This window comes from Cheilinus undulatus, linkage group 7 (assembly GCF_018320785.1).
Source record: "Cheilinus undulatus linkage group 7, ASM1832078v1, whole genome shotgun sequence".
In the NCBI taxonomy this organism is placed as follows: Eukaryota; Metazoa; Chordata; class Actinopteri; order Labriformes; family Labridae; genus Cheilinus; species Cheilinus undulatus.
The window spans coordinates 7,523,965-7,596,053 of record NC_054871.1 but is presented as its reverse complement, the minus strand read 5'-3'; the positions used below and the strand labels follow the sequence as shown (position 1 = coordinate 7,596,053).

Here is a 72,089-nt window from a genome sequence, read left to right as displayed (position 1 = left end):
CTACACCCCACCGGGGGAGGGAGTAATCAGCGAATTAGATTCTGGGAGTCATCCAGATCACTGTCTGGATCCAGGAATGTTTTTAAAGGATTCTTCACTATTGTGAGATAGGGCTGATGGCGGAGGTCTGCGCGCTCTGAGTGCTTTTCTAGCTAAAGATCTGTAAAGGGTTTTGCATCTGTTAGTGGTGTTATCAGGCAGGGCTATAAACTGGGCTGTTCACTAACAGTGGAGTCGGCACATTTAAAGGCAGATGTGCAGGGGGCGGGGGTCCGGTTAAAAAAAAAACTAAATGTATGATGATGTATTAGGGCCAACTGAAAAATGAAAAAAGAGAGAATCCGTTAATTTATAGGCTAGAAATTCACAATAAAAAATTGGAATGCTTCAAGATTATAGCATTGTATATTTATAAGAAAGCAAACTCTTACGTTCGAAAATTCAAAGTCTTTAATTTTGACATTATTAACTTAAATATTTTATTTTTTGATCATAAATTTAGAATAGTGTATTGTTAAAACATTAACATGAAACAAAGTGAAAATCGTGTTTGGATTTTTGACTTTATAAATCAAAAAATCTAAAAAAATTCTAAGTTTTGGTTCATGTGCATTTACTACTTGTAAATTTTCCCTCAAAATTAAGAATATTTTTAAACCTGACAATTAGTTTTACTTTTTTTTTTCCTGAAAATGAACAGCTCCTCTTTAATAGCATTTTTTCTCTAGAGACTGTCGTAATAACGGATGGTTTATAGGCAGAACTTTTGTCAAGAACAAGTGTATGTAGGCATTTTATGTTGGAATTTTGTCAAGGAAAACAATTAAAATTGATGTTTAATTTTCCAGGTGGGGGGTTTGGCTTTTCTTAGATATGAGTAGGGGGGCCTTAAAGAAAGAGGTTCTGAAAGACTGAAAGTTAAGATCATTTTTTTCATATCGACACATCAACATGCAAGTCATCTCTTTTGTCCATGCCTTTTCACATCTGGTATCATGCTCAGGGATCGCTTGTGGTTTTCAGGCTCTTAGGACATTCACTGGCCAACCAAGGGCGTGTGGCAACCCCAAATCCCACCTGGATTATACCCTAGGCCATGCTTACTCACTACATCCACTAGTGGTGTAAAGATAATCCGATATGGATCTGTTAACCGTTCGTGACATCGGCAGTTCGAGTGTATCGGTCCACGTAGCCTTGGATTGGTAAAAATGCAACATGAACCGGTCTTTGGACTGGTTTTAACATTAGAGATGGTTTCATTGAGGCTCTGCTGCGTGTTTTTGCCTGTACTCTGGCTCAGTGTCTGTAATGTTGTGCAACCCACAGAGACCTTCCCCCTTTAAACGAGAGTTCTGTTTGCTGTAGGTTCTCCCTAGGTAGCTGGATGTGTTTTGCTGGTCGTCGCCTAAACGTCTTTCAGTTACAATTCTGCACCTCAGGAAAAAGTCATTTGGACTTTATATGAAGGAAGGATAACCATCAAATCAAATGTCTGCCCGTCTGTGGGCAGAAAAGCCATTGGAGAAAAGCCATTTTAATGTTTATCCCCCAATTTAATGTCAAAGTAAGACACCTGGGTGTGATGAAAACTTTCTTAAACATAATTTCAGAATGTTAGCACAGGAAGCCTGGCATTTAGTCTGTTTGATAGATAAGATCAAATAAACTTAGATTATTATAACATTTTCTTGTTTTACCCTTTTTTTTGCTCATTTTTGTTGAAGCAAAAAGTTAATTTGATTCTATAATCAGATTGTACCGAATTGGATCGGATCGGACTGAATCGTTCTGTTTTTTGATGAATCTTCAGTGAATCTAATTGTTGTCTGTGAATCGAGATTGGAATCGAATTGTCTTGAGAAGGAGAGATTCACACCCCTAACATCCACTGTCTCCTCCACCCTAAAGGTGTGGACATTGTTTTACTTTCAACAGATTATTTCCCCATGCCCCCGGTAACATGCAAAGACATCTAGAGCACGACCAGGGTTGTGTCGTACCCTGTGGTGCCCTCAGGCCGCTTATTTGCCACATCTACCCCTCAATTATTGGCCCATGCATGTCGGAAAGTTCTGTACAGTACTGTACATGTTTGCAGTGAAGTGCATTATTACCTCAAATACTTCCGACTGTTTTTTGTGATTTTTTTTATAGTTCAAACAGGATGCTTTATGTTTTTGCTGAGACAGTTTTTTGCAGACTGCTGCTTCTACAGACCATCACTGTCAGACTCAACAACTGTCAGAATGGAAATACACCTAAGAACCTCTAAAATAACATCAGATTACACATCAGATTAGGGTTAGGGTAAGAGGGTGAGAACAGCCTGAATGACAGCGAAACTGATCCTTTTTATGAACCCTTTTACACCAAAAGTAACTTACCAGTTCACGGCCTGTAAAACCTAAATACAAAACATTGCCATATTTCATTTGTCATGCTGTTTACTTGCCGTGGACCACTGTTATTCTCTGACACCAGATATAAGCACAATCGCCGGAGCTCACCACCATAACTCAGAGCTCTGATTGCTAATTTAACAAACTAATTAAAAACAGAAAAGCAGGTGAAGCCCTGCAGATATTGTTTGTCTTCAATCGTCCTTTATAGGAATTCAGTGAGAACTGGGTTTTATATCTGCTCCAATTTCAAGGCTGCCACTTTTATTTAGGCCCCCTGTGCTGTTATCTTGATTCCTGCATTTTGTTTTAATGAAACTCGGGATGTTACAAGTTTGTGCGCTACATCCATCACCTCAATTAGGCAAGAGGGAGCTTCGGATGTAGTGTGTGCATCCTTTATTCCTCTGAGTTTGTGTGCTAGAGCGCAGGCTGCAGAGAGATTCTTTTCAAGTTAAGTGAACTAAAAAAAAAGCGCTCAATCTTGGTGTCCTATATTCGGTGTTTTTGCTTGATATTCTCTGCTTCATCGTTGAAACACCTTTGCCAATGTTGGAGATGGTTCATTTGTCAGCCTGGATGTTTTCATTATAATTTATGTGGCAAGTTTTCAGTCCATGCTCCACAAAGCTGATCTATTTTCCTCTCCCTTCTCCTTTGCTTCTGTTAACCAAAGCTGCTGAGCAGACAGGAGAAACAAGCACAATGTGAGATTGTCACAGACTTGTCACAATCTCTTCTCTCAGCCACACATCTGCCCCTCCTGCAAATGGCTGCCTGCTCGCCTGCGTTACATCCAGACACCGATGCGACCAACAAGGTCTCCTGAAGGTCTCCTGAAGGCAAAGAGAGCAGAGCTAAAGCTTTGGTTTGTGGATGAGAAGTGTAAGACAGAGAGGGGAGGATTGAGGTGGGTGTCTGTGGGTGTTCTTCTGTGTGCTGACAGAGATGAGGAAATCTCTGCTAAGCTGAAGTCAGCGTAAGGGCTTAATCTAGCAGCCTGTGGCAGTTAGCTGCCAACACTTCCTCTTACTGGATCGTCTGACAAAAAAACTTGATGTAAAGATGACACATTTTTATTCATTATTTCATTTCCAGAAACATATTTGCATGTTAAATTGCACACCTCAATTTCTATAAAATTGGGACGTGCAGTAAAAAGTGGATAAAATAGAATTCAGTTAATTGCAAATCATTTCCCCTCCTACATTATACAGATCACAGCAAAAATGCACAATATGCAAAGTTCAAACAGATGATTTTTTAGTATTTTATTAAAAGAAATGTGCACACATTTGTATTTCATTTTATTGTTTTTATTTCATCTAAATTTATCCTATTTGTCCTGAGTAACAAAGATCAGTGTCAATGGTACAGGTAACAGCTGTTTATATATAGTGTGTAAATAACAAAGGTCCCAAGACTGAGCCTTGAGGCACTCCATTTTTACCTCCTAGATCAGGTGTGCCAAACTTCTGGCCCACAGGTCACTTTCAGCCCACCAGCAGGTGTATGTGTATGTGGTGTATTTAACTCCAGGGCAAATGGTAAAAATTCCTCTCACAGTGGTAAAAGAAATCTTTATGATATATTTATTCCTAATCTGGACACAAGCTGTCCAATTTATGAGAAGTTGAGACACAGCACTAAAAAGCATCCAAATTACGCACAGAGATGCCCCTGTCCATGGCGCTCACAGGGATGTCAGGGGTATTCAGATAGAACGGACATGCAGAAGAGTATTATACATGTTCAGACATGCGCTTAAACGCCCCACCCCCCATGTCTGTTTCCAGGTTGGGTTCCCTGATTTCCAACGCCCTGGTGAGGTATCAAAACTGCCGATTTGCCATTTCATGATGGCAATTTGAAAGGGAGCGCGAGATTGATAGCTGGATTAGTGCAGCGGCAGCAGTTTTGCAGGCTTGCCGGATCGTTGTGGTGAAGAGGGAGCTGAGCCGGAAGGCAAACCTTTCGATTTACCGGTCAATCTTCCTCCCAACTCTCACCTATGGCCATGAACTCTGGGTAATGACCAAAAGGATGAGATTTCAGATACAAGGGGCTGACATGAGTTTTCTCCGGAGGTTGGCTGGGCTCAGCCTCCCCACTCCTCAGAAACAGGGTGAGGAGTGTAGACATCTGGAGGGATTGAAGAGTAGAGCCACTGCCCCTTAAAAAGGTGCCAATTGATTTAGTTCAGGCATATTATCAGGATGCCTTCTGGATGCTTCCCTTTGAAAGAGACCTCGGGGAAGACCCAGAATGTGGTAGAGGGATTATATATCCTGTCTAGTCTGGGAACGCCTCTGGATCCCCAAGCAGGAGCTGGAAAGTGTCGCTGGGGAGAAGGATTGACTTGCTCAGCCTGCTGCCACAGTGACCCGGCCCCAGATAAGTGAAAGAAGCTGGATGGATGGATCCTGTTGACTTGTTGAATGACAGGAAGTCAAAATGACAGAATATAAGCAAGAGTAAAGTACCATGAAAAGCAACCCACTCATAAGTACTTGGACATCATCAGGGCCTTTTTATGAAGACATTTTCTCTAACACCTACTTGTGTTAGAACTGTGAAACAATTTTCAACTCTCTTATAGAAACAGACTTCCTTTTTGGTTGTTAAGGCCTTTTCTGGGTAGATTTTGATCCTTTGGGTCAGACTTAGTTGTGTAAGTAGATGAAAGTATTATAGGCTAGACAAAAGGCATTACAACTGTGGACTGTTAATCTGCAAATGATGAACTGACCCACTGCTGCCCTAATACTTTTTTCCACATTAGATCCAATTCTGACACTACAGCTGTGTCCCAGTTTCATCCCATAAAGTTTGCACTACATTTTATTCTGCATATGTCTCAGATGTAGAAAGTTAATGAAAATATAACTTTGAAAATCTGCTGGCAGGGTAGAGCTAACATTATTTCTCAAATGTCTTTTGATATCCCCCATTTTTTTCCTGCAGCAGCCAACGGACTTTTTATTTCAGTGTAATTTAAAATGTGAGGCAGTTAAGAGGAATAATAATTTGGGGGTAATTTGGTGTTGATTTTGGCAGCCCTGAGCAAAAGTAGTTTGCATAAGGCCATAAAGATCTTAATCTGGGCAGCGCTGGTATTTTCTGTCATGGAGGGAGTAATAAAGAGATCACTTTAATACATTTTTATGCCTCCATGCCAGCCATAGCCAGGGCCAGAGGCATTAATGTTTTCTGGTTTTACATCCACATGTCTCCCTGCCTTTCTTGTTTGTGTTTTGAGGAATTTTAATCAAATGTTGCACCAACTGTCCACTCTGACTTGATGAATGAGTACATTTGGAGGTAATATGGGAAGGTCTTCAGGCTTCATGTGCATCCCTTGCTTATGAATGGAATATGTCAAGAAGCTCTCAGGGATTTTCTTCAAATGTTGCACTAATGTCCATGCTCACTCAAGAAAGAGGTGGTTCAAATTGGAAATTTATATGACAAAAGTCAACATCATCAAGCTGCATGCTCATTCCTTGCTTGTAAACACAATACATCAAGAATGCTTACAAGGATTTTCTTTAAATTTTGCCCTGACTCAAGGATGTACTGCTAAGACTTTTGAAGTCCATGGTAAAGGTCACTAGGTTTTGTGTTTAGCCCATGTGTAATGATTAGTGTTTGATTTTAAGTTGAACCCAGAAGCAGAGCGGAAGCAGATGAAGCAGTTTAACAGATTTATTGTGGGGAATTAGGAGGAGGTTGGGGGAGGAATCCAGGAGATCGCGAGGGCGTGGGGTTCCATGCAGGAGGTAGGCGAGAGAGTCCGTAGTGAGAGTGTGGCAGCATGGCAGAGATTGGGCTGAAGCACTGGTGGTGTTTCCAAAAGGATTTTCAAATTTTGATTCAGGACAGTATTTCATTTTGCCTTAGTTCATTTTAAATGAGGTTTGGCCCAGACAGGACAGTTTTGACTTAAATTTATGGATGGTACAGCAGACTGTTGAGAGACAATGATTTCTGGAAATGTTCCTGAGCCCGTGCAGTGATTTCCAGGACAGAATCGAGGCAGTTTTTAATGCAGTGCAGCCTGAGGGCCCAAGGGCATACATCTGCATTTTGGTAACTTGTGTATGTTGTGGATACTGTGTTTGTATTTTTGTATGTTTTTATTTATTCTCTGCTGGTTGTTAAAGGAATTGCCCCTCAGAGGTAATAGAGTTTACCTTAAGATCTCGAGCAACCAAAAGTGACCTTTGGCCTATCCCTTGCACACAGAGATTTCTCCAGGTTCTCTTTTGTGATATTTTATGCTGTATATGGTGGGATATTTACAGTTTTTGCATTTTTATATGTGGAACACCATCCATCCATCCATCCATCCATCCATCCATCCATCCATCCTTCTTTTGCTTATCCAAAGTTGGGTCGTGGTGGCAGCAGGCAAAGTAAGTCAACCCAGACGTTCCTCTCCCCCACAATATTTTGCAGTTCCTCCTGAGAGATTCCAAGGCTCTCCCAAATCAGATGGGATATATAATCCCTCCAGTGAGTTCTGGGTGTGCCTCGGGGTTTCCTCCTAGCAGGACATGCCCCATAAAGCTCCACAGGAAGATGCCCAGGAGGCATCTCGAACCACCTCAACTGTCTCCTTTAAACGTGAGGGAGCAGCAGCTGTACTTCGAGATCCTTCAAGATGTCCAAACTCCTCACCCTCTCTCTAAGGCTGAGCCCAGACACCCTCCCAAGGAATCTCCTTTGGATTGATTGTACCGGCTATCTTATTCTTTCAGTTATGACCAAGAATTAATGACCATAGGTGAGGGCTGAGACAAAGACTGACTTGTGAATCGAAAGATATGTCTTTTGGCTCAGCTCCTTCCCCACCACAATGGTATGGTACAATGCCTGCAAAACTGCTGACGCTGCACCGATACGCCTGTCAATCTCACGATCAATTCTACCCTGACTCGTGAACAAGACCCTGAGATACTTGAACTCCTTCACTTGGGGCAAAGACTCACTCCACACCCGGAGGGAGCCACCCACTGTTTTCTGGCAGAGGACGGAGACACCTGGAGGGGGTGATAAGAGGAATATTTTTCCTGTTCCACGATATTTAGATGCAGTTTATCGCATATTCCTGAACCTCTGCCCATCTTTACTTCTGAGAGACTCTGATACAAGTCAACATAATTAGTTGCAAAATTCTGCCCTAGCTGTTTTTCTTTCCCATTTACTTTTCAATTAAGTAATAAAATGTCTTTTTCAACTTGTGATATGTTGTTTATGTTCAATTGAGAAAAAAGTGCCCAACTTTTATGGAACTGGAGTTTTATTTTCAGTACCACTATCTCGTAGTGAAGCCTAGGGCTAGCTATGATAGTACTGATACTATGATTTATATTTTATTAGTATCATAGGGATGTGTGGTGTTAAGCAATATTTAAATCCACCAATCAAGAATGGAAACAGGAAGGAGAAATTCTGAAGGAACATTGTGTTCATTTTTTCAGAGGTACATATGACCAGGACATTCAGTATGTTATATTTGGGTCACGGCTCTGATTTTCTCAACCTCAGGTCTCACACTGAACACGTTTAGAGAGCCAATCTGCTGGATTCCCCTCATTTAAATGGGTGCAATGCCACGGTTCCCTCTCAAGCATCAGTAGACATTAGCCCGAAGCTCTGAAAAGGATTGTTACGTGGCAGGAGCTCTGTTTTCCACTTTACCGGATGACACCTCTGAGGTTCTCCAGGAAAAAAGCATTTTGTCAGCCTTATATTTTACCGGCACATAACCCAATAACCCCACTAATGCACTCTTGGCCTGCGATTTGTTCTCGTTTGTCACAGCAGAAAGTGCGAGGGTAAACACCGCACTGAAACATGAGCCAGAGGAGGTGGAGGAGCTGCGTCGGCTCCTGCCCTCCACAAGCTCCCATCGAGGAGAGGGTGGACAGGCCTGAGGAGAGATAATTAGTACCGCCTCCATTGATTTGTTCAGATTAATGTACTTTTAAAACCGGCCTTGGTTCTATTTTTGCTTTCTTGAAATTGCACACAGTTTCAAGTTGTTCTAGCATACACGGCAAGACTTTTACCAAAGCTGGATTAATTTTATGAGCAACATTGTCAAAGTGTTTCTGGTGCCTTTGTGAGCTGAGGAAAATTGATAATTTGTGCTTTATTATGGTAATACTGTACTTGAGCTAATTTATTTTCAGTTGTCACCATCTGTGGTGCGAATCACTCATTGCTGTGGTGTTTCTGCAGCGCTCCTGGCAGTCAGAGATCACCTGTCAATCACTGTGGGTGATACTGTGATGTCTCCTTCCTCCGATTCTCTCTGTTCATGAAGTTTCTCTCTCTGCAGCTGCTGCTCTCTTCTCTGCCAACACTGCTTCTGTTTATTGTGAACAAATGAGGAACTAGTTTCTTCATAGGCACCATTAGAGGATTATTTATGGACACTAAGCAGACTGCTATGAAAATACATCAGAAGTGTATTACACTAAGTGGTTTTTAAATAAAAGGGGAGTAATACAGTTATTATTGTGGCTCTGCACTCTTGGATAATGCATTCAAGATGAACAATGATTGTGGCCAAGGTGCTGTCTTTTAGTTTTAATTTAATAGTGGCCGCTTCCTGATTAAATACACATTACAATAGCTGTGGCTAGTTTAAACATATATAAAACCTCATTTAGAGAGCTCAAAGTATAGTAGGTTTCAAAAATATCTGGTTACACTGAGAGGAACTCTCTAAAAGCAAGACTGCAGATTACATAGGTCATCTTTGACCCTGTTTAGACCATGCATTGACAGGGATTAATACCAGTGTCGGACATTCAGGAACCCACTGGTAATCCTAAAGTCTTAGGCCGTTCTCACACCTGATAGCCTGGGGGACTTGGTTTATGTGACTTGGTTTGCACTTGGCCAGAGAAACCTCACCAACTTGAAAACCTCAAGCTGTTTAAATCTGCTTGTTTGTGGTGCTACTGTAAGAAAAGAAGACATAGAAGAAGATAAAATATGTTCATCTACGGACCAGAACAAGAAAAACAGAAATCAATCTCTTTCCGCTAATGGAACAACACCAAATTCATGCTGTCTTGGAATTTCTGCTTTTGCTTTGGTGTTCCTATAATTTCTGTGTTACACAAGAAGGAGCCGAGTATGAACCGCAAGCAAGATAGTGAGCCAACTAGCTAGATTTTCTTTGCATGACCTGAATAAATCTGTACAGAAGACAAAAGCAAGCCAAATGACCAGAGAGACTATTGCCATGATTATGAAGATGCAAAGCGGGGTATTGTCATGTATTTGAATGTTAAATCACATTATGCTTAATTCCACTTTCTGCCATGCCAGTGTTGACTCGGAAGCAAGCCAAGACCCCTGTTTTCAAGAGGAGCAGAGTTCACCTTTTTGGTCCACACCAGAGTTCGAATAAGCCTTTGCACCACTCCAAACGAACCGGACTATCCAGGATAACTGACCAGGGTATGTTTTAAGTGGACCAAACAGTTCTGGTGGGGAAGTGACCTCACCCTAATTGTGCACTGAGAACAGTAAGGTACCCAACTGCATACAGAGGGGGTCTTGGATGCCTTCATTCAGACTGGTTGTGTAGAGTTAACCAGGACTGGCACATATTAACCCTCTAAGACCAGCGTTGTTGTATATGACAAGAAGAGACACACATTGCTCAAAGTTACATAGCTTTGAACAATTAATCAAAGCCACTCACCTTTATCCCCCCGAAAGCCCTCCGCTCTGCCTTTCTAATGTTGCTATCCACGCCGTCATAGCTCTTACAGAAGCTTTTCTAGCAAAACGGGAATTGGGGGGCTTCTCAGGGTCTCTGAAGATTAAATCCACACCAGTAATTCTTATATTGAACGCCTTTTCACAATTTTGAAACCATTTTTGATTGTATCTGCTGCTAGTTTAGCATTGGCTACCATCTTGAGTTCCAAAACAGATGTCACATTGGCTTTTACAATCAATGGCAGACTGTTTGATCATCACACATTATGCTTTGCTGAACTGTGCATGTGCACACACTTAGAAACTGGAGAAGAGAGCCTGAATGACTAATAATGTAGAGAAAGAGACACAGACAGACTGTATTTGTTATACATTCAAATCTTTGATTTTTAATATCTGTTCAGGTGTTTTCTTTCTTTCTATTTTTTTATCCTTACGCCTTTTACTACACGAAATGGTGCCGTTACATTATAATACACTAGCATTGTGTTTTCATTGGAAAGAAGATCTCAGGTAATGCAAAAGTAATTCAACTGATATTTTACCTCAGTAGTTTTCAACCTTTTTTTGTCCAAGGCACACCTAAGACCAAGCTAGAATTTCAAGGCACACCAAATCCATATCTATACAAAACTGCCTATTTAAAACATGTTACAGTAAATCGAGCAAATAGCATTAGTTCAAGCAGGCCACGGAGTCAAGCACTGCTTTATAATTGAGATCAGCTGATCTCATACAAGCCCTCATCAGCTGATGGCCAGCTGATTTGCTTTTAAGCAGGCTATTGGCTAATCGCACTCATCCTGCCATATTTAAACTGCTCCTACCTGGCCATGCTTTTCCGCTCCTTCTCCAAGCCACTTTTTACAACCCTCCTCCACCCCAGCTCCTCCTTCAACAGCCACATATGAATAACAGCAATAAGTGCATGTGTTTCTTGAAAAAGTGGTCCTGACTGAACTTAAGTTATTGCAAAGTTGCAGTAATAATGTATGACTTTGCTAATTGCTATGGCACACCAAGACTTGGCCACACCATTTGAGAACCACTGGTGTAACTATTTTAGATTTGAGTAACCATGTCATGTAACTCATTAGTTTTCTAGAAATTATACGTAATGGATTTCTGCTTTTGAGTAACTACCCCCACACTAAACATAGCTTACGTCATGATTCAGAGCCAGACATATTTTTAAGTATTAATTCCTGATCATTATCAGCTGATCATACACCAATCAAAGGCTTCACATGTATTGAGGCCATGGCGATGGTTAGTGAATGCAGCCAAAGACAGCAACTCAAGAACAGAAAAGAGGAGAGAAATGAGAAAGAATGAAAACAGCATTTACTATAGTCAGTTTCAGCATTACAGTCTACTAGTTATGAAGTGTACACCCAGTGCTCACAGAATCATGGCTGGCGGCGCCAAAATCCAGGCTGACATTTCACTGCAGCCATGACTTATCAATCATAGATAGCCCCACCCTCAAGCATTCTGCAAACATACAGTCAAACAAGGGGTAATAGATGTGTTTCTACAAAATAAACATCATGTTGTGTTTGGGAAGACTACAAATGAGGTAGTGAGGCCATAAGCTTATTAAGGAGATCTTATTACAGTGATAAATCAAGTGAAAAGTAGAGTTAATTTCCCATTCGGTTCCAGTGGAGTTCCTCCCTGCTGGACATCACAATGAACACAGGTTGGGAGGCTGATGCTTACTTGGTGGAGATATATGGCCTGCCTCAGTATGTCCAGGCTTTATTCAGACCAAAAGAAACGCTGAAAGTTTTTCCTCATGTTCTTCAGCGTATGCTGCATTGTCCTAAAAAGGTGCTTTGAGCCTCTGAAGCTGCACGTCAGCATTTTTACCATGTAAGTTAAGGAGTGGAAACTGTTAGGCTACCCACTACACAAACATATGTCACATGAATTGTAAATTAGCAGGGAAAAAAAATGTAATCAGGGACGGCTTTAATAATACACCCTTAAAAGTGAGGCATGTTTTTCTTTTGTCTCCACATCTCTGGAGAAATTATTCCTGACCATATTGCACAGAATTAATCAGTCTGCTTGTAGTGGCCCTTACTGTCCATGTGCAGACTATCTATTTATACAACAATAGCCAGCTTCTTTTGTATGCATCCCTGTGAGGCAAACAGCCAGAGTGACATACAAACAGCTCCACATGTTTTTTAGAGAGCTCTTCAGAGCGCTAACACGGTTGGAGTTGTTTATTTCAGCCCTGGCAGGCTGCATGTCCAACAGTTCTCCAACAACGTACAGTGTCATTGTCAAATTACATTTATAAATAGATTTTTTTTTGGCTTAACGCCGACACCTCCCCATAACTGAGTCCGAGAGTCCTGGCTGGATTTTACCATCTGTCTGAAAGCGTTAGGGACTTCTGTCTTGGCTGATGAGACACTGTGGATGTAGCCTGGAGTAGAAATTACTGTAAGAGAGTTGTGTACAAATCACACACTATGAAATGCCAGAAAACTATACTTTAGTACCCCCTATTTCATACACTGTATTATAGAGGTGAAATGGATGAGGGTAGTTTGACTGGGGCCTCAGTTTGTGTTTCACAGTTCAGCATGGGCTCAGTTCAACAAAATAAAAACAACAAAAAATGAATATTTGCAGGTTACCGTTGCCAGAGAGCAGGAACAAGAATGCACAAAAACATCTAGTCAGTTTCAAAATATGACACAATGACTCAGACACAATGCACAGACTCCTGACTGTATATCTCATCTCTATATCAACATTATGTTCCCTCGTCCACTATGAAAACACTCTAATGAAGCTAATATAGCAAAGGCTAAAGCTGACAAAGCTAAGTTAGCAGGGTAGATAATGCACCTACAAGAAAATGTAGCTAAATCTAAAGCAAACAAAGCTACGTCAGCTACATAGGTAATAATGCTACATAGCTCGATCTAAAGTTAATAAAGCTACATTAGCTGTGTAAGCTACATAGGTATTTTTATTTATTTAACCTTTATTTAACTAGGTTGGTCCCATTGAGATTAAAAACTTCTTTTTCAAGGGAGACCTGGCCAAGACAGACAGCAGCAAAAAACACAAAGTTACAGACAAAGAGAGACAAAGTACAATTTACAAAGCACAACGTTTTGGATTAAAACCATCTTTGAGTCAAATCTGGGAATCAATTGTTCAAACAGCCGAGTTAACACATCGACATCCTACGGAATCTGCTTCCATGTCTTTCATTTTAGATCTTAAAACATTTAAGGACACCAGTTCATTGAGCTTTAAGTCATTCTGCACTGTATCAATCATATGGATACGCTGTGCAGAGGCGTGCGTGTACAACAGATCACCATAATCTAAAACAGGTAAAAAAAAAAAGTTGCAGTGACAAGCCGCTTTCTAACATTAAAAGAAAAGCACAACCCGTTTCTGAAATAAAAAACCCAGATAACACCTAGGCAACACAGATAGGTAGCAAAATATAAAGCTGCATTTGCTATGTAAGCTCTGTAGGTAGAGTATCTACGAAGCTCCTATCTAAAGCTGACAAAGGTACGTTATCTACAGAGATATGTAGTTAATGGAGCCACATAACTAATGAAGCGGAGGCGTAAGCAAAAAAGCAATGTCAGCTACTTTAGATTATGCCAAGTTTGCTTAAGCTAGTGTAGTTTTAGAAGCATGCAAGCAGTGGCATGCTTTAGCTTTGCTAGCTGTAGCTAAAGTCATGACAGCTACATTTGTCCATGTCTTACATTGGCTTATATCATACATTAGCGTACGGCCTACACAGTAACATTGACTATGTATCTACGTTAGCTTTAGCTAAAGCTAATGAAGGGTTGTAGCTGAAGTCCACCCCACTGATAAGCATGCTGATTGTTGTCTAAGAAGGCTAAATGAGCAGAGCTTGGTGATGGGTCACCTAATAGAGATTTGACCGTAGCTTTTCTTTGCTATGTAAACAGACTTGATGTTAGGCCGACAAAGGCTAACTCCTCACTTATCAAGTAGCACCTCTCACTTAAAACACCAGAGAGTAGATCGAGGTTTGACTCAGTGTTTGCTGAAACTACAAACTGCCATGCTTTAAAATGTGTCATTCCCTGCAGTGGGAATAAGCTAATGATTTTCCTCTTGCAGCAGGTGACATTTATCATTTTTTTCGGTCAAATTCAGTTATTCCTCACCTGAAACTTGCAGTAGGAATCATCCGTCATGCCCACAGAGAGGTATTAGTCAGGTTTCAGGTCTGGCTGTTACTGAAAGGTCAGGAGATTTGTCTCTTCCTTAAGTGTATTTTCTCTTCTCTGCCTTCTGAGGAACAGTGAGCTGTGATGTTAAAGCCAGGCCACAGCCTCCACTCCATCACAGCAGACATCTCAATCCGTTTCCACTGTTAGCCTTTTATACCACATTTACAGCAGCACGGGGTTTCAATACTGATCAGTCACTGCTCCTTTCCTCTTCATTCATCACTGCCTCCTTCATGCTATTTTTCTTTTCCCCTCCTCATCCTTTCTCTTTAGCTCGTACAGTAGGCTGCTTTTGCTCCCGTCCTCCTTTCCCCCAGTAGTGGGCCAGTTCACACATCTCTGCCTCCATTTTTTTCTTACCTCTCTCAGCTCTTTGCCTCCCCCTCCCTTTCTCCTCTCCATCATTTGTTGAAGGGCTGAGTGAGGCCGGATGCTGGTAATCTGGCGCTCTGATTGCATAGGACATGCATGAATGATACCAACCCTTGTTCCCAATATCCCCGTGCTTTCAGTCATGACTTTAATCATTACTAATGGAGGCTGATAAATACCTGGGACCAGTTGAGTGTTAAAAAGCGCGGCGCTGGGATGACAGGGGCTTTGAGAAAGAAATTGGATTTCCTTGTTTTCTTCTGTGGTGACTGAATGGTCCGACTTAATGCATTGCTTTCAGGCTGGTCAGTCCATTGTGAGTGACATGTGAATTTCTTAATGATTAACTACTTACAACTGATTTAACCCAACAGAGAAACTGTTCATTTAATACCCGGCACTGCCCTGCAGAATCAGAACAGCATTGAAAAGCACAGCTGCCAGAGCTCAAATTTGGTGAAGCTTTCCAACAATGCTGGCCAACTCTGGATTTAGTCAGAGGCTGTGGTAGGAAGTTGTGCTGTCTGGTAAATGTGGTTAATTTTAACATCCATAACTGTGAGGAAAAACCCAACACACAAAAAAATCACTACCACATTACAGTAAAATTAACAGCTAAAAATGTCTAAAAATGCTGTGAGGTGGCAAAGATAAATCACAAATCACATTGTCCAGAGCCTTTCAGTTTTAACTGGTCAAGCCTTGAGCAACAAAAACTAAATGGATTTTACCATCAGAGCTGGGGGGGGGGGGGGGGAATGGGGGTCAGAAAAATTGTGGTCAACTGTGCACTTACATTACACATACAATAATGCAGTATATGGAAACAGGAATACCAAAACAATTACATAGTAGAAACAACAGAGAAGAAAAAAAAACAAATAGTTGTCAAGAAAACTATCTTCCATTTTTATTATATTTTTCACATTTATTACTGCTTGGGGGCAAGGTATGATAGAGGATTCCAAATAATATTGAATTGTAGGAGTTTATCCTTCAAAATGCATCTTATCCTCTCCAAGCGGAGCGTGTTAGTTGAGTCATCTAGCCACGTCTTAGAAGTAGGAGCCATCACACTCTTCCACATCATTAATATTTGTTTCTTTGCTATTATGAGGCATAAAGACAGGAAGCACTGCTGTGCACTGCTTAGTTTCTTAGAGAACTCAGACCGACCCAGAATGATAAGCAAAGGCTCTGCGTTAATGTTCATAATCTTAGATATTATACAGAAAACGTCCATCCAGAAGCACTGAATCTTGGAACAGAGTACAAGGCTGTGGAGATGATTTGCTACCAAGATACGACACTTATCATACTCAGGAGATGTTTCTGGATATATGGAGTGTAGCTTTTCCTTGGAATAGTGCAGCCTATGGATAATTTTGAACTGGATATGGTGATTTGTGAACAGGTGTGTATAGCCTCTAAGATTTCCTTCCACAGATTTGCAGGGATTGTAGTCCCAAATTCTCCCACTTGGCCTTAAAGCCATCAGCGGTGGGAGAACTGATTGTTAGTATGTTATTCTAAATTCAAGATAGTAACTTTGTTTCATTTGGTACATTTTTTAGTTTTAACCTGAATAATAACCACTCTTAAGCAACAAAAATTAATACAATTTATTTATGTTGTGATCAAATATAGCCTTTTTAAGATTTAAACCCATTTTCTGAAAACACAATCACCTAATAGCTAATGTCAACAATTTGGATGGCAAACGAGACTATTTAGAAAATAAAGTAGAAGAAACTTAAACAATTTCAGGGGGACAGTAATTGATAGATGGAAAAAGCAGCAAAAAAGTGTCTAAATGGGTTAAAATGGGCAAAAAGTGGTAGAATTGAGTAAATGAGGCGAAATTTGGTTGAAAGTGCCAAAAAAGTGGTGAAAATGGGTTAGAAATGGTAACTGAGTGACAAAAATGGGTTAATAGAAGCAAAGATTGGTTGAAAGTGGCAAACATGGCTTAAAAAGGTGCTAGCATGGCTTAACAGTGGCAAAAAAAGTTTTTAAATGGGTTTTACGTGGCAATTGGGTGGCATAAATGGGTTCAAAGTGGCAAGAGTTGGCAGAGAGTGGTAAAAATGGGTTAAAAAAGGTGCTTGAATGGATTAAAAGTGCAACAGTGTGGCTAAATGGGTTAAATGTGGCAAAAAATAAATACAGGTGGCAAATAAATAGGAATAATGGATAGGAAAGTGGTGACAAGATGTTTAAAAGCAGCATAATAAAATAAGGATGCTAGTACCAATGCTACTAATCAACATAGATGCTTTGGTGTCAACAGAGTCAGAATACAAGCGAACCAAGAGCAACCTTTTAAAGCTGTCTTGGTACAGTTGTTTGGACTGCACCTGAGATTAATTGACAGCCTTCCACTCTAACACAAATGACGACCACCACAGTAAGACTTCTGTCAGGACAGAAGTGAGGTGATTTGTCAGCACAAAGTATTTGCAGCTTTAGTGGTAGTTACATGTACTGTGGCTAGCTTTAACTATGTAAGCTACACTAGTGTGTTTTAATGGAGGAGGAGCTTTTTTCTGCAGGCACAATGTTAAGTCGACTGTATCTATCTTAAATGAACCACACATACAAACCAAAAAAACCCAACCTGAGTTTGTTTCAATCAAGCCTAACTGGTTAGGTGTAAAAGCATCCCTAGAAACAAGGTAAAGGCTAGGGGCTGATTTGAGTCAGGTCTTCAGCACTACTGGGACACAACGCATCAACCTGACATGACATTTTTCCACCCAACACCCTTTTGCTATTTTCCTTTCTTGTACTTGCTTTGAGATGGGCTAGGAACAAGGAAAAGGGCGGATAACTAGGCATCAGTAGTGCCTTACGGGAATATTTTCATGTTTTTATCTTATTTACCTCTTTCAACAGAGTTTGTTAGCTTGCTCAACAAAGTGGAGATAGTTGTCCATTAATATTATCCACAACTGTGACTGAAAGTTATGCTTTGATTTGTGTTAGCACAGAGGTAAAACTTTTTGTCTCACAGCTCTCATGGACTCGCTTCTGTTTTTAAAGTAAAATCATGTTCGTCCAAGAAATGACAGGCAACATCTGCTGTCTTTGTGGTTCACTCCTACATTTCTTGTGTCTTTTCTTTCTGCTGTTTTCTTCTTTTAGATTCTTTTATATTTAAGCACTGTAACAGAAGCCTAAATATACCTTTATGGCCTGGTAAATTGACAATTTGTATTTTTATCGTCAGAATTATAGTGCTCCTATAGCCTGCCAGGGTGTCTTTTTCCCTTTCTCTTTCTTTTCAGGTGTTCTTAAGTTGCGCTTGAGTCTCATGCTAATTTACGAGGAAGCACAGACCCTAAATACTACAGGGATCGCTCTCTGACTCTTCATAAAAACTTGATGGAAGCTGAAGATCCTGTCAGAAAGTTGAGTTTAAAGGTTGTTTCACTGCGCTGACAGTTTGCTCCTTTGCAAACCTGAAACTGTTTCAAGATAATGATGCGATGCCTCCCTGCAAAATGTGCCTAAACTGTAGATAACTGTTGAACTGAGCATGATACGATGACATAAACTCTTACATCTCTCTCTACAAAGAACCAAATAAAGCTGTTGTTTCTTTGCCTGTGGCTCCAACATCATTTTCTTATTCTCTGCACTGCACAGCTTATCTCAGATGAAAATCTTGATATTCTCTCTCTCTGCCGCCTTTGCCTTTCAGCTTCCTCTTCTCTCAAGTTGCCTCTGCTTAGCAGCTTAAAATACACCATTGTGTGAACTTAACGCATTTTAAAGCTCCCTGAACGGAGTCACTCAATCGTTGAGATGATTAAAACGAAACTGACAGATCAGTAGTGAAGTCTGGAAAAGTTCATGAGCCCCCCCCGCTCTCTATTAGTTTATTTAGATTGCTTTAATCTGATATAAGCTATTTAAAGTCATCACCCAATTATATATGCTCTTTTTGTTGGTGGCCCTGAGCACTGGAGTGTGGATTTATTTATTGCCTCCAACCGGCTCAACACACTCACACACATAAAAACGCAGGAACCGGCTGAGAGTTCAGTTCCATGTGGAGTAACACTGGCAGCCTTTCCAAATTCTTATGCATTCACTTTTAATTAAAATCTAAAGTCAGGTATTTTGCTGCAGAATATTTTACATCCCCTCAGGAAAGTTCGATGTTTAATTCATTCCTCATCAGTCAGCCTTGAGATTGGTTGTCGCCATTGTTTTCTGTCTAACCTGAGCATCTCTGTTTTACTTTTCTATTTGTAAGGTAATGCATTCCTCCAAGGTCCACAGAATACAATATTATTAATAGCCTGTGCTTATTTTGTGTTTTCCTGCTTTGTGCAGATTCCATTCAAGATTCAAGATTCTCTTATTGCCATTGATGAACTTGTCAAAAATGATAGATTAGTCTTAATTAGAAAACCATAATTCTCTTTAATAAGGAACATAAACATCAACCTTCAGGTAAGGCCCCAAAATAAAACATTAAGCATCAGTCACTGACTAATTTGTCCTTTTAAGCAGGGCAGCAGCTGGATATTACTCACCGTAGCGTCCTCCTTCTCTCACAGTGATGGAAAATGCAGATACCTTTAGCTCAGTTAGTTGAGGCGGTAGGGCCATTATGCAGAGGCTGTAGTCCTTGAATGCTGGTCTCAGCCCTGTTTGATGCATGTCTTCACCCACTTTCTCTCCCAATGCTTCCTGTCTCTCTTCAGCTGCTCTAACAAAAAAAATAAGAATTGCAAATGAGGCTCAGTAGCCTACATGGTTATGTCCATGTACCCCATACAGAGAATGTTGTTTTCCAAGGGGGCAGCCTGGGTTCAAATACCGCCTGTAGCTCTTTTCCCACACGTCAGTATCCGTTTTCTCTTACATATTTTAACTCTATCCTAAGCCCTTGGAAGAATCGCGTTTTGCTATTATTGTTACTGTACAGGAAGTTCAACCCACATTCATAGCTACAGTAGACCCCCAGGAATAATGTGGTATCCATCTTATTTACTTACTTACTGCTTACAATACAAATATATGAACATATGATTACAAAAATATAACAATATTTACAAATTTGAGGTGAATTCATATTGAAACAGCTGTTATTGTTTGTTAGTATCTGTCATTAACTGCTGTACTAGAATACATGTAATTAATGTACTTTTGCTTTAGCAGCAGGAGTTTCGCCCACATTCAGATTTACATTAGCAGCCCCAGGAATAAGGTGGATACGTAATTCCCAACAGGAAGCCCTATAAAGCTGGCTGTCATGATAGCAAGTAGCTGAAGGTTTTACTGTCTGCTGGGTGTCAGCTGTTTGTCATTTGTAACTGATTTGATTGAAACCTTTTTAAAATGGAGATAATTTCCACCATGCATAAAGCACTCTTTAATTATCTCCAGGTTCTGATTATTTAACACTTTGTCACTCGTTTTTTTACTGGCTGTTGGTTTAGGGTATAGCTTTGGTTTTCACCTGATAATTTTTTTTTTTACATATTTTAAATACACTGTAGTCACTGTTTAGGAGTAAACAGAAGTTGTTTAACACTGTTCACAGGCAAAACAGCACAATAGGAAGCATTGTGGCACCATGCAACCTGAGCGTCGGCAACAAAATCCGCTGGGACTTCTGTAGTATTCTGGCAGTGAATGAGCAAAGCGGCGCAACATTTTTACCTTTTGCCCTAAATACTTCCCTCTTGCATTGAGATGAGCAAGAAGAGGGAGATGATAAGGTATCAGGGGTGTTAGACAGGAATATTTCTTTTACTAACCTTTCTCAAGAGAGCTTGTGAATTGTGAAAACTATTTGGCAAACACACCCATTTGTCTGAATTCTAACTAACAGGACCACATTTAAAACTTTTTAATGAATGCGATGTGGGCTGTGAACTTGCAGTGCCATGCAGTGAAGTGCAACATGACATCTGACACAAGCAATCTGTTAGGACAAGGTGTAAAAATACTGCATTAAAAACGCTTTTCACTGATTGGTCAAATATGATGAAGTGAAATTCAGCAACAATATTTTGGTTTGACTGCACATTAAGCTCCAAAAGTTAAAGTGAAACTCTGTGGTGCAACCACACAACGACACAACTTCAGCTATATCGTAAAGCTTAGTGTGGACTTTATGACATAACTTACAACAAAAAATTGTGCATTGCAACAGGCCAGCTACACTTTTCCCTGCTATGAGTGATGCCCAAGTGGTTGAATGCCTGCAAAGGTCATATATAATGTGTTACCTCCAGTTTCCACATACAGTGACCGCTCCCATTCCGCCAGTGAAATGTACTGCGGAGCACATTGCTCTCTAGACTATCGGAGCAGTTCCACAGCCTGCACTCCAGTCCGTCAGCGGTGTGTCCCTGGAGCGCCATTCCGCTCCGCTTTGTACAAGATGCGCTGCAGGTCTATTTTCAGCACCGGCTGCTTCTAAGCCCGTTGATCAGAAAACTCCAAACAAGAACTAGAATATCCATTTCTTTCAAAATACAACACAATGCACAGACAACCAATTGTAAATCATCACTATATCAACATTACGTCTCATCCTGCAGCGAGAGCAAAGGGTCACAGAGAGGTCAGTGGGTCACAGAACTACAATGGCGCCATTGATGAGGAAAAGTTAACTTTTGGGGATATTTAGCCAAAGAATTTTACATAAAACCACAGATCCTGTAAGCAAAAATTAACCTTTTGACTTCCTACTGTACTCATCAAACGGCGGAACTAATAATATCATGGACTTATACCAGAATGGATGATAAATTAACCCCTAAAATCGTCAGCTGTTGACCTACTATTCCTTTGTGAACTCGCAGTTCTCCTGTGATCTCTGCCTGCTGATCAGGGCTGTGTGCCGCGGCGCAGCACTCTAGACACGCTTCCAGTGGGCGAGGTTGCTCGCCTACGGTCAAAGCAAACGTAACAAATCATCTGTGAGGTCTTTAAAGAAGATAAATGATACACACAACAGCAGAGAAAATGAATTCAGTACATTTAATTGTTAATTGATTCATTGCACATTTGCTCAAGTGCAGTCATACTCAATGTAAAGCTTTAAAAAATACAATCTCAGTCATCTCTGACGTGAATCTGAGTGCTTTCTTGTTGACTTTTTTAAAAATAAAATACAGTATATGACATAAACCTTCTCTGTAGAGTCCTACTCTGATAAATCTGTAAAGTAAACACTGAGAAACAGGGCAGCATTACTGGTCGACGTCAAAGATACTTTCATTCATATTTAGGTAGTGTAACTTTCCACATAGTACATGTGCATTTCCCTTTGTGTAAACACATATTGTGTCTTTTTTTATACTTGTAGAGTGCGACATACTGTACTACCCTTTAAAAGAGAGCCCTCACATTAAGTGTAGAATAAATTATCACCTCCCTATTGGCACCTGAATAATCATAAACACTACTTTCTGAGCAGCACTGTTTGTGCATGCTCCATATTGTACAGACATGTTTCCAGATATCCCTTTTAGAAATAGCTTAACAGGTTTACAATACTTTACATTTTTCTCAAATTAAAAAAAATATTTTGGATCATTGACTGTACACAATACCAAAAACAATGTGCTTTTCCCCATATATTGTGTTCAACATGCCCTCCACCGGCTGTAGTTACAGTGCGCCCAGCTCCCTTGTTTTTTTATGTTGTATTTTGAGGCGGGTGGTCGTCACAGGATGCATCAAGGAGGCCTCTCTCCGTGAAACTTTCGGTGTCTGTACCTGCCGTTCTTTTCCTTGGCCAGGTTGATACAGGCATTGTGCTTGTTGGTCTGCAAGTGGTTCCAGTACTTGATAAGTTCATTGGGGTGGAACTGATGGGATGTGATGAGGTGGCTGTACTTACAGCTAGAGTAAGACACCCGCCAGTGGTTGAAGAGGAACTCATTGGGAGGGGGCGCCGGGTCGATTCGCAGCTTAGCCAGGCAGATCCCGACATAAACGTCCTCCAGGTGTAGCCTGCGTATGCTGAGAGAGGCCTGGTAAATCAGCTCGGCCATGTCCCCTGAGAACACGTACCCGGTTCCTGAGCAGAATATCGGGTAGCGCTCGCTCGGGTACAGCTCCGGCGGCATGTACCACTTGCTGTCCTTGTTTCGATTTGGTGCATAGCCCCTCATCAGGTAGCCTGTGAAGTACCTCTGCTTCGGAGGTAGCTCAGGCTTCAGCAGCTTTTGGATGAGATACTCGGTGTTGACAAACATGTCGCTGTCTGTCTTCATTACGTAGGTGGCGTGTGGGCAATAAGTGGCCACCCAGTTCATGCCCATCAGGGTTTTGATGGTCAGGTTGTAGTAAGTGTCTTGATAGTCCTGCTGGATGATGTCATGGTAAACACGGCTCTCTTCCTCGATGCTGCTCTGGAGAAAGGTGTCTGAGCTTTTTCCTGTGCCGAGAAGAAAAAGGCGGACAAACCCCAGCCCCATTGCTACGCTTTCGTTCCCCCATGTTTGACGGATGGCGTTGCGGGCATCAGACTGGCCCGGCTCTGCAGCGATGAGGAGGATTAAGAAAGGTGTGCTGTCCCTGCACTTGAAGGGCTCATTTAGGATGTAGCGGTAGGGCTGTGCACTAAGCCTCCCTCCTACTCCCATCTCCTTCTGTAAACTGTTGTTGGTGCTCATCGTGTCCCCAAGCCCCATTACTCCCATCCTGGCTGCTCCTCCTCCACCTCCCCCTCCTGTTTCTCCCGCTGCTCCATCCGCCTGCTGAGAGCTGAGGTTGAGCAGAGGCTTTGGCGCTACATATCCCGTATCTCTCCACAGGCTCCTCAGGGAGCTGCTCTGGTTTGCTTCCCCCTTGGGGCTGCGGAAGCCCCTAACGGTGTAGGCCAGCGGGTTTTCCCTGGGCCCGCTGCGTCCCGGCAGCCAGTCTTGATGGCTGAAAAACAAGAAGAGGGTGAAGAGCAGAGCCAGCGAGAGGAGTCCAGCCACATGTGTCCGAAAGAGCGAACGTTTGACGGTCCAGGTCATCTTGATGGGACAGCAGTGCCGCCGTCTCCACTGCATGGTGCAGATCGGGGTCGCAGGATGCTGCTGCTGCTGCTCGAGAATGGGCGGCGGCGGCGGTCACATACAGTCACCTCAAACATGTGGTTGCCAACAGTCAGAGGGTTATCTGAGCTGGCAGATGGGTTGGAGAGAGCCTCCTGGTGGAGTCAGGGGAACGTTTGAGCCCCCCAGTGCAGCTTGTAGTAGGGTTAAAAGGGCCCCTGAAGGAGCTACGACGGCAATGTTACTCTGGCCATGGAGGCGTCTCCTGGCTCTTCTTTGGCACTGCAGACAAACACAAGTTCATGCTCTTTGTCTTGTCTCCTTTAGGGTATGATAAGGGTCACCTCCTCTGTGTTTACTCCCTCTAATCTGAAATGAGAAAAAACAGAGAAAAAGTGTTGGCAGCAGTCCGAAAAGCACCTCCTTTCAGCTGGCACCGAGCCACGTGTCAACTGTCTGAGCTGCAGATGTTCTTTGTTTGGTACATGTGTGGAAAACTGGGGTTATTTCTTAATCATTTTATTTATGGTTTGTTTTGACACACTCTGTAATTAAGAATTCATTTCTTCCAGATGCAAAAGCCCCAATTAGAGGTTTTTGTAGATACTGTTGCCACTAAAATGGTAGTAATTGACGCTTTTGGTAAGCTGACTTAACATTTTGAAAGGGGGAAGCTGAATAAATATGACAGCATTGTGTAAGCTTTGATTGGACAGGGACATAGAACATAGCAGGCTGTGGGGACGTGGTGTTCTGAGGAGAGAAAGTGGGAGATTTATGCTGGCTCTGCACTAGATGATTTTCACATCTGAGCTGGGATTGTTTTTAAATGTGGGAACAGGTTAAACCTATTTCTAACATTATAGTCCATCAAAAAGGCACACTAGACTGCAAGACCACACACCAGCTGTTTTTAGTGACAACTTCACAGCAGCATTTCCTAGAGATCTCACAGAAACATGCACAATCAAACCTGACTTTTAAAGAACAACAAATATAAGGATGCTCCATGTGGTTAGCTTACTCTCCCTATTAAGAAACATACAAAAAACGAGACAGATTATCGAGGGAAACCTGGCAAACAAGACGGTAAGGCAAGGCTTTGCTGATGCTTGTGTTTGCTGCCATGTTTGTGAGCTTTACTCCCATGCCAGTCTCTGGTTGGTGGCTCTTCCCAGCCCCTCATTAATTATTTGGGTATTCAGTCGAAGGCGGCATGAGCTGGAATCATTAATACCAAACATGTTTGTTATTATTCAAGATCAGGGATGCTCCAACTTGACTGAGAGCTATAAACTAGTTGTATTAACACCACACATTTAAGTACCACACTGGTTTTGGATGAATAATTGATTGCAACATGCCTTGAGTCTGGTTTAGGCACAAAATCTGTCCTTAAAACACAGAGCAAGAAGTCTCAAAGTGTAAGGTAGGCCTTCTCTAGGGGCTGCCAAAGGACTTAGGGTATGGTGTTAAAATACATGAACCTGAAAAAATGATCTGCGCTGCAAAATTTTGCTTTGTGCAGGGCAAAATGGATAGATTTGTAGTAACTACAGAAACAGAGGACAGAGAGAGAGAGAAGACAGTACGATCACGACTACTTAAGTTTGGATTTCCTCACATTAGATCTGATGATGCTCCACTACATGCTCCATGCACAGTGTGTATTTTGCTGCCTAATGTTTGCATGAGGCCATGTAAACTATGGCATCATACTGAGACTAGCATCCAAGTTTGGTGACCAAGCCAAAGGAGCTGTTGACAGGAGGTGAAAGGAGCTGCACCCACTGGAAAAAAAGATGCAGTGGTTTAACACAGTAAATCTAAAGGCTGGCTTAGACCACTCCTTTTCTGTCTTTCACAATGGCACTATGACAGACTATGCAACAAAAACTTTGTCCAGTCATGGCCAACAGACTGGCCACACTACAAGTGCAATCCTGACTACTTATCCTATGCTGTCGTCACTACTGTCTCCATGACAGTGTGGGAGTTCAAAGGTTGTTGGGGAGGTGGGTTAAAGAGTGTCAATCAAAGCTACAGCAGAAGTGCTCTGTAGGATGCAAGCATTTTTTTTCTCTGAAAAGAAGAAAACAACAAAAGTCAACTATGGACTCATCATGAGCTATCAAGAGGAGGATGATATGGACTGGCTATCCTTCAGATAGAACTTGAAGTATGAATGTAAAAGCATGTCAAAAAAATTAACCCTATTAGCCTAGCTAATATACAGCTTTACAGTATGTACATAGAAGATCCCCAGAGGGGGAGAGGGGGTTACAAAGATAGCAAGCAGATGTTCTCCTATTGGTAGGTGTTGGGATGTGATGTATCCGCCCACCTCTGCAGACAATTGTGTTTTTCTTTAACCCTTTCATCCCTAGGCCCTTCTTCAGTGTTGAAGCCTGAAAATGACATACCCAAAAACAACTGAATATTTCTCTGCAACTACAAAGTCAACACAAAAAAAGCTTGACAGCAATGTAAAGACTCTTTACAGATTCCAGCAGATGTGTAAAATCCCAGTAAAACTTACTGGGACTGAGTTAATAATGATGGGAAAAAAAAGCATAACTGATTTTTTTCTGCCTAAAAATGTTTACACTTTTAGAGTAAATATCTCCTGTGTGTCTGGCATGAAATATTGTCAAAGTATTGAGGGTGTCTTGTTTGCATTAAAGTACTGTTTAGAGAAACTAGTTTTTGACATCTTTTCATTCTGCTGGTTGTGTTCTGAGATTTTCTGAGGAAAATGTGCTCATTAGTTTGACATGATCTGTGGGCTTCAAATGGTGTGTGACAGGATTGTCCATGGACTTAGAGACTGCCTTTTAAAGGTTTTCCCTAGATGTGGGTCCTCTAGGGATGAAAGGATAATTGAGGTGTCTTTACAACAAAAATTGAACTCCATAAGGTGTAAGTTTTATACAGTAAACAAACGTTTCATTTTTGTGGATGAACTTTACATTTAAAAGGAGAAAATGTGTTTCAAAGTGCGACTGCCTTATATGAAGTTTCCAGAATACTTAACGTTAGGCTTCCGTGTGCCGGAAGCTTAAGTAGGAATATGATGGCACTTTTCAAACAGCCTTTCTCTCTCAATACATGAGCCACAAAACTAAATGCTGGTTCACTGTATAGTACCTACAACTTATGGAGTTCAATTTTTATCGAAAAGACACCTCAATTCAAAGAACACAGTAGGCAACGGAGTTGAGCGTAGCATGACGCTCCTTTGGATGGATGAATCTATTGGAGTTGACACCACAAGAACGTTTGTTGTTGTTCCTGATGCTCATAATTGGGCCTGACGTTTGATGAGCTGCGATGATGCAGTCAAGCCAAAATCTGGCTGAATTCGTAAAGGCTGACCTGGCCTTACAGGATGCCCGTAACACGCCATCATTTTATGTGTTGAGCTTTCTGTTGTTAAATTATTTCACCAAATTTTAACTACTTGAATAGGCTTTACAATATGGTTTAAATTGGCCAGTTTTTAGGCTGTTTTTAATTCTTTTTTAAACTTGAAACTTTTTTAAACTTAAAGAACTGTTGAACAGACAAGACAGATGTTAAAAATAAGATACAGACAGGGGAGGTTCAGTCTTTCACACTTTGAAAAACCCCTGGTCGAGTGTGTAACCAGCCTTAGAGAATCTTGAGAGCATATCAGTCAGAGAAGAGAATATTGCTAGGGATTCACTGATATACCAGCATTGGTGCCACTCCCATGCCTTAGTACTCATACTCATCAAACATATATACTGGACTTAATATCAGCATGATAGTCTTATATACTTTTAGTAGATGGACAAGTGGAGCCATGTCTAAAGTTTCAGTTGAGGCACATCTGAAAATAAAACATCTTTTAAAATAATTTTAAGAACTGTAATTATTAAGTGTTCAGAGGTTTACTTGGCAGGGAGTATCTAAATCTAAGTACTTAGAATTACAAGTGGTATTGCTGCAGCCCTAAAGATTACAAAACATATCTGTGGGAAAAGGCAAGTCCTGATGTCAGGATTGATGCTGAGATATATCAAACTACATATTTGAAGAATAAGCCTATCTCACTTTACACCTAACTCCCAGAGACAGATCACAATAACATATTTAAGAATATTTCCTCAACCATCAAAAGCTCCTCTAACTGTTAGTAATTCCTGAAAATACCAGAGAATAGAAAATATTTTCAAAGTTTTTCATGAAAGCTGTGAGCCGTCTGATGCTGAGCATGGTGGGATGGTGGAAGCCTCTTGCATGTCATTATTCAGCTTAATGCCTGAGGCACTAGTGTAAATTGCAGGTTTGCTCAACATGGTGCCGACTGACGCTACTCTGAGCCGCTTGGGCGAGCGAGTGTCATCAGCCCCCCGCCGTGCGTCAACAGCCAGGGAGGAGATGCATCTGTCAAAATGAGTTTTCAGGGTCCAGCAGGCAGTGGTGCAAGCCTCTGGCGATAGCAGCCTTCACCCGCCATTCACCTTCCACCTTGAGCTCATCGATGCTACCTACTGTCTGGTCGAGACCGCCCGGGCTGCTGGATCTTTAACCACAAGCATGCATAAATACAGGGAAGCACGTAAATCACACACAAACGCATCCATCCATACATCATTTATACAGCTTATCCCGTATGGAGTTTGAGGTGGTGGTGGTGGGGGGGGGGGGTCATAGATCCCTACATTAGTGTTTAAAAATGTGGGTGGATTAAGGGGTAGAGTGGAAGGGATGCTGAGAGTCAAGTCTTAATAGTGCTTGAGCCACTGGGAGCTGAGGGGTGTTGTACTAGGTCTGAATGATACTGGAAAAAACTGACATTACTATATTTTTGATTCTGCAAAATATATTTTGATTGAAAAAAGATGCACCTGATAAATGCAGTGCCTTTTTATGTGCTGTAATTATATTTTCAGTCAAACAATGTTTTTCTCTTATATGGGTCTTGTTGCTTCTTTATGGGTAATGTAACAACCACTTCCAACAGCATTTAAATAAGACCTTTTGTAACATAATTGATACTGCAATATATCGTCACATGCTCCTTGTCCATACATGTATTGATTAATATTAAAGAACCAGTGTGGCTGCAAATGCTGTGACAGTAGTTCTGAAATACACATCCTCAACAGTGCTATTAACAAAAAAGCCAACAGGTGGCAGCAGAGGCAAAGCTACATGATGCAGTTCATTCTTTAGATCAAAACAAACTGCAGGTGACAAAGTCTATCAGCTGTTAGCAAGACTGAAAGCAAAGGTACTGGATTATTTTAGGTTTCTGAAAAAACTAACGGTATTTCTAAGCGTCTCTTTCCCTACTCAGCTAAACACTCATTTACATTTAGTTTAACCGACTAGTCTAAAGAGGAGAAAATCCTTAGAAAAACAGACAGTTAACTCACAGGGTCAATGTGTCAGTGGATGTGCGTGCCTGATACAGCGTGGCTAACATTAAAAGCTAACACCGCCAGCCTTCGTTCCTCTTTGCAGATTAATATCGTGCTTTGATGTGGCTTCTTTTCACCTCTGTTGAAGAGTTATATGTGAGTTCAACCCTCGACAGCCTACATACCACTTCATTTCCATTTGCTTCTTTAGAAACTGTCATACTGTACTGTTCACACTACATGCTAACAGCTTAGCCACCGCTGAGCTTCTCATATTAACGCGAAGTTCTGTGGTAAAGCTCAGACAGGAAGACAGCGGCGGAGGAGGTTCATTACAGTTTAAAGAGCATTATATACTGGGATTTCAAGCCTGTGTTTTTAAAACTCATAGGTAATTAGTTTAACCGACTTGTAAATCTCGCACCAGCCACTTTGATAAACAAATTTAACCATTTTACCAATTAACTGCGCGCATCCCTGACAAAAGCAAGGTAAAATACTGCAGCAACACAACCAACCACCATCTACACATAGCAAGACAATGGGTAAATTACTAGTTAGCATCAACAGCTAGGCTTACTAAACCTGGACAATGTGTGGCGTCAAAGTTTCCCTCATCTCCTAGATGGGATCAGAAGATCATGGGGAACACTTATGTGCAGTTTGAAATATTTAGCTTAGTAGCATAGAGCAGAACAGACTTGGTAAATGACACAGAATATTAATAGAAACACTTTATTACCTGAATATACAGAATTGTTTATTATTTTTTCTTCTGTGGTACTGTAGAAAATGCAAGATGAAAAAATATATATATGAGGCTTACTCTAAGTTTAAAAAAAATGAAACAATGAGGTGTAGCCTAGACGGATGTGTTTGGCATCTGTCCCATGCCATTGATATGTGAATAAGTCTATATGGTGTGACAGGTTAGGTGGGAAGGAGATGACCTAAAAATATCTGAGAAGCCGAGTAAAACTGGAGCATTGGCGGGTACAGAGGACTGGACTCGATCCTAGCTGTCACTTAGCGAGAGGTGTGGAGCACCCTAGACTGGTCACCAGTCAATCCCAGGGCTGACACGCTGTACAGTACACAGACAAACATTCACTCTGACACTCAAACCTAGGGGCAGTTGGGAGTCTCAAATCAACCTAAGAAGCATGTCTTTGGTTGTAGAAGGAAGCTGGAGTGCACAAAGAGAACCCATGCATGCATGAGGAGAACATGCAAGCTCTACTAAGAGAGAGCCTCTCCAACAGGGATTCAAACCAGGAGCCTTTTTACTGCCAGTGATGCCACTAACCACTGCATCAGCCCAAACACGCAACACTGCTGACAAAATGTGACGTGAGTGGTTGCATCTGTTCCCCACAGGGAGATGTTCCCACAGGAAGGGAAAAGGAAATCACGTATGCACACAGTGATCCTCTAACTCATATTACAGCACACTATCCGTTTGCACAAGCACACTCTGTGCTATACATTTAATCACAGCTCACATAGTCTTTTCTTGTGTTCAGAGACCTGCCAACATGAAATCTAACGCAGGGCTGATTTACTGATATACAAAACAAAAATAATGCAGGCATAATCACTCCTGAGTCTAAAGACTCTGAGGGAAGATACATGTGCACTTCATGCATAATTATAACCACTACACAAAGGTTGTTATTGCTGTGAATATTCACATGCATCAGCAAAGGAAATAGACTATCAATAGAAACCTGCAGGTTGAATATCAGTGCAACCTTCCTTCCCTCCTCAGTGAGGAAATTCACTAACTGCTGCCTTTTTTGTTTACATTCTGGCCCGCTTTTCAATAATTCCCACATACTGAACAGCGAAGCATTATTTTGTGCGAATGCTGCACGCCTGCCGATAGTGGGGCGTTCTGATTCTCTAAACTTCCAATTTTCAATTCCAGCTATGTTTGCTCATTCATCATGACAACTGGCAAGGAACACGATAACCTTTTCAGGCGAGTGTGCTTACCCAGCGCAGGCAATTACAGGAGAATGAGAGGGGCCAGGGCCGGCTTTGTTTTAAAGGTTAACATACTTTACATCGAAGCATATCCAGCGTTTGAGAGATTTCTACTGTCAACTGACTGAACATCTAGTTACGTGAGTTCTGATGAAGTGAGCCTGTCAAGAGAACACGCATGTATTTGATGCCCACACACGATCACAACCACCCACACGCGCTCGTACAGAGACGACCACGTGTGGCTAGGCTTTGTTTGTCTTTGTTTTTGTCGTAAATGTCGATTTCATTGGAAAATCAGACTTTAACTTCTTAGCAGTCACATCTAATGTGCCAACACCTCTCCTCATTAATTCATTTTCTTGCCTCCCATCAATGTCACTTCTATGCAAGCCAATTAGTTACACTAGCACTAATTAAAGCCCCAGCGATTCTGCAGCGGTCAATAATCTGAGCGAAGGCTGGGAGAGTGACACAGTGACATACTAGGCATACATTATGGCTTTGTCACTGTCACCAACTAATCTTCCATCTCTGTAGTAAAAATATAATAAATGAGGGAAAAGCCAGAGAAGTATAAACATCATCTGCCACTGTTTGCCTCCTTTGTTTCCATGCCTACGGAAAGAGACCTTGCTCCTTTTTTGCCTCCACTTTGTGTGTAATGCATGCAAAACAAGCTCTGCCGATGTCGATGAGTATTCGACCTTCATTCAGTAAAACAGTACACTTTGTGATGGTGACACATTTTCCTCCTCAAGGAAAAAATACGGCTCTCATTTGTGAGGCTCTCAGAGTGGCTGTTCACTAAAGTTAGAGGTTAAAAACATGCTTTCTGAAACAGGCCAGACAGATTATGCAGCTCCTGTTCCAGCTAATAATACTGCCTGGAACCAAAAATCCTCATTTAACTACAACATTCATGAGTAATGTTACTGTTAAAGTAGGGTTAAGGAAAATTTCTCTCTACAGAGACAAAATGATTTCCTGAAAAGTTCTTTAAAGGAGGTGATATGAAGGAAAAAAGATCTTTGTAGGGCTGAACAATACCTACTGTTTTATAACTGTGATGGTTATGTGAGCACATGCATTAGTCATATTCCAGGATATGAAATACTGATAATGTGACCTGTGGCACGTCATGCTGCCACTTCTGTGTTGTTGGATGCTACCTTTTTCATCACTACTCTATACTGAAGTTCATCTGAGAGCACCACTAGTGGTAAGAAAACAGAGCGCTGACTCTCCTGCATGCATGTTCAGAGCTTAGGTGGCACTGCTGCAATCACAGATACACCAGCATGACACTGATGCTGGAGAAAAATGTCAAAAAGAATCTTGAATCTTCAATTTATCTGATTTGATTTTAGGGCACTGGTTTTGGTTAGTGGGTAGAGCAGGTGCCTGTATGCTGAGGCTATAATCTTCAACGCACTGGTCATGGGATCAATTCACAGTCTTGGTGCACGTCTTCCTCCACCCTCCTCATGTTTCCTGTCTCTCCTATGCTGTCCTAACCAAATAAAGCCCCATAAAATACTCTTTAAAAAAGAAATAGTTTCCGGGGTGACTGAATTACAACTATCCATCCCTTGGTTAGAGCTTATTATTATAGTCCATTGATTTGGCATTTTTATGTCAGCAAAGAAGATCATTTTATCTATAAAGAAAGGATACACGGTATTATTATCATCAGATATTAGCCTAAAAAGTTATACATCTGGATCAGCAGATAAGAAAATTTCACAGGATATTTACAGCTGATATATCAACCATATATGTACATCAACATTAAACAGTGACAAAATGTACTACTGTACTATCAGGTATACAGTAGGTGGTTTCCTAGGGCATCACGCGCTCAGTGGGACCCACTGTGAGCCCTTTTGCAGACTCTCTCTGCAAAATAGACACTCGAGTGTTCTTTCTAATAAAAAAGACATGCATATATCTGTATCTGCATCAGTAATAGCTAAATGAGTTTGGAAATATCAGCATATCATGTTGTCAATCCTTACTGTAGTGTGCAATCAAATTGAGGAATTGTCTATTGCATTTTCCCTATTTTTTTCACCCTAAAAGCAAACCTGCGTTTCAAAACCACCCTTAAAGGTGACATATTATATGAAATACACTTTTTCAGGCTTTTCTAACAAAAATATGTGCCCCTGGCCTGTCCACCCCACCCCACCCCTAACCCCAAGGATCAGGGGAGCCACACCCATTAAGTCACATCCATTTCCTGAGAGGTGTGTGGTCAGGGGCGGAGTCAGACAGCTTATTAACATTTAAAGCTACAGACACAGCTCGTTCTGAGCAGGGCTGGAACAGAGGTTTTTTTTAGCTGAAATTTCCCAGTTTGGGATCAATAAGGTACATCTATCTATCTATCTATCTATCTATCTATCTATCTAGACGAGACAAAAAATTTAAACTGGAGTGTTTTTCTCAGCAAAAAACTTCACAGGCATGTTTTGGGGACCTCTGAGACCAATATAAACTTGTCTTAAAGGGGTAAAATATGTGACCTTTAAAGCCTTTTAATTGCAATCCAAGTGCAGGACAAGTTAGGAAGAAGTTTTAAAGTAGACTGAGGCAAGTACAATCTGCAAGATGTGGGAATAACAATGCAGCCATCACTTCCCAGAATAAATTGCAAAGAAATGTCAGCCTACATGGGAACGTATAAATCTGCTGTTTATATTCAAACCACAGACACATAAAAGATGCTTCTGTTAATCACTGCAGGTTTCTTTTAAGTAGTTTGGTGAATTATGTGACAAAAACTAAAATATGCAGGCTATTTATTTTTGCTGAAAAATGTCACATATGAGTAATAGAACATTAACATTATTGTGGTGTGATTTTCTGTCAGTTAATCATTTAATCAGAGTAATTTCAGTTTCCAGTGCCTCTAGGCAAGACTACTCAACTTGACAACAAAACTGGTCCAATAAATGATACGGTCCTGTACTGATTTACTATTAGGGGTGTTTAAAATTAATCATCAGGAGTTAAAAAAGAAGGTTTTAATAATGAAAAAGGGAGTCAATATTTATCTGCTCGTCTTCAGGGCTGCACAGTGGTGCAGAGGGTAGCGCTGCCACTCTAAGGTTCCCGGATAGAATCCCTGTTGGGCAGGACCTTTCTGTGGGGGGCTTGCATGTTCTCCCTGTGCATGCGTTGGTTCTCTCCTGGTATTCTAATTTCCTCCTGCAGTCCAAAGACATGCTTGTTAGGTTTACCAGTGACCCTAAATTGCCTGTAGGTGTTAGTGTTAGTGTGAATGATTGTCTCTGTATGTTAGTTATGGGATTGACTGGTGACCAGTCCTGGGTGTACCCAGACTCCCACCCAGTGACAGCTGGGATGGCCTCCAGACTCAATAACCCCAAACAAGAGAAACAGTGTAGATAATGGGTAGATGAATGAATGCTTGTCTTCAGTAATGACATTAAGCCATGTGCAGTAATATGATATTAGATCAAATAACTGACAGGATAATCAGTCAAATGAATCTAGAGGCCAGTGAAGATACATCATTCTGCATATAATATTATAAATACCATCAATGCACCAAAGCATTGACATGCTATATGTATTGTGTTATTCTGCAATAGATTGCTTCTTCATCTACTGTAATTATAGTTATAGTTACAGTTCATTTAAAGTAGAAAGATCTGCAAAGTAGCAACACAAATCGGATGCTTTAAATGTACATTTTAAACATAGAAAACTTCTAATCAAGGATGAGTGTGATAGGTACTTCTGTGTCAATGTTTCCCCCTTGCTAATTAGTTTAACTTCACACTGTTTCAGGCCCACAGTGCCAGCCATGTAGGCAGTCAGAAAAAAACTGTCATATAACCACTGTACCTGAGACATGCAACGAAGAACAAAAGCTGGTGTTGTTAGCACTGCTAAAGTAAGCCACATTCAGCAAACTGATTGGACACTGTTAACCTGCAGATGCTGTGATCCTGTGTTTAATTGTGTTTGATAAATTATAGTTGATTTGGACTGTTTCCTGAGTGTTTTTTGACCTTTGACTTGTTGCCTGGTCTGACTTTTAATTCAGTAAAAATCAGTCACCAATAAAAAACAATTCTCTAATAAAATAGACACAGTTGGCATTGATAAAAGCAATCCATCTATGTTCTTTGCCCAGCTGGCCCCATTAGAATGAATGGCCGTAAAAGGAAAAAACAGGTCTTTAGGGATTTAAAAGCTTATGATACAAAAACAGTGCAGGTAGTTATTAAGAGCACAAATCCAGCAGCCAGTGAGTTTAACATAAAAATGATGACTTTTCTGAACAGTTTGGCCTCATAACATTTCAAAATAAAGTTGTAGTTATACTTGTTTTCACTAAAATGGGGGCACAGTAACTCTGGAGAGCAGGAAGTGACGTTGGACTGTTATTATAAATTGTGCTATACCTGGAAGCAGGGCATAACTTGGGGGGAATAGACTAATTTCTCCCACTCTGCACTGCTGAGAGCACCCAGATTTAAACCCTGATGCTAACGCTAACAAGGTTTAAGGTTCACTTTATTATTCTAGTGAAGGGCAATTTGTTTTGCAGTCAGACCAATCATAAAACCAGCATTAAGACACAATGAATAAAAGCTAAATGAGACTGTGGGCAATGCAATAATATAAAACAATTAAGACACATCCTTTAAAATATGACAGGCACAGAATTACTCATAAAAAGGCCAATGACGGCAGGGACAAATTAGATTTTTTCTCTTTTAGAGCTGAATCTGCAGCTGGACAGCAGGAGCTTAAACTCAAAAAACAAAGATTCCAGTGATCAGTCAGGATCAAATGGGCCATTTAGAGTTCAAAATTTTGCACAGATGTACCAAATGATCCTCAGCTTTCTTTAAAAGTGCAAATGATGAGCTGCCTTTTAGCACACTGCATCCAACCGGGACTCAAAGGTTAGTTTGTCATTGATGACAGACAGATATTTGTAATTTTGGACAACCTCCACAGCCCGGTTACTGATGACCATAAAAGAGTTAACAGTAGGACTTTTTCTAAAATCAGCCATCATCTCTTTTGTCTTTGACACATTTATGTTGAGGCAGGAAGACCTGCATCAGTCAACACAATCTGACACAACAGGGCCGAGGTCAGGATCGTCAGTGCTTAGAAGGGACACGGTAACAGGATCATCAGCGACGATTGTCATGTTGGCTTTGACACTCATTTGTGTAAATAAAAGGGGCAAAAGGATACACCCTTGTGGTAATCCAGTGGAGGACAAAAGAGATTCTTACAAAACGCCACTGACCCTTACATGCTGAAATCTAAGTTAAAAACATCAGTAAGCCAACATGTCATGCCTGAGTTAAAGCAGTGGGTGCTCTCCAACCTAGGCGCTAAAATATGATGCTGTTTATAATTATAAGCTGAGGAGAAATCAATATAAACAAGTAGAACAAATGTCTTTGTTCCCTGAAGGTGTGTCACAGCTAAATTCAGCAAGGTGCCAATTAGGGCTGACCATTCTGGGAAAATAATCTAATTGCGATTTCTTTTTTTACCAAGTATTGTGAATGCGATTCATGCAATTATTTCTTAAGTTCCTCATCTCATGCATTTTACAACAAAACAAGCAATAATTCATTCTAACCTATGAAATATTAGATTAAAGTAGGGCAGAGCAATTTTTTAAAAATATCTAATTGTGCTTTTGTAAACTATTTTTAAAATATGGCACATGAATGATTGTATGATATGTCATGCATCACATCTCTGCTGCAAAAAACATATCTAAACTGGTATTTTGACACAGCTTTCAGGGTAATGAAATATTGCCCCTTCTGCAATTGGAAAATTGTAGCAGGCCATATTGTGATTTAATCTAATTTGGGATTAATTGCCCAGTCCTGGTGCCAATGGCATCTTCAACACCCTTACCTGACCTGTGAGCAAACTGGGGCTGTCCTACATTAGTCATTATTGTCCACTGACAACATAGACTGTAAAAAGAACCGGACAAAGCCACGTCAGCCGTTTGATTACAACAGGTGGACTCAAACAGTCGCGGCCTCCATATTGAAATTGCTTTCTCAAACGAACCTCAGATCAACCTAACGGCAGACAAGAGCCCGTCCGCTGAGCTCGACTTCCTGTCAGCTAAGCTAGCACTAAAGCTAGCCTTCTGGTGGTAGCATCTGCCTGTCAAGATATCTAGCAATCAAATAAGACACGCCAATCAGTGGGACCAGATTGTTAAAACCTGACGTGTCTTTCCCAGATACTCTTTGCTGTTTGGTTAAATTTCCTGGTAAGAGATTAAACCACATTTGCTGCAGTAATGATGAATTGAACTTGACATAATATCTGTTAATTCAACATTCTTGTTACCTCTGAAAAACTGTTTGTATAAGGAGAATCCAACTTTAGAGTTAGGTATTATTACAGATATGCATGTTACGATTTTGGATCCCACAGTCCAACAAAGCTCGTCCTCCCACTGGATGGTCTGCAGCCACAGAGTAGACTCAGATTTTAAAGTTTTTTATAGAGCATAAGGCCGCAAAGCAGCTCTTCAGCATTGGGGCTAAATGTCTGTTTTCTTCTTAAGCATGAAGTGGATGTGACACTACCTCCCATTGACTGTATTTCTAAGTTGAAAACAAGGTATTAAACTGTATAATGCAGTAATATCCCCTTTCAGTAGATCTGGAACTTCTCTCACAGTTGGTTTTCACAAATCAAGCGCTTAACTGTCAGCTGAAGTATTGTCGAACAGATTGTACATAATTTAAGAGATGTATAATTTCTGATTTGAGAATGATGCTGCCAGAAGCTTCTGTTTTAAATCAACTAAATAAAGATTTTAGACTATAATGCTGGTAATTTGTATGTTAATGTTGTACATCCAGTTGTTTTCTTGAAAATGTAAGCTAGGCTTTCCCTCCCCTATTGAACATCAAATATGAAGTGCTGTAATCTATAGATTAGTCATAAAACTTTGTCTGCTCATTGCATTTTAATCTGCATAAATATGGCCAGCACTGGGACACAGTTTATGTTACTGTTCAACTTAAGAATTTGGCTCTTCAATGTCTGCATTCAAAATAAGAGCCAAGCTCTAAACTGAATTCTGGAGACATGTATTGTGTTTTAGACAACTTTATCTCCTACCGCTCACTCTCTCTGGGACTTGTCTTTATGTGCCGTCTTAGCTTACGTTAGCAACAAACTGAATCTAAATTCTGCCCATGCGGCTTGGCCTGCGCAGCAGAGTTTGAAGAATTTCATATCTGCTTTTGTTCTCTGGAGGTCACGCTGGGCTTATCTTAAAAAGAATCTTCCAGGGAATTCAGTCTGCGGCTTTGTTCGGAGCAGTCACTTGAAAGTAAAGAAGGTGGGTGAGTCTAGCGCTCTCCCCTTTAGAGCTGCTGCGGTCTCATCTTAATCCCTCCTTGTCCTGGTCACTTTCTTCTCCCTCGTTCAGCTGATCTCTTTCTCAACAATCTGTCATTTTGTGGCTCTTGTTTTTCGTCTGATTGCAGTGAAGAGTTCACAAAGACTGCCAAGAAAACAAGTGAAAGAGAGAGGAAGGGTACTGCTGTGGCTGCTTTTCCTCCGTCTGACTTTCACTGTCAGTGCGTTTTGGTCGAGTTATTTGACAAGCTCATAGTCATGATTCCTTTTCTCTATCAAAATAAGTATGGTGTTTCTGAAACTTCAGGAACTTAAGACAAAAAAATCTCTTTTAAGGTTGGTATAACAGTTGAAAGTTGAGTAAAAGCCTTTGTTTTAATGTCTTTCATCACACAATTCAACTAATTTAATAAAATTAAATCTTCATCACTGAATTTTTTTAGTAAGTCAACAATTTCTCCAAGTTATACACTAAAAATGAAGACTTATGCAAACATAAACCATTTCACCACTAGCTAATCCATGACTTCTAAGTGACTTTTTAACCATTTTGGCCACAGCTAATAACGTGATTTCTACCAGCTAGCTACACTTCAAGTGTAACATTAGCTTACATGTATCCTTTTTCACAAGCTTTTGTAAGATTTTAGCTTATTATTTAAAGTTTTTACCATACTGAACAATTTATCCATAATTTTGGGCTAATTATTTAACCATTTTTACCATTAGCTTACGATTTATCAAGTATATCTCACTGATCAACCATTTTTCTATAGCTAACAGTTATCAGCTTTTTAAATCTGGTTAATCTTATGTTTTAATGTTAGCTAACATTTATCAATTTCTATCAAAGATGCTTTGAGATTATAGCAAAACAAACCATTTCAACCATTTCTTTAGCTCCACAATATATCTTTTTAACTTATTTAAACATTTATCTGTAACTTTAGGCTAACTATTGAACCATTTTTACCGTTTACTTTAATTATGATTCAGCATTTTGATCATTTGCCTATAGCTGAAATTCATTGACTTCTACTAGCCAGCTACTCTACTAGCTGGCTAAGGTTTTAGCTAAATAAAACATTTCAACCATCTCTTTAGCTTCATATTTTTTTTGTAACAATTTATCCATAATTTTAGGCAAATTATTCTGCCATTTTTACCATTCGCTTGTGATTTATCTTGTACTTTTAGGTAACAATTCTACCATTTTGCCTACAGCCAACATTTATGGACTTCTACTAGCTTTCTTCTCACTTTTTGTAATGTTAGGTCATATTTATCAATACCTTAGCCAACTGAACCATTTCAATCATTTCTTTTAGCTTTATACTTTAAAGTTGACAATTAATTAGGCCAATTATTCAGTCATTTTAGCCATAAAGCTTATAATTTATATAGCATTTCAACCATTTTGCCTACAGCTAACATTGATCAACTTCTACTAGCTTGCTACTCTTGTGTTTTAATGTTACCTAACATTTATCCATTTCTTTCATAAGGTGCTATTACATTTTAACTAAATAACCAGTTTTAACCATTTATTTTGCTTGTTGATTCAAATTTTAACATATTCATCAATCTTTCTATAACTTAAGGATAATTATTCTTTTTTTTTTACCATTATCTTAGAATGTATGAGGCATTGCTATCATACGATCTCACCTACAGCTAACATGTACCAACTCTAGCAGCTAGCTACCTTTATGTTGCAGTGTTAGGTTACAGTTATCCATTTCACAAGCTGCTGAAATATATTAGCGAAAAAAAAAAAAAGTTCCATTCATTTATTTGAGCTTAATACTTAAAATGTCAACTTCAGTTAACCTTGTATCCATAATTTAAAGTTTATTATTCCTGCATTTTAACTATTCTTTCAACCTTATTTCAACCACTAACTTTAGCTATTGTTTATCCATTTCTTTTAAATAACTACTTTACAATTTAAAAGCTAGTTTCAGTTACTTTAATTATCGTAACCATTTTACCATTAGCTTAAGGTTTATCCACTATGCCTACTTCTATATCTATCTTTTCAACCCCTTTATAATTAGCTAACAATTATGCATTTCTGTCAGCTAGCTTCTCAAACATTTTAACACTAGACAATATGTCGATGAATGTAAGCAAATACAAGTACCAATTTACCATTAAAGAAACCATTCTAGCCATTTTTGGTTTACCAGCTAATAGGTTTGATGTCAGATAAGTATTTTTCGATTACTTTAAGATGGATAAATGTACATTAGATGAAGATGGATAAAGTCCTGAACATGTTCACCAGAGTTTGGTCTGCTGTTAGGGAGAATGTGATCTACACCCAACAAGGGAAGGTAAATGAGGTAAAAAGCAGTGCATTGTGGGTTCAGTTTGGATATTCAGAAATGTCAGAATTTACACACAGCAAGCTAGCGTAGCAAGCTTGACGGATGTTGCATTAACAGACATGCCTGTAGAGTTTGGCTAATGTTAGCACTGTCTCCACCAACAGCCTTTGGTGCAATTTACAGGTTAATGCTCACATGTATGAACTGAATGTGGTTACACATTCCTCCAGCTCACACAGCCTCTGTACAACTCTCTATTTCTACTGATCAAACTACTGCAAAACTTCCCCACACTTTCAGAAGCCATTCTCCACTACAGTGCTGTGTACTTCTGGGTCATACCACAAAATAAGGCCTGATTAAAGTCGCCGCTGACCAGATCTACAGCCCCAAGTGGCGAACTGCTACAGTACACAACATTTGACCTGTTTTGGTGTGCTTGACAAAGTGCAGTGCAAAAGCTAACCAAAACAAATGAAAATTGCATCAATGCTGCAACAATGCTTGCATCAAATCCAATTTACTTTATATGTGAAAGCAACCCAAGTCCATTACTTACTCTTCAATTAAGTCAACATTATAGCTACTTATTCAGTTTATCTGAAAATGTTAGTGGTAAGCTGACCATTTACTTCTCTGAACTTGATAATTAGTTTCAAAGCACTGCAATCATAAATACTGTGCATTCGCAAAGCTCAACATGTGGATGAAGAGTATTACATTAAAGTCAAATTCAAGCATATCTCTGAAAGGCACATGCAGACACTATATCTTTTTACCTAGGGATGGAAATTGACAGGATTTTATTGATCTCGATGCCATTATCAATTCTGCTTCTTGATTCAGTTCTTTATTGATTCCCTTATCGATTCCTTCCTGTAAATTTTCTTTTAGGAAAAAGTAGACCGTATAGCTTTTCACTATTAACAACCTCAGTTTTGTTGGATCTCCTTCTCTCATAACACTGAACAAGATGTATGCCACCTTTAGTGAGTCAGGATCATTTTAATTACTGGTAATGATAAACTGGGCAATTAGTCAAAATTTAGATTAAATCACAATATGGCCAACTGAAATTTCCAAATTGCTGGTGCGATATTTCTTCGACCTGAAATGTGTTTAAACAACCAGTTTAATACCTTGTATTTGCAGCAAATATGTTATGCTCTTCACATCATGTGAATATTCGAGTGTCCATTTTTTTCTAGGATATCTGGCAAAAAAAAAGACTTTTCTTGTTTTGCATGTTTGTTTTATGAAAAATGAGAGACATCAAATCGTCATTCCTTTCAAAACAATTCATATCACATTTCCAATGATTCAAATTTTTAATTTTATTTTTTTTAATTGTTCAGCCTCAGTTTAATATACCGAATATTGTGTTCCTTACAACAAAGAATGACTTAGTGCTTATCTGTTGAGAAACACACAAGATGAGAAACTTAATAAATAATGACATATCAAATATAAGAGTATTTTCCCAGAATGTTCAGCCCTAATGCCTTGCATGAAATCCCTGTTCAACAGGTGTTACACGCCACGCTGTTTGTGAACACTTGCGTTCGCTTTAGCCTGTTTTAATGACTGTATGCCATGTTTACTTCCTCAACCTCTCTGTTCTTGCACGCTTTGCGGACTGCCTCTTGCAAGACCATATGTTTCAAGGCACATGGAAGTAATGTATTGATAAGGGAATCATTAAAGGGATACTTCAACATTTTGGCAAATTTGCCCATTGCCATAATTCCTATAGTCTTAGTAATAGGTTGTTACCTTTAGTTGTCCGTGCAAGCTATTATCGGAGAGTTCAGAGCTTCTGTGCCAACTCAAATAATAACGTACAATTATGTAACATTACGACACATGAAGCAAATACTCAGAACTATTTCTTGAGTAAACCACTGGGCGTAGTGTCACAGTGCAGCAGCCATGTCTGGGGTGTACTTCCGACTTTGTATTTAAGAACATCTCCGTCTCGTTGTTCCATGATTATTTCATAGCGTGGTGAATGTGCAGGTCACAACTTGTCCACGAGAGCGTTTTGGAGTTGTTGGATTGTTTATTTTTATGAGATTGATTAGGGAAAACCAGAATACCGTAAGACTCTATTGAGTTGGCACAGCAGCTCCAAACTCGGCAGCGCCGATCTAAAAATAGCTTGCACGGACATCTAAAGGTAATGAACCTATTACTGAGACTATAGGGATAGGGATATGGCAATGGGCAAATTTGCCAAAATGTTGAAGTATCCCTTTAAGATTAAATATAAATGATGTCGATGGATTGGAGCATTTTAGCCAGTTCTTAACTGGAACCGGTTATCAATTCCCATCCCTATTTTTTACCGGTTTACTTTTTGGGACATCAATTATAAGGATAAACCCATTTCATTATAGCAGCATCTATTAAGTATGTCAAAAACTTTTACGCCTTTATGCAATGATATCTTCACACACCCGCTCATTGTACAACAAAGTTGAGTCATGTCAGTTATATCATTACTCAGTGTTTTGAAAGATCTGGCTTTGAGATTTAAGCTACAGACTAAATACAGAACTTCATGCATTTCTTTTGAATGTTAAAAATTAAAGAAAACATTTCAAAAACACCGTCCCCTGTTCCTTTGAATAATTCACTCACATTTGTGTATTTTAGTTTTCACGAAAGACAACGTTCTCTCCAAGAAAAATCGACATGAAAGAAAGTGTTCAAGGGTTTCTGAGTGACCTGGTGTTTGTGTGACTCAACTAGGATAGGACCGCTGGGAGAGGGAGGGTTGCGCTCTGGCTTAGTCTTGCAGAGCAGATGAGTGACACTGGATGGCCAGCAGCTGTGTATGTGTTTTTTTTTTTTTTTCCACACTTCATCACTGAAGGATGGTCAAATCTGGGCCATCTGATCCTTAAAGGGTCAGTTCACTCAATTTACAAATAAAAGAAACATATTTTCTCACTTAGCTTTCCTCTACAGCTGCCTCTAGTAGTGTTTCGACTTTTAGACGGTTTTATTTGCGCTCGTATTTGATCACCTCTGACACCTCTGCCTTCACAACACAGACAGGCTTGTTTTTAAATGGAACTGGTTCACACGAAGCTAGTTGCATTTGTGATACTGTGTTTATGCTTTAAATTCTTCGAAAGTTAAAGTCTCTCTCTGCTGATCAGCTGAAAAATCTGCAAGTAAAATCATACTGGTAAAGGTTATTACTCCAGAAAAGTGTCAGCTTATGCTTTAAGGGAGCATCGATGCAGTTTCTCTTGTAGCTTTTGAGCAGAAAAAAACACCGAACAGTAAGGCATTTTCTCATGATTTTCAAGCCTTTTTTTAGACCAGAAATTAAATTCATTGTAGGAAAAAGTCAAATTATGTACCCAAAACATCCCTACACTTTAGCGCATCACTTCTTCGTTCATGGGAAAACAGTTAGAGGCAGAAATCCCCAACAAAGCCGAGGAATCGTGGCCAAAATAAGTGAAAGAATGTTGTTTGTACTCTGTGTGAAGTGACCCGTTAACACAGAAGTGAAAGCCAAACAATGCAGGCTTACAGTGCAACATTTAGATTCATTTGTCCTTTAAAAAGGCTGTGACAAAGGATCAAGCAGCCTCCTAAAACTCAAAATACAAGAGACCTCCGGGAAATAAAGCTCTGGCAGCTCGGAGCCTCTACAGCTGCTGTAAATATTATATGACAGTTATTTCCTTCCACTGCGAGATCAAACCTTTCTTACTGTGCCGCTGCCAACTTTTACAGCTGAATTTAATACATTAAATATTTCCATTTAGTCCGTTAATAAAGCCCAGTCGTGGCCTCTTTTCTTCCACTCTTTCCGGGGTATCGCTTTGACACCACAGCCATAAATTATGAGGAGGTTTGAAAATTAGACCCTATTAAATTTTCATAGTCCAGTGGGCAAAGTGAATGCCCAGATGGTGAGCTTAGCTTCGTTTTTTTACACACAACGTCCATCTCAGCAGCTAACAGATATCCCCAAGCATGCACGGACTTCAGTGCCAAATAGTTGAGGCAGCCGGATGTGATGAAGTGGATAAAAAGCGCTGTTAATTGAACTGGATCAATGGGAACTCCCTGGCCTGGCTTCTTGGCACGTCTAAGGAGAGGTTTCCTTAACCTAAAGAAACGAATGTAGTTTAAATTGGCGCTTGTCACCTGGTGGATCGGGAGCCTGGAGTCGGTCGTGGAGCTGTTTGCAGTGGGTCTGGGAGACCAAACCCATGCAGAAAGTCTATGATGTTTGGAAGCACTGTGCAAAAATGCACCCAAATGTTTTATTTAACTTTGTTCTGCTGTGATAATGAGCTGTATTTGGTTGTTTTCCTCTAGACGTCAACTTTTATTCTATAATTTTGGGATACCAAAGTGGGTTTTTCCATGATTATGTGTTAATTTCACAAGATCTCTTGAAAACAACCATGTTATCATGCAGCACATGCATGATCCATCTTGGGTGCAAACTGCCTTAAATATATTTGAGTTGTTAATTTCTGGAAATTTGGGTCATGATTTCTCATTAAGGAAGTGTTGGTGGTGGATCCTGAGGCTAGACCAGTAGGGAGGCACTGGTTTAGATAACTGACCCTTATTTGATGACAGTAATTGTAGCTTCAGGAAGCGCTGACAGAAGAAAATTGACTTCACTCTGGGCAAGGAGGAATTAAAGCAACATTCATCCCTATAGGGAGTGGAGTCAAAGGAAAATCATAGTATTTTTCATTTTCAAGTGCTACACCTGACTTGAACACCTGCCTGAAGAGCCTTGGGGTGTCACTGCAACGTTTAGAGAAGCCACTGGGGGTCGAAGAAGTGCCTGATGGAGAGGAGATACAGGATGTAGGGAGGAAGAGGATGGATTGATTGATGGATTGATTGATGGATGGATGGGTGCTAGTCAAGGCGGCCGGGAAGGGTGGCTGTCTGGATGTAATGGAGGGGAGAGGAGGGCGGGGAAGGCTAAATGAATAATGAGGATGTGGAGGACTGATGAGACGTGCAGTGCTGCGTACCTCCTCCTCCTCATGCTGCTCCTGCGGCTGGCTGTCGGAATGTGAAGACCCTGGTGCCTTCACCCTCCATCACAGCCTCCTCGGACGGGGTAGACAATCTGTGCTTTGGAGCCTCTTCGCCTCCTTTTAATCACACTGACAGCTTGGTTGTGATACTCGTCCTCATCCCCACAGGCTCAGCAAACCTGCAGCTTTCTGCTTCTCCTCCTCCTGCAGCTTCTCCTCCTTGTGTCCGTTATAAACAAGCCTCACTATACTTGTTAAACATTTCTCCCGTCCCTTCCTTTATTGCCTGAGCATGTCCTGGTGTTTTCCCTCCTCCAGATGTGTTATCTGATGCAAAAAAAATTTGCAGGGAAAAACACCCCCAGCATCCACGCACCGCTGGAAGGAGGAGAGAGCAGCGGCGGGAGAGCGGCAGGAGTGCGGCAGCTCCTTCACGATGCTCCGCTGGCTGATGTGCAGAATCAGCGCAAACAAAGCCGAAAAACAAAGAGTAAAAAAATATATCCTCTCCCACCTTTGAGTCAAATCACTGCAAAAAACATGCTCCCCGAGTCCTGAAGGCAAAACAAAAACAACTAGTCGTCTACCTTCACCTCCACGTTGCCGTTAGTCTCTCCGCTCCTTGTTTTCTTCCTCTCCCTCCGCTCCGTCTCGGACCGACCCCTCTTGGAATCTCTCAGCCGGGCAGAGAGACCGCTGGCCCGGGCAGGCTGGCTGTCAGACACCGCTACACTGACGGAACTCTACCACGTCACTGCATTATTAGCGGAGCATCTCACGTGACCAAGTTAGACGCACGTGTTGCGTTCAGTGGGTGTGGGTAAAAGAAAGATCCCCCCTTCTCACACATTGACAGAAACACGCCCCAGCAGAGAATGTGTTGCCACACATACGGTTATAATTAAAGCTGGCTAAAGGAACAGTCCGTGCTATTAGTGCTAAGAGAAACTTTAGTTTATATCACTGTTAGGCACAGTAGAAGGAGATTTTGTCATGTTTAATTAGTCAGGACCAGAGCGAGTGGTCTGAAAGCACGGATTTAGGGAAAAGGGAGCAGAATATCTTCTAAAATATACAAAGTATGGTAGCCCTGAGTGGACATACATGCATTCATGCATGTTACTTTACTGTGGTTTACATCGATAAAATGTGATCTGTGCAGTTAAGATTCCAGCTTATTTTTTCATAAACCAACAGATGCAGAAGAAAGAAAGAAGAAAGTTGCTATTTCACACATGCACTATTAAAATTTTGAGAAAATTTCGACCCATAAAATACGCCTTATTGAAAAATATGTCATACAGGGGAAGCCCATAAGGGGGATAAAGGGGAGAGCTTTCTGAGGGCCAGCCAAATGGGGGCCCATGGAAGTCAGCAAAATCATGGCCTATTGTAAAGTGAATGTGTTAGAACCAAATCTTATATTCAACCCACATTATAACCCCTCTGATCAAAAACCAAAAATTACAATAAGTGATACCATTTTCAAAATATAAATGCTTTTTCTGAAAATAGAAATACCTTCTTTTTTTTAATGATAACAATGTAGCTGGGCACACTGACTAAATTTGGACAGTAACGTCAGATTTCATAGCTCAGCCATGATCTGCACAAACATCAGGGTACCAGAGAATAAAGCAGAGGGAACTGAAATAATGCTTAGGGGAAAAATAATAACAAAGACAATAAAGAAGAAAATTGGCAAAAATGAAATAAAATCTGCAAAAATGGGTAAAGAAAGGCAAACATTGCCAGAGAAATGGTGAAAAGCTGCTAAAAAGTGACACAATTTTGTTAAAGTCTGAAAAAACGAGGCAAAAATGGGCAAAAACAGTGATGAAATTGGGTTAAAAAGTCACATAAGTCATTTATTTGAGCATTAGAACCCACTAATGGCACACTTTTTAGCTCTAAAGTGAAGTAGCTGTTGGCACCAATGCTACTGATCCAACACACATTCATTGATATCATCAATAAATCACTACTGGGGAGGGCCCATTAACTGGGTTTTCAGGTGCCCCACTGAGTCTATGTGCAGGCTTTCATAGGAGTGGTCATTTTTAAAGTAATAAGGACATAACAGTACGAAAAAATCTCGATTTTGTAGCTGTAAAAGTTTTTGTTTGTTCCTTTAAATTCTTTTAAAAAAAATATAAGTAGAGCGTGAGATCAAATGGACAAGTGATACTGAGCGTGCCTCATGCATAGGGATGTAAGGATCCATGAGTTGGTTAAAAATCGATTCAAATTTAAGGAGGTTTAAATAGATGCAGCACAATTTGTGATCGCAGTACTCTTGTTTAAACAGCAGGGGTGCTGTCTGCCTTTAACCCCACTTATTCAACACCATAAACTCTCTTCCGCTGACCTGAGAGCAGCAGAAAGACGCACAACAGTCATGGCAGCAACCAGTAAACACGTTACTTCAGAACGTTAAACTTCCTTTTACTCCAGATTCATCTTCTACAAAGTGAAACATTTCATGATTTTTTTTTGTTTGTTTGTTTTAGTCTTAATGATTACGGCTTACAGCTCATAAAAACCAAAATTCCACTATCCCAAAATATCAGATTATTGTATAAAAGTCTAATTCGCAAAGGTTTCCTGGGACTTTATTCGCTCACTGTGGTTTAGCACACACAACCACAATCATGGGGAAGACTGCTGACCTTACAAATGTTCAGAAGACAATCAGTGATACTCACAACCAACAGGGATGAACTCAGCCTTCAGAGGATTGTCAAAAAAAGTAGATTCAGTAACTTAGAGGAGCTTCACAAGGAGTGGACTGAGGCTGGGGTCAGTGGATCAAGAGCAACCACACAAACGGGCCCAAGAAATGGACCACAAGTATGGTGTTATAGTGTTAAGCCACTCCTGAATCACTGACAACATATAAGCTTCTCACATGGGCTACAGAGAAAAAGAACAAGGCTGTTGCTCAGTGGTCCAAAGTCCTGTTTTCAGATGAAACTAAATTTGGTATTTCATTTGGAAATCAAGGTCCCAGAGTCTGGAGGAAGATCAGGGGGCAAAGAAGTCCAGTGTTTACGGGGTGTTTACACTGTGCTTTATCAAGTCCAGAGCTCAATGTGGTCTACCAGGAGCAGGATCATAGCTAGAGACTTTGTCCCCCAGAAAGAATATTACACAGGGCCCCCCTTAACCGGCTAGCCAATCAACAAATGCTGCATCATTTCTACAAATTGTTCATCCCTCTATTCTATTTTATATTTGTTTTCTTGTTTGTTTTCTCTGTTTAATATTTTTCATTTTTTTTTCTTTTTTTTTCTCAATTTGTTTTCTCTGTTTAATGTTTATTAAATGTGATAATTTTGTAAATCAGATCCACAACTTGTCACCCATTTATCTGTCTGTTAGCAAGTATTTGTTTGTATGCACTATATATATATATATGTATATATATATATAATTTTTTTTTTTTTTTTTCGCATTTCAATGTATTTTTGAATTGTATTTTCCCCATTTATAAGCAAGAATTGTTGTATTATGCTAACATTAATTTTACTTGCATTATTTTGCAGTGCTGGACATTTGGACATTTTTAAGGGAGGAGCAGGGCCCCTATTGTATTTTACTCTATTTAATATAAATTTCAGTATGCTGACTGATTAATTTTGTCACTTTTGATTCAATAATCACACTTATTACTAAGAAATAAATAAATAAAAACAAAAATTTCATTGCAGGCTTCATCAGGGCCCCTCCCTACTGTGGGCCCGGATAACCAGTACCCTTTCCCCCCCTGTGCTACGCCCATGACCAGGAGATTTTAGAGTACTTCATACTTCTATTTACTGAGAAGCTCTATGGAGATACTGATTTCATTTACACCCGCCCACAGTGAAGCCAAAACTACCAGAAACTGTTTTTACTGTGTTTGATTGGACAGCCAGCTGGTCTGACCTAAACCTAGTGGAGAATCTCTGGAGTATTGTCAAAAGAAAGATGAGAGGCACCAGACTCAACAATCCAGATGAGATGAAGCCTGCTATCAGAGCAACACCCCAGCAGTGCCACGGACTGACTGGCTCCATGACACGTTTCATAGATGCAGTACTGTGTAAAAGAAGCTCCAAACAATTACTGAGGGTCTAAATGGGCAAAATTTTCCAGAAGGTCTTTTTTTTATAAATGGTGTTTTATGATATTCTAATATTCTTAGTGTTTTCTTTTTTTTATTTTTAGGAGCTGTCAGCTGTAATCATCAAAGTCCAAACAAAAAAAAGTCATTAAATATTTCTGAAAGTTTGACTTCTCAAATTAAAAAAAAAAAAAAAAAAAAAAAAAACTTCATGATATTCTAGGTTTTTTTTTTTAAGCTGCATCTACATGTATTAGGACAGAGGGGACTGATGTGTAAACAGTCTTTTGTTGGGCCTCAATAGTGGGAAATTTGGCTTTTTGGGTTCAGACCACTGTACAGAAACTTTCAGGAGTTTGAGAATGTGTGAAAGCATCAGTATAAAATTCACCTGAAAAAGAGTTTTGTTTTGCATTCACTTGACAATGCTTTGGTAAAAACTGATGTGTACACAGATCAGCAAATACAAAAGGATGGGTTACCGCTCCAAGTCATCCTAAACTATAAAGGGAGTACATTTGTAGAAAATGTTGGACATGGGCGTGAGCAGCAAAAACACATTTGGGAACGTTACCATCGTTGTTCAAGTCCTATGACTGACTGAAACTGTGATGCACACGTGTGAAGACTGTACTTTGCTAAAGTACAAACATTTCCAGTTCATCAGAATCATGACGAAGTACAGGACAAAATATTTGACTTAAAACATTAAACATTGTGGTTTGCATTGTTTCATCACCAGATAATCTAACGCCAGCTAAACTGACACCAGGTCTTCTGTCTGTCGTTGACGGTGATAGGGAACACCAAGAGTCAACATTCACTGGCGCCAGTATCAACATGTGACAGTGGTTTATGACAGCACAGTTCCCTGAAAGCTACTGTAGCATAACATTGTTCTATTCATTGGAAGAAGGAACTCATGGCAGTTTGTTTTTATTAGGGGTGGAGGGTAGGGGTGGCAGGGAGTCTCTCCTATGACTGTTTTAAAAACAGTCGACCAATCTTTATATGTATAGCGCCAATTAATAACTAATGTTATCTCACCACAAAGAGGGCAGGTCTAGACTGTAGTCTCCTTTATATAATTTATAAAAACCAAACACAATCCGCCTGAGCTCAGCACCAAGCAAAACAAGCTTTCGGTGGCATGGAAAAATTTCAAACAGGATCGTATTCTCTTTAAAAAGCCACCTGACTAAGCTCTGTTGTACGGAGCCCCAGACATGACATGGTCAAAAAAAATTTAAATTGTGGCCACAATATAGCTATAACAGGCACACGAAATACTAATTTATGGCCACGAATACCAAAACATGGCCACGAAAAAGTATAACATGCACATCATGCACAAGTAAAAGTTGCTCGGTGAAATTTTACTCAAGTTAAAGTACTACAATACTTACTTTAAAAATACGTAAGTATTCAAAAGTACATGCATTTAAAAATACTTAAATATTCAAAATAACATGCATTTAAAAAAATACTTAAGATTCAAAAGTACATGCATTTAAAAAATACGTAAGTATTCAAAAGTACATGCATTTAAAAAATACTTAAGTATTCAAAAGTACATGCATTTAAAAAATACTTAAGTATTCAAAAGTACATGCATTTAAAAAATACTTAAGTATTCAAAAGTACATGCATTTAAAAAATACTTAAGTATTCAAAAGTACATGCATTTAAAAAATACTTAAGTATTCAAAAGTACAAAGTACATTTTCTAATCTAAGTACATTGCTGTATTGTTTTCTCAGTGCTTTTACAGAACCTTGTCACTCTGAAACTACCTGATGATGTACTAACTTACACGTAGAACCACTCTGCTACAAAAAAGTCTATAAAAACACCATAAAAATGCAATCAAAAACAATAAGGACAACTACTGTCTTTTTTTCTTGATGATATGAATCATTCCTCATTTCTGAAATCTCAAACATTGAGCTGAGATATGGCCATGGGTGCGCTAGTTTTTCAGCTTGAGTTTCTCCTGCCATCTCCATTGCTGAGTTTTGTTTGATGAGGATGACTTAGCCTATCTCTGGTGACTGTGATTGGTTCCCTTCTGTGAGGAGCACAGTGTGAAAGCGAAGCAATCTGACTACAAAGCTATGCTGAACCTAAAATGAGTAATGACAAGCTTCCCAGAAATGTAGTGGAGTCGAAAGTACAATATTTGTCTTTGAAATGTAGTGGAGTGAAAGTCATAAGTTTCCAAAAAAAAAAAACAAATACTCAAATAAAGTACAAATACTGAAAAAATGTACTTAAAGAGGAGGTATTATGCCTTTTTTCAAAGCTTTACACATCTCTCTGATACCCACGTAGTTTACAGCTCAAAAAACTCCTCATGTCTCACACTGGCGTCCTGAAAAACCCTTATTTTAACCTCTGTCTGAAACGCTTCATTTTTGCTGCTGTCTCTTTAACTCCCTGCACGCCACAGACCTGCTTTCCTCTGATTGGCCAATTTTCCGGAAGCTGGCCGGGGACAGGACTCAATGTTTTGTGCCCACCCTCTCCAATATGACTATGTTTATGTGCCTGTAAACTTTGAATGAACCAGTCTGACTGAGTAAAATATGGCGAATTTTGATATATGTCCGTACGTGTTAGACCCGAAGTCTGATCCTGATAGTTTGGAGACAGAGGGGGAAGAAAACCAGCAGCAGCGAAGGATAGAGAAGGACGTATCTGTTTGGTAAGTGTTTAATTACTGTGTTACTAAATGGCTAAATGGCTTAAAGGCCTTCTGGGGGCGGTCTGTTCCACTTTGTCGGCAGCACGGATGAACCACGAACCAGTCAAGAGATCCTATTACAATGACCTCATCAGTTCGCTCCATCGAAATCTCATCTCATGAAGATCTTGGAGAGATTCCCAATGAACCGTTTTCATCAGTTTACACTCTAATTCCAAGATTTCTGCCACAGACGTTTATCTTGCTGTTTGAAAATTTACATATGTGAAGTATGGACACCCAACATTGTGACTTTATATTCATGTTTTAAAAATCAGAAAAGTATAACACACCCTCTTTAAGTACAGTACTCAAGTAAATGTTCTCCGTTACTGTCCACCACTGGATAATTCAAACAGAGAGATAAGGAGATGCAGAGTATGGGAAAAGTAGGAAAGGAGAAGATGGTGACCCAGAAAGCGAGAAGAGAGAAATTTAGGAAAAAAGAGAAGAAGGTGTGCAGAAAGAGGTAGGGGGAAGATGCAGAAAGAAATAAGAATATGATACCAATAGAGAGAGGAAAAAGATGTTGAAAGAAAAGAGGTAAATGCAGAAAAGCAAAAGAGGGTGATGCAGAAAGAAGGGAGATGCAGGAAATGGAAGCAATGAAGGGAAAAAAGAGAAGAGGGATATGTAGAAAGAGAGAATGCGTTGCGGGAAAATGTTGATTGGTATCCTGGAAAAAAGAGGGAGACGCAGAAAGAGAGAAGATTGTTACAGAAAGTAACAAGCTGATAGTGGAGAACGAGAGAAGAGGAAGAAGCAGGAAGTGACAGAAGGGAGATGCAGAAACAGAGAAGAGGCAGTGCGGAAAGAGAAAGATAAGAACGACGCAGTAAGAGACAAGAGGGAGATCTAGGAAACAGGACGACCCAGAAGGAGAGAAGAGAGAGAGAAGCAAGAAAATAGAAGGGTTTTTGAAGAAAGACACAGGGGGAAGCTGCAGAAAGAGAGAAGAAAGAGATGTGGAGAGAAAAGAGGTAAATGCAGAAAGGAAAGAGGGTGATGCAGAAAGAGATAATGAGTTGCAGAAAAAGGCGATGGATATGTTGGAAGAGACAAGAGGAAGATGCAGAATGATAGAAGATGGGGAGGCAGAAAGAGAGAGAAGAGAAAGATACAGAAAGAAAGGAGATGGTGATGTGGATAGAAAGAAGAGCAGGAGGGTGATGCAGACAAAAGAGAAGAGGTAATACTGAAGGAGGAAAAAGGACAACTGGAGAAAGAGAGATGGGGATGATGCAGAAAATAGGAGAAATAGGAGAACAGACAAGAGAGACATGCAGAAAAAAAGGAAGATGGATGATCTAGAAAGAGATAAGAAAGGGATATAAAATGGAAGGCAGGAGGAAGATGCATAAAGAGAGAAGAAGGGGATGCGGAGAAAAGAGAAGAGGAAGAAGCACAGAGAAGGATGAAAGATGCAAACGGCATAAAGAGGGAAATGAAGAAAGAGAGAGTTGATGAGGATGATGCAAAAACAGTTGAGATAGAAAAAAACAACAAGAGGTAGATGCAGAAAGAAGAAGATGCAGAAAATATAGAGGAGAGAGAAGTGGAAGGAGAGAAGGGGGAGATGCAGAAATAAAAAATAAAAAAACATGCAATAACAATACATAAGAAAGATTCATAGCCGTCATAAATCCATCTTACACTATGCTCTTGGATATGGATATAATATCAGTTATGATGGAAACCAGATGTGAAGAACTGGTGATGAATTTAGTCCCCAAAAGAAAACAAAAACATAAGGGAAGTCTTATTCTTGAATATCCATGTCCTCCACTCTTATGCTTTTGCTGTTAAATGAACAAAGGAAATCATTTCAAACAAAAAGAATTTCCAAGCAGCGATCTAAAAGCTGTTGGATCCTTTTTTAAGTGGGAAACTCGTTCTCACTTTTCCAATATTCCATTGAACGCACCATCAATCCCTCCCTCCCATCCCCTCCCCTCCTCCCCCAGCCCGCCACCCTGCTCCCCCTCTGTGGGCAGAAAAAAGGGGATTTAACTCGGTAAGAGCATGGTGGCCAGCAGTTGTCTGGTAACAGCTGGATTTGCCACCATTGTGCTCTTTGTTTAACACTGTCTGCTCTGTTCCTCGCTGGACAGTAGCATTTTTAACAAGCCATGTTTTTTGCTCTGTTTGTTACATTAGTAATGCCTCATTATGCACACACAATTACCTACTATATTTAGCGTGCTTTCTCATCTAGACTGACGAGGAACAAAAAACACATGCTAGGTCGATGACAGCAGAGTCTCTCCCTCCACAGCAGCCCTATGATGAAACTCTACCTGCCTCATTAATGACTTAAACACAATGCAAACCCTTCATCAGCCTTCAGTCATATTTACACTCATGCACCTCTAGAGACCGGCGTGTTTCTTGATAAGCGATGAAAGCAGCTTGTCTCTCGCTCTCGCTCTCTTTCTGTAGAAGTGGAGCAGATGGAATTATGGCTCATGCAAAAAGCTGCTCACCACTTCAGGGACAATAAGCCGGTGGGAGTGCGGCCTCTTGCAAGCACTGTAAATATTGTAAGCTAGCACCGCTGCAAAGCAGCACAGGTGACTGAATAATTAATAGAGGCTGTGTCTTTGACAGATATACTTTGGAGGCCATTAGCTCTGCTACCTGGCCGGTGAGAGCATATTTGTCAAAAGAAAGTAATGCCGGGGAGGTGATTGATTCCCTGTGGCTGCCAGGTTAGAGGGAGCACGCCTCTGTACATTAATATCATGTGGCATCTATTAGATAGGTGACTTCCTCAACTCGTCGAGCCCGGCTGCCTCGGCAAAGAGCAGCGTATCAAAATTTAAATTGTCATCATTAATTGCCGGTGCTCGGGGAGTATCTTGGAACACCACGTCTGCCTCTCCTGCTGTAATGCGGAGAAGCCCTGCACACTCACAGATGGCCTCATGTACAGCTGACAGCAGATAAATGCACACAAACCTGCACTCCATCACTTAATACTATAATGAGTCTATCTTTTATGCAAGTTATTACTATATAATATAACAGAACATGGATCTGACATAAATTCACATACAACTTGGGAACAAGAGGGTAAATTAAACATAATCCACAGGGCCCCATTGTTTTCCTGGTGCAAAACGATTTGGAGTACGCTTCCGTTTGCACCCATGGATGCAACGGTCATAAAATCTGTAGAGGTGCATTCCTTTCTTGAGATGAAGAAATTGGCTGTGCCTTGCCTGAAATTTCCACACACTCTGAGTCGGCAGCATTGCATGCAAGCTGTGGTCATGTTCTGAATTATGGCACACGCCCTTCCCAACTGGACACCTTGCACAACTTCCTGAATTAAATCTCTTCACTGCAATATTATGTCAAAACCAGTGGCACAAGAAACAGGTCATCAGTGGGTCAAGAGTCACAGAGGGAATAGATGCCATAGATCAGGAAAACTTAACTTTTCAGGTGGAAAACAACAAGATTTTACATGAAAATACACATTCTTTAAAATATCACCCCCTTATGTACTCATCTATGGTAGAAGCAAAAAATCATGAAATGATAGATAGATAGATAGATAGATAGATAGATAGATAGATAGATAGATAGATAGATAGACTCCTGAGACCTGAGCCTTTGTTAGAGGAGCATTTTTAGTTTCTCCCACTTATTAGGTATAAGTACTGTCTGATAAGTTAATACATCAGCCTTGTCGTTGAACAGGAATTTCTTGGAAATTTTCCTTACCAAAACCCAAACAAATTCCATAAAATAAACCCAAAATATGCCCAAATAATTCTTTAGATAGTCCTCAAATCCTTCATTGAAACTTTATCGTAAAGCCTTTAAATTGCAATAAAAATATCCCCCAAAATTCCCTGCAAATTCATGAAAAATTTCAAGCAAACTCCCCAAATATAAAAGCAAATTCCCTCTTAAATTTCTTGGCAAATTTTACAAATGTGCAAAAACATTCTCCAAAATTTCATAAAAATGATGGAAACATTAAACAAAAAAAAAAAAGAAAAGAAATTTTCAAAGAAAAATCCTGAAAATTCCCAGAATCCCAATCCAGTTCCCCTAAAATTTGGTAGTAAATTTCCTATAATTCTCTGAAAATGCAAAAATAAATAAATAAATAAATAAATAAAAGAAAGAAAGAAAAGAAAGAAACCCTCAAAACTATACAGTCCTGCGACCATAAAAAACGTGATAACTCCCAAGCTAAAATATCCAGACTGCAAATTATACCTTAAACTTGAACAGACATTAATTTATACAATTATCTCATCAATTCTCATACCCAAAATGATTACTATAATGGAGAGAAGCCCAAATGTTTGGCAGTCTCCTCTGTAGCAGCAAACACAGTCGTCCAAGCAGTGGTTAGAAATCCGCAGCCTCATGTCGTCCATCCTGCTGGCGAGGGAGTGGGCATCCGTGAGAAAGATGCCCAGTATGGCAGGTTTGTGTGGGGCAGCTCTTAGCCTAGCCTGCAGGCTGGCTTGTTTTCTCCATCGGGAAAGATGTAAACTCTGTGGGCACACTGTCAGATCTGGTGTAATTGTAGGGCTTTGTTTTGCTGCTAGTGATGGAGCGCTGGGCTGCTGCGTTCGGCCGCCCCATGCTACCTCAAAAGGTAGCATCCAGTAGTCTCCTGTTGATCAGGCAGTGTTCCGTGGCAGTTACTGGCAGTTGTTGTTAGCTTTTAAGCAAGCCAGGAGTCGTAGTTGAGACTGAAGTCCTCTTTATCACCTTTTTGGGGTTTGTCTTGATGGAAATTTCCCGTTCTTTCTCTCAGAGGTGTCCTGGACCATCCATCTTCCTTGTTTTCATAGGTTTCAGCATATGTTGTGAATTTAACTGTGAAATAAACACTACAAGTCCAAGATGTAACTCAAGAGTGCATCTTTCTTGCTGCCAACTTCTCTGGTTACCCAATTACAAATAATATCAATATGATCAGCAAATCAACTTCATAAAGGCAAAGAAATCTACGTACTTCTCTTGAATTGCCACAATATTCATAACCTATGATCAAATTAGGTGAAGGACATTTTCTTTCAATTAACTGGAACTATTCATTCCTCTGTTACAGCTGAAGGCAGTTTCAGACTGGCTGCATGGCAGCTGCGTCTCTGCAGCATCAGGGCTTGATTTTCATTTTGGCTTGCCTGTTAACAAATCAGATCTTTCACCATCAAATTCCACTTACTCTATCAGCACAGTGATGCGATGTTCACTCCAGAGCAAATTTTCTCCTCTCTGGTTAGTCTTTGCTATTCCTCAGCATGCACTTTGGTCATCTGAGAAGCGCCACTCCACTCTGCTCGGCTCAAGATACGAGCCAAGGTTATTCTTCAGGAGACGCTGCCGCCAAAACACATCAAGAGCAGATCTATTCAAACCGTAATGAGGGGGTGAAAAGCATCCAGTCAATTTAAAAATATAACAGACTCTAGATGGCTAATCTTATCACTATATCAACATCTACTCCAAATAGGCACCACTGATGAGGAAAGGCTAATTTGTGAGTGGGAAACCACAGGATCTTAAACGACAGCATAGATATTTTCCAGACAATATAAACCTTTTGATTTTCCGATGTACTTACCCATGGTAGAAGCAAAATTCCTGTGAACTTGTAGTCAATCTGGGATCACTTGTCTACAGCTGCTCAGGGTTGTGCTTGGCTGTTCAAGCCAAGTGCAAAGCGTCTGGGATAAGAGTCAGCGCCTTCGAACCTAAGGAGAAGACTCTTTCTGGGATGTGAGTCTCTGCCTCAAGTGAAGGAGCTCATGTATCTCAGGTCTTGTTCACGAGTGAGTTTAGAATAGAATGTGAGATTGACAGGTAGATTGGTGCAGCATAAGCTGTATTGCAGGTGTGCTAGACCATTGTGGTGAAGAACAAGCTGAGCTGGAAGGCAAAGCAGTTGTGAGCTTTGGGTGGAGACCAAAAGATCACGGATACAAGCAGTCAAAATGTGCTTGATCTGTAGAGTGTCTGGGCTCAGCCTTAGAGCAAGGAGTTTAGATATCCAAAGGGAGATAGGAGTAGAGTCTGTTCCTTTACAGGGGCCCAATTTTGGTTGATTGGGCATCTGAGCAGGATGCCCTCCAGATTCTTCTATTTGGAGGACGTACTCACCCATGGTTTAATCTCAAAATGAGTGGCAAATCAACCCCAGAAAGTCAAAATAATCTGTTGTTCATATACTATCTCCACATAAACTCAAAGTTATTGGTGATCTTGAGTCTCCAGCTGCTCAAGGGGACGTGCACTGCACTGCGTTCTGCATGCAAAGTGCTCCACGAACACCTCCAGTAGGCTTGATCGCTTGCCATTGGTCTGAGCAAAGTGCTGCACACCTGGAACACAAGCAGGTGGAGGATGTGGAATTTGAGATATAGGATTGAGTGAAGAAGAGTCCCTCCTCCCTCACATCCAAATGACCCCATTGAGAACATTCAGGCATCTGATCAGGATGCCTCCCTTTGGAGGTCTTCCAGGCATGTCCAACTATGAGGAGACCTTGGGGTGGACCCAGAACTTGCTGGAGAGATCACATGTCCCATCTGGCCTGGGATAGCCTCGGGATCCACTAGTAGGAGTAGGAAAATGTTGCTGGAAAGGAAGGATGTCTTGGTTGACTTGCTTGACCAGTTGACCAGACTTGGCCTCAGATAAGTGGTATAGTTTAATGTAAGTCCAACACAAGAAGACAGAGATTCACTGTCCATGCTAATATACAGTCAATGGTTCCAACAATCAAAAGGAGCCAGCTTTGCTCCAGGTTTTCTAACAGCAATGTCGTTTTTTTTTTTTCACTCACATTGTCATGTGCGCCCAATAAGACTTAACTCTCATATCCAGAAGGTATTTTATTGTCTCAGGCAAAATTTCCTGAGCTTTTACCTTCATAGCCATTCCTCTGCAGTCATATTTTAGAAACATTTGCAGCTCCTGTAATGTGATCTCGTTTTATCACACAAGCTTTAAACTCTTGAAGTGAAAAGTCAGCAGAAGCATGTTTGTGCTTTGGCAGGAACTGAGGTGCTATTCACAGAAATATGATTGCTATGGAAAAGCAAATACAGACAGGGAACACATTTCTTTATTGTACTTTTTTTGTTTCATTTCAAACACACTTCAAAAAGGGAAAAAGGAAGAAAGTACAAGCCTGTCTCTTTTCTGTGCTGAGCGATAAGTTCAAACACCAATGGTCCAACATTTGCATAGCAGCCTGAAAACCTTCTCACATTTGAATAATTTCTAATTTCTATGCTTTCAGTCATGGTCAATTCACCATATTGGCAAGTTCTGAAAAGAAATGCTAACTGACAGGGCAAATAATGCCCTTATATCTACCTATTCACACTATAAGTTCATCCATTTGATAAGTCAATAGTTTTTTATTATTTGTTCACACATCTAGCACATTTTCCTCAGGTTGTGTTGCACTTTCTTTCTCTTTTTCTCCCTGGCATTGCAGGAGGAAGAAAAGGTTTGTTATCTCAACGCCTTGGCTTTTAAGAAACGCCGGCTCCGATGAAATGCGAGCTGTTATTGCTTCTCTTAAAGAGTGCAGTCGCAATATCCTGTGGCAGAGCCTCAAGTGTAGGCAGGGATGTCTCTGTGAATATCTTAGCCTTCACTCACTCTTAGACCTCTGTTCAATGTGCACAAATCAGACCTTAGCTTCTCTATGGTATCAGACATCCTTAAAGCATCAAGCATTCGTTCAGCAGCTGAAATTACACGTTCAAATGTGAGATTATCCATGAACCCAAACGCAAAAAAGGTGTGGAATAGTGTAAAATGGGATTTTTTTGGGGGGGGGGATAAACACACATTGTGAATTTTATACCTGCATGTTCCAAAAAAGTTGGGACACGAGCATGTTTGCCACTGTGTTGCATTACCTTTCCCTCTAACAAAGCTTTGTAAGCATCTGGGAGCTGAAGACACTACCTAATTAAGTATTGAAAGTGGATTCTTTCCAGTTCTTGCTTAATGTACATCCTAAGTTGGGACTTTATTGGCATTTTTCACAATATTCTCTCATTTAAAATGTAAGTACTAGACTGGGCTACATGCAATCCAGTCTAGCATTCAAACTCTTCTTTTGTGAAGCCATGCTGTTGTAACTCGCACAGGATGTGGCTTAGCATTGTCGTGATGAAATAAGCTGGGACATCCCCTGAAAAGATGTTGTCTGGATTGAAGAATATGTCACTCAAAAACCTGCATGAAGCTCTCAGTGTTAATGGTGACTTCACAGATGTGCAAGTGGCCCATACCAGGGGTACTAATACACCCCATACAACATCACAGCTGCTGCCTTTTGAACTGATAACAGTCTGGGTGGTCTTTTTCCTCTTTAGCCTGAAGGACTTGATGGAGATTATTTCCAAAAACAATCTGACAGCTAAGTTCATGTCAGATAAGCTGAGGCTCTTAAAAAGTCAGCTGCATTTCTTCGGCTTTGGCTCTTGTGAACTAAAAATGATTTTCTGAAGTGTTCCTGAGCTCATGTTGTAATATCTGTCACATAATGATGGCAGTTTTTAATGCAGTGCTGCCAGAAGCCTAATTCACACATACAATGGCTGTGCAGCGATCTGCCCATGAAGCACACTTCGGAGCAAACCACTTCCTCTCCAGTCGATCGGAGAGAAGGCGTCCATGCTACTCTTACTCATGAACCTCTATAGTAAATCGGCAGACTAACACTGCCAGCCACTGTTAAACCACGTCAATCACTGTAGAGCAGAGCCATCCAAACAAAACCTGCAAAGTATCCACTCAACTTGAAATACAGAATGCATGGACTCCTGACAGTAAATCATCACTATATCATCATTATGAAGCACAAGCATCAAGTCACTGAAATGTCAGTGGGTAACAGAGTTTCAACTGTACACTTTTGATGTGGTAAACCCCCAAAAATGTACATGACACCACACATGACACAAAACTTTTAGCTTTCCATGATAGAAGCAGAAAGACCATGGAATCATGTTGAGATGAATGACAAATCGTCGTGCCATCAACATCACATCTCATTCTGCAGCACAAGCTAAAGGTCTCTAGGAGGGCAGTAGGTCGCAGAGATATGATGGTACCATTGATGTGGAAAAGTTAACCTTTGAGATGGGAAAACCACAGATTTTTACATTAACCCTTTACCCGCCAAAGTCGCAAAAATTGCGCCGAACAACACTGATGAATTAAACAGGCTATAGCTGCAAATATGGTGCCTGATATTGTTGCTACTTTACACCAGGAGATGGCAGGCATGAGTAACTTCAATCCCTGCAGAATTTGTGGGTGTGTTTCTATTCAAAGATTTGGAGGGAGAGTTTTGAAAGACCCACCCCCGGTCGAGGAGACGAGGAAGCGGTGGTTGTAGTCAAGCGTAAAGGAGAGAAAGAGAGCAAATTGTAGCGAGAATACTAACAATGCTGTGAGTAAAAGAGGAATATTCACCCTCTGACATGACGTTCAGTCATCCGGTGAAACCATGGGTGAGACTGATGGTGCGTCTGTGAGCACCGACAGCATGTCTGTGTGCCATGATAGTCCACAAGCAGCACATACCCTGGCAGATGCTTTGCCTCACCGTGGCCAGGGAGGGAGGGGATGTGGTGGGGGTATCGGGTTGGTCAAAATACAGCCAATAGTGACGGCGGTAAGGAATGAAAAACACAGTGGAGGTAGGGGCAGCCATGTTAGAAGCTGTGGGAGAAAGCGCACAGTCAGTGGCGGTGGAGGCCACCTGATGATGTCAGAATATGCTAATTAGATGAGTGAATTTACTCCCATCACAAACTTTGGGTCATACTGAAGATTTTTCTCATTTACAGTATGCCTTTATCTCTAACCACTTTCAAGCTACAGCCTTTTGAAATCTTGATATCAAAATTGAATATTTTCTTGAAAAAACTTCTGCACCCAAAGAATTAAACCTCATTTGCAAAAAAAAAAACATGAATCTTTTAACCTTATAACAATAGAATCACATCAAAATGAATGGCAAATCAACCCTAGTTAGGCAAACTAATCCTCTGTTGACATACTCTACCTGTCTGGTGATCTTGTCCCCTCCCCTCTTTCTGCATTAGGTCAGAGCAACACTGCAGTGCTGTGGAGTGAAGCACAACCATTGTATGTGTGAATCACCAGCATTCAAAATTGGTTTTCAGTCTGACCCCTTGTGCAAATATTTCTCCAGATTCTCTGGATTTTTGATGAGTTTATGCATTGGGATGTTGAAATCTTTAAATTCCTTGCAATTGCACAGTGAGAAATGTTCATGAACTGTTTGACTATTTGTCCCCACAGACTTTGATAAAGAGGAGAACCTGGCACCATTGTTGATTGTGACCAGCAGCATGTCAGCAGTGCTCCTTTTATACCCAGTCATGGTACTATCACCTTCTTGCCTCTGTCCCAACGTTTTGACATGTGTTGCAGGCTTAAAAATCAGATTGTATTTATATTTCAAAAAGTGTATCAGTTTGAAAATAAAATATGCATTTTTTGTGATCTATTTATTGAATATATAAAATTCATTTTTTTGTCTGGTCACAGTTAACTTTGCACCTGTAATTAACATATTTTTTTATTTGTGTACATGTTTTCATTGAATTAATGTAATTCCAGCACCTCTGGATCAATTAAAAATGTTTCAACACATTAACGTGTATAAATTAAAAAGTCAAATGTCACAAGAAATGTTTTGGTCTGCATTTACCATAAAATGCAAATGTAGCGTACATCAGATCCTTATGGAAATGCATTCACATGGGCAGATCTAATCAGAAAATTCATGCAAATCAAAGAATTGGCTGGCAGTTTGGATCATAGCATGCCTGTCTGAATGGATTGTCTGAGTTCTAGCAGATGGGTGAACACTATGCAGTGTTTACTGTCAATGTATGAAGAGATGGAAAAATGAGAGATAGCACATAAGCATGCATTTCCTCACTGGAGATTAAAGTCTGTGTACACTCCACACAATTTAATCCCATTTTTAATCCGTCTGAAATATACCCAAACACATCTGGTCATATGACTCTTGTCCTAGACTGAATAAAGCAGAGCTTTTTGATCTCCAGATACAGATGTGGCCAGACAGCCACACCTCCAGCCACATCCTACACATGTGTGATGTAAACAAGAAGAGCTGGAGGGGAAAGTAAACACTCATTAGGGATACTGCATTACAAGTGAGCACTGTGAGGAAATCTTGAAAGATATTAAGCTGATTGACAGTAAAAGTACTTCAAACAAAAATGGCTTTACATTGCAAACAAGACGCAGAAAAGCAGTAACTGTTTTGTCTGGGTCGCTTTTTTATGTGGCTTTATTTAGGTAGATGTTAACCCCTTAACGCCTGTTGTCGCATATTTGATACATACTTTTATTATACCTCTATCTAATCAATATGGTCAATAAATTACTCAAAAAAAGTTCTGAATACAATCTAATAAATGATTAAAAATGCCCTCAAGTGGATTATCAGTTACCAAAAACACCAAACGAATAAAATGAGATACTAAAAATATAATTGTTAAATTTTATGGAAATTTGGATTTTTTTAAATTTCAGTAGAAAGTTAAATGAACATTTCAGTTCCAGAAAATTAGAATATTCTGGCTATTATTTGTTTTTTCAGGCTTTAAGGGGTTAACACAAAAGGTTATAAAACAAACACACCCTGGGAGTGAGGCATAAAAGGGGGTTTGAGTTCCAGGGTGAAATATTCTGGTACAGCTTCACACAGGACTACATCCTTGCTCTCCAGGGTGAAGATCCTGTGTTGTTTGGTACATTGTTTTCTCCTGCACCCAATGCTTCCTTCTATTAATCACCAAGATCATATTATATTGACATCTGATATTAGTGCTTTGTGAAAGCTTGGTGCTTTTCATTCTAGAACTACAGGGCAGATTATAAATATGATACTTTGACAGCGTTTCTGAACCAGTGATCCAAAACTCTGAATGACTCAGGGGACATAATCAAACAACTGCATGCTAACGATTAGATTTATCAAATTTGTAAAGGGATACTCTTATGAAACAAAGTGTTCCACTTTCTAATTCATCACATTGTCATGCAAGAGACAAAATCAAGTCACTGAATAAATGCAACTGATGGATATGTGACGACCCCTCCCTTTTAGTTTTCATTCTGCCTGATTTCCTCAATGCCTTGCTCAGCCATGTTTCCCTTCCTTCAGGTGTTTGGAGTTGGCATTATATTATGTTTCACCACAGTCTCACAACACATTCACTCATCCATTCATTCCAGACATGACTGATAACTCAGATTTACATAGCACACTGGTTATTTCATAAGTTTAACCATTTGTTACAAATAAATTTAATTTAGTTATTCCTTTAAAACTGCATGTGGACTCCCTCTTTGTTACTTCCCTGAGCCAGGCCATAACAGATAGAACACAGTCCAGCCTTCCATCCAACCATCCATCCAACCATCCATCCATCCATCCACCCATCCATCCATCCATCCATGCATCCATCCAAAAAAACTATCTATTTATCAAGCCTTCCATCCATCCATCCATCCATCTACCCAGCCATCCATCCATCCATCCATCCATCCATCCATCTACCCATCCATCCATCCATCCATCCATCCATCCATCCATCCATCCATCCATCCATCCATCCATCTACCCAGCCAGCCATCCATCCATCCATCCATCCATCCATCTACCCAGCCATCCATCCATCCATCCATCCATCCATCCATCCATCCATCCATCCATCTACCCAGCCAGCCATCCATCCATCCATCCATCCATCCATCCATCCATCCATCCATCCATCTACCCACCCATCCATCCATCCATCCATCCATCCATCCAGCTTCTGTCTTTCACACAACAGTTATAATCAAATCCTGCCTTCAGTTATGTCCTTGGCACAAAGACATTTGAGAGTTATTTCTCCCCTGAATTCCACAAAACAGTGATTCACAAAAAGTCTTTGTACCAATGAGACTTAACTTTTTATTATTGGTCTTGCAACTACAAAACAGCTTCTGTTATTCAGGCCTCTGAATGCTGGTTTGGATTGATGTTGGCCTGTTGTCTAATGTGCTTTGCAGAAAGAAAAACTGTTCATTTTGAACAAACAGCAAAGTCTAAATCAAAATAAAACAGAAATAAAGCGGCCAAAAAAGGATGTTTGTCTGCACATGAGCTGGAGCCCCTGGGGTCCTTTAAGGTCCAGGTTCAGTCAGTGAACCGAAGTCATGCCACGTCTCAGCTGCATTTCTGACCTCCAGCACCAGACAGATAAGAGATCAATCAATGTGTTTTCTGGTGGGGTCATTTTCTCTTGGTGGATTTCTGTTTAAATGTTTGTATTTCCAAACAGTGTGAGGCTGACAGAGCAGGGCTGGTTCACAGAGATAGCTTCAATAGATCTGCAGGGAGAGAAGAGATGGAAGCAGCCAGAGCGATGCACCGCGCACCTGAATATTGCTGATAATACAAACAGAGCTCAAAGCAGACGCCACTCAAACACAGCTCTAGTCACTCTGATTTGAAATGATGTAATGTTGTAAATCATGTTAGTGAATAAAAACATTGAAAAAGAGTGGTGGTATCTCGCCATGGAATTATGCAGATACATTCTCTCTTTCTTTCTCTGTAATTTGGATAAAGCCACCACTAAGATTTTAGCGTTTCCTATATAAGTACTTCTAAGCCTATTTTTATGGATTTTGAACCTTAAAAAATAGAATAATGCCACAATGTAGATGTATTCTATCAAAAATCATTCCTTTTTAAAAACTAGGACCTAGAAGAGAATTGTATCAAAAGTAACAGAATGTCTGGCATTGTGACTAATGGTGCAGCTAGGGTTTAATTTCATAGTGTAAAAAACGTCATTGCAGTGCTTGTGGTAAATTTTTACCCTCAAGGTTTGTACATGCATATAACCTGACACACCATACAGACTGTTAGACAAAGCCATGGAATGAAATATTTCATATCCTATCAACACCCCATAGACAGTGTCTGGAAGGGCAGAACCTTTCAAAATAAAACTTGTACAGTGATTAGACATAAAATACTTTCTGTCTTATTCATTATGGGCAAAAGAAACAAATGATGCAGTGGGTATTCCCCACCCGGGGGAGTAAACTACATGATGTAAGCCAGGTAGCTGTCATCATTCTTCAGCATCAGCTCCAGTTAGGAGAAGAGCAAACACATCATCTTCACCAAGCAAAGTTTCAGAGCAGTTCTTTTCTTTTCAAGTGTCCACTTCTGATGAACCTGCCTTTAAAGCTGCATCCACACTAACTTCACCAGCTACCATTGTTTACAGGCTTGCAGAATAGCTTCACCACACCTAGAAGCTACTACCTTTTCCACTCAGATGATGAAATGACGCTGATTGCTCCAGCCACTCTCTGAACATGCCAGACCGGGGGTGTCAAACTCAGTCCCAGCAGGGGCCGGATTCTGGATTTAGGTCTAACCTGAGGGCCAAACAGGGTCAACATTTAACCATAACTATCAAATTTATTTTCACCAGTAATAAAATATGAAAAAAACAGCACTGATGATGAATCATTTGGAAATTAAAAAAAAATACAAATGACAAGTTTAAAGGTACAAATCAGAGATAAAAATTCCAATTTATTAGTTCAAAAGATAAGACACAATATTAAAAATAGAAAAATAAAAGTAGCTGGATGACTGGCCCTAAAAACAATGACCAGTTTAATACTCAGAGTAATGCACTGCTAGTGTTATAAACCACTAACACTGCTCCAGATGAATGTGAAATAAAGGTGGATATAGAGCTAAAATCTAGCCTGAAACATCCTTTTGTTAACTGATACTAATATTAATTTGGCAGTCAGATGTCCTTTTTAGCTCAAGCTGATGTCATTTGGAAGAGCTAAGCCTCCTGGTTTGAAAAACAGTCACTTTTACAATTTTACAATGTTACACTGTCATTTAGCAGAGGCTTTAATCCAGAGCAAGGTACATTCAAGAGCAAGAACAACACAAGCAAAGATCTAGACAAGAAGAAACAACATCAGTTAGTGCCACAAAGTGCTTCAAGTCCAATTGGACGCAGGTGCTGCCGTGCAGTGTTAAAGGCAAAGCACATCATGCATACAAATTTTTTATTTTTTTTACTTTTATTATTGCCAGTGTTCTTTCTGTTGACTAAAACAATGATTAAAACTGTTTGTCATCAAGACTAAGACTGGCTAAAATTTAACTCTGGTGATAAAAACTTGAAATTTAGTTTAATTTTCTTAGGGAAATTAAAATGAGACTAAATGTTACAGTTGGACATTTCATGATTTTTCTCCATTGTGCAAGATATGTCAGTATTGTCATGAGAACATTTAAAATCAGTTTAAGTATTGATAGTGCAGTAAAATCAGTGTTTTACAATCAATTTTGATTTTAAGATTGGGCTGATTAGATTAGCTGAAAAAAGTGACAAAAAGTAGAGACTAAAATGTAAGGACTTTTTAAACAAACTAAACAGATTGTTTCTGTTTTTTTTCACTAGACTAGACTACAAATATTAAGTTAAAAATGACTAAAACGTGACTAGAGAGCTCGTATTCCACTCAGCATGAGCTTCACTGCAAAGTTGCTTTTATTTCCAAACCCTGAAACATGTTAAGTTTTTGTGTTTGCTCATTTCTATGCTACTAAAATCTACCCAACACCCACAATAAACTCTATTCTGCAGCTAATTTCACACTTAGACAAAAAAGTATTTCTATAAATATACCCCTTGATCATGAGCTTTACTAGTTACGTTACACCAATAACTGCTTTTATACGGGTGTCCCAGCTTTTCTTTCTGAGGGCCAGATACAGAAAGGAAATAAAGATGACTGTGCCACCTCCATGTCCCTCACCTTCAGCATACTGAAGTTAGTTAAACCAATCCAATAGGGATTAAGATATACTCAGTAACTGAATATACTTAAAGAAAAATACAGCCTACGTCACAGTCTTCATTAATGGCAGACAAGGCAAATGGCCAATCATTGTTAAGGATTTCCGTGTGTCCTGGTTGGCCACAGCTACCACTGGATCTGCCTCTGATCAGAATGAGAACGACGCTCCGTTCAGCAGAAAGAGAGACGCTGATGGCTCATCTCTATACTGAGACACAAAACAAGACCAAACTGCAAGAGGCTGACAAACTTTCCAGGAGTGTTGGTGATTGAAGATGATTGGGGGCGTAGAGATTTTACCATTATTTACCATTATTGTTACCATTTTGCAATGGTTCAAAACCTCTAAGAGAAGAAAAGTTTCCACAGAATTGGTCACAGGTGAGAGTTTATCACCAGGTTCTCCCTAAACTGAATGTGACTAATGTGGAGTTGATGACCAAACCGAGTGTCTGACGTCGTGACTCACCAGAGCTTTTTCCCCACACCGAGCTCCAGTCTCTTTCAGCCTCACAGTCGGGGAAGCTTTCATCTGCTTGGTCTTGAAGATCTGACATGAAAGCTGGATGGACTAAATTTTGCAAATTGCAAAGAAAGAGCCAAGGCAACTTTATGTTGTTGACTTATGTGGCCTTGATGTATGAGATCAAAGATGGGATGATGTGGTTTTAATTTTAATATTTTACTGAGAGAAAACTTTCTCTTGGGAACTTTTTCACTGTTTGGTTGATGTGCAGACTTTTCTTTGTATCCATTCCACGTGAAAAGTCATAAAGATAGCGTGAGGCCACTAAAGCATTTGATGTATTCATGTCATGACTTCAGCACTCTGTTCTCCTCGCCTGCCACTTTATCTCTCCTTCTCTCTTTAATGGAAAGATGATACAGCTTTTATTGAGACAGAAGTGAATTAATACTTTCAAAGTAACATGAGTGATTCCCTACAGTTTTCCTGTGTAGCTCTCACTCTCCCTAGAGCAGAGGAAATTTTTAATTATTTCAGTGTCATATTGCAGTTACCACTAAATCAAAGTACCTTCCTTTATTACTTGTCCTGCATTTATATCACCTATACACCATTATCTGGCTCTAATGCAAACAGCCTGATTTACTGGTATTTTCAATGATGCAAGGTTGTTTTTAAGACTATGACATGCACTGGGAAACCCTCATATAAGCTCTGTGTCCTATCTAACAATATCTTATGTTGCAATTGTAGAATAAAAACTGCAAAAGAAATCTGTAGAGCAGTGGTTCACGTCTGGTTTGAGACTTAGCACCCACCAGCTACTCCTCAATGCTGAAATGCGACCCAAATTTCAAAAATTTTTCCATCAATCAAAAATATTTAATGAAAACAGTCCCAGCTAAGTCCTCAGACTGTGCCAAACATGACAAAACAGAGAAACAGAAGAAAAAACAAGTTTTAGAAGGGCTCTGCAGATTTTTGGCTCTTTTTTACCCATCCACACATTCATGACAGGGTAAAAAGCCCCCCACAGCCCACCTTTGCGTCCTCACCCACCAGTTGAGAACTACTGCTCTAGAACAGAGGTGTGCTAGGAAGCTAAGGCTGGCAAAAAAAGTGGACTATTTTACAGCCATTTCAGTTCTGTCTTGCCTTATAATGGCTTTCATATCAGGCACATGATTGCTGCCAACGTGCTGCAAAGCCCTGTCTTTCTTTATAACAGTACGGCCCCACTGTGTGCTAGCAGAGCAACAATTTAGTGTCATGCTTCACCCAGTATGAGTCAGAGGAAAGGTTTGAATAAAAGAGAAACATTGGCAAGAAACTGCTGGTGCACTCCAGCAAGAGGGGAGTAACTGCCTTCATCATCAGCATCAAAGTAGTGTATCATTCATCATAATGTTTGTGTAGACAAGTACAGCTGATTGTGAGGACTAGCCGGGTAGAACCTAGTGGTGGGAGTATTGATACTACAGTAGTGATATATCCATATTTACAAAGCACTCTTTAGGTAATCATCTCTGCAGCAAAGTATCGATACCAAATGAGTAGAATAGAATACGAATCACCACTGCTTCTCCTCCTCCTAAGAAAATAAATTGGCCATTTTTTTTTGTTGTAGGTATTTTATTTCTATGCACAAGTTTGTACTATGATTATATTTTCTTTATTTCATTTTTATCTGCTTGCACTAACATTTTAATTGAATTGAAGTCTCTCCCTTAATGAATTTCTGAATGACCTGCATATGCCTTTTTATTTGCCTGAAATGTGTAAAGTTTGCGAGTCCAATATTGTATTCTTTTACAAATGTATCAGTACCTGTAAAATTACTTTAAAAAATATCGTACCGAATTTTAAAAAATTGGTACTGCCCATTTCTAGTATCACAGTGTAGTCTAAGCACAAATCACTGATTCTTATCAGACAGACTGACCACTTTAACAGAAAAAAAAATGAATCTGAGCCAACCGAAATGGGCATATAAAGTCGTGTGCATAAGTCTTAGGCATGTAGGAGGCTAAGAACTCATCATGGGGCCAGATATGTCACAAGATAGTGTCAGGCTCAGTAAATGTCCTTACATACAATGCTTAACAAATTTATTAGACCTCCTGTCATATTTGTCTCAAAGACCATCTAGCATCATGAACTGCTTTAATGCAGACTTTTTCATTTTCTGTGAGCTCTCCATGTTTTACCATTTTGAACAGGAATGAGGGATTTCAAACTGAAATCACCCAAATTTGAGCCTGTTCACTGGGCTTCTCTGAGAAGTCAGATATGAATCAAACATAACATTCAACCACGACAACTAATTTTTCTGTTCAGGAATGCGAGTAAATAACTATAATGTGACATATTAATCAAGAAATATTCATGTGCTTTACTATTTTTCATTTTTTTTTTTGTAAATCAGTAAATTTGAAAATTCATGCATAACAACAATAATTCTATTTTAGCATTAAAAATATCATTTGGTTAAAGAGCTTCTACGTATTGGTGTATTAACCATTGCAGAAACATAAAAAATGATTGTGGTAATTACCAATGCTGTTAATTTAGGGCAGCTGTGGCATAAACCTTACTTTGGTCAGGGTTAGGGTGGTCTAATAAATTTGCTAAGCACTGTATGTGCCGCTATCAGCAAGGTCAAGCTCATCAGCATCTCTTTTGTCCAGGCCTTTTCACCTCTGATAATACGCCCAGAGACTGCCGGCAGTTTTCAGGCCTATGAGACATCCACAGTACAACTAGGGGCTCATGGCAACCATACTACCCACCCTGACAGAACCCTAGGCCTTGCTAACTTGCAACTTTTTTTTCGACAGATTATTAATTCCGCCAAGGCATTATGTGATTGGTTT

At 40.1% G+C, this 72,089-nt stretch overlaps 1 protein-coding gene across 1 annotated transcript; it reads right to left on the bottom strand.

Moving 5' to 3' along the window:
• Positions 1 to 21,767: 21,767 nt before the first annotated feature.
• Positions 21,768 to 46,658, bottom strand: b3galt2 (UDP-Gal:betaGlcNAc beta 1,3-galactosyltransferase, polypeptide 2). The gene is made up of 2 exons (XM_041792028.1): positions 45,931 to 46,658; positions 21,768 to 24,162 (listed from the first exon to the last, which is right to left on the bottom strand). Exon 2 carries the CDS (start codon positions 23,806 to 23,808, stop codon positions 22,483 to 22,485), a length of 1,326 nt encoding a protein of 441 aa, XP_041647962.1. The 5' UTR covers positions 23,809 to 24,162; positions 45,931 to 46,658; the 3' UTR covers positions 21,768 to 22,482.
• Positions 46,659 to 72,089: the final 25,431 nt, after the last annotated feature.

What these genes read in the sequence shown, in the direction of transcription:
- b3galt2 (XM_041792028.1), bottom strand. Translation starts at nt 23,808, where the DNA reads ATGCAGTGGAGACGGCGGCACTGCTGTCCCATCAAGATGACCTGGACC.